Raw genomic sequence first — 71795 nt, forward strand, 5'->3', positions numbered from 1 at the left:
TTAACAGAAGAAAAGACAGGGGCACTTGGGTGGCTTAGTCGGTTAAGCGGCCGACTTCAGCTCAGGTCACGATCTCATGGTTTGTGGGTTGGAGCCCCGTGTTTGGCTCTGTGCTAACAGCTCAGAGTCTGGAACCTGCTTCGGATTCTGTGTCTCCCTCTTTCTGCCCCTCCCCCACTCATGCTCTATCTCTCTCTGTCTCTCAAAAACTGAATAAATGTTTTTAAAAAATTTTTTAATAAAAAAAAAAAGAAGACAAGGCAGACCAGGATTTAGGTTTTCTTCCGGGGAATGATTGTAATGATGGACTGTAGGGTCCAGAACACGGAGTTCGTGTAAATTGTCAGTCTGAAGGTCAAAGGGTATGCTAGTTAGGTGAGCTGTAAGGATGAAAGATAATAGGAAGTAGGATATGAATTTGAGGCTTTGGACGTGTTATAGTTGCTGGTGATGAGGAGGTCAAGGGCGGCCAAGGTGATGAAGACCCGTGTGTTGGAAGAATCATTCACGAGTCTGTTGAAGTGGCTGAGAATAGAGCCTGGAAGAGCCAGAGGGAAAGAAAGTCAAGGAGACAAGGGCCGAAGTCATCAGCGAGCAGTAAGGACAGGTGGACACCAAGGTTGAGAGAAGCTGGAGAATTTGAAGTAGAAGGAAGAGAAGTGGTTTTTAAATGGCGATAGAGAACAAGGGCTCCTACCCACTTCCTGGCCTTGAGGCACATGAAGTGTAGGGGAAAAAAATCAACCTGTCTTCTGAGAGAGCTGCAGGGGAAGCAGTGTCCTGAAGGGAGCGCCAGATTTCACTTAATGAAAGGAGGTGGGAAGGGCATTCACAGGAGAGGCGAGAATATAGGAGGGAACAGTCATCCAAGAGGTGCGATGCAATGTCCCCCAGGAGGGGAGGGGTGGGAGGGTGAGTCAGATTAGAAATTATATTAGGACTTGTCAGTTTGAAATGTCAGAAATCCAGCTCAAACTTAATTAAGCAAAAGAAAAGGGAATTTATTTTGCTCACATGCCTGAAGGCCAGTGGGACTGCTGGCTTTCGTCTCAGAGGCATCGGGGACCCAAACATGTCCCCAGGGTGCTCTCCTCTGCGTTGGCTCTGTTCTCAGGCAGCTTCTCCCCACAGAGCAGTGGATGGCTGTCCAACAGGTAGACCAGTCTTCAGCCACCGCCTCTTCCCTTATCACACCAGTGAAATCCCGACCCTAACCGTCCACTGTAGCTAGTGTGGAGGCATCTCTGATTGGCCAGGCCTGGGTCCGCTGCCCACTTACGGTGGACAGAACTCACCAGAACCGCATGTTGGCAAGTAAGGGAATGGTTCTTCAAAGGAAAACTGCAAAGCAGTCATCGAGAGAAGGAGGGCAGGGTACTGGACAGGCAAAACGTGGGATGTCCATATCAGATACGTGAAGAGCAGGATGGGGACGATGTGTCAGGGTGATAGTGAATCACTGCAGAGGCTGGGATTTGGACTTCTGGTGGTCACTGAGGAAAACGGATATGAGGCAAGATGGGGTCAGCACCGATAACTTCTTGGGGAAGAAGGCAAACTTTACAGTAGTCCTAGAGCTCCAGAATGGGGCCTTGGGCATAGCACCATCTAGCTGTGCGTCATGGCACAGCCAGGAAGCCAGGGCACAAGAGGGTCTCCGGATGATGGATTGTTCACTGGCTCAGCTCCAGATAGTTTGTGGTCTAGGAGAGGCAAGGAGTCCTTCTTCGAAAACGTCTGAAGGTAGTGGAGAGGCTGGGGGAGAAAAAGTTGAGAAAGAGGTGATTGACAGCAGCTCTTGTCAATTTGAAGAACCGACCTGTGAAAGAGGGAGGAAACTTAAGTGGCTCCAGAGTAGAATCAGAACCAATGAGTAGAAGTGAGGCAACAGTCTCGATCTAATAATTACAATTAGAACTGTCTAAAAAGAAGGGGACCTTCTTTTGAGGTGGCGAATTCCTTGTCCCTAAATGTGTTTAAGCAGTGATTTGAATGCCTCTAGTCAGCGATATTATATAAAGTCTCCTGTTGTTGGTATGAGATCAAACCAGAACACTTTTGGGGTGCCTGGGTGGCTCAGTTGGTTAGGTGTCTGGCTCTGGATTTCAACTCAGGCCATGATCTCATGGTTCGTGAGTTCGAGCCCCATGTCGCTGACAGCGCAGCGCCTGCTTGGGATTCTCTGTCTCTGTCTCTCTCTCTCTCTGCCCTCCCCCATGCTCGCTGTCTCGCAAAATAAATAAACATTTTTTAAAAATCAGAGCACTTTTTAGAAAAATTTTCAATGTTTATTTATTTTTGAGAGAGAGAGGGACAGAGTGTGAGCGGGGCACGGGCAGAGAGAGACACACACATAGAATCCGAAGCAGGTTCCAGGCTCTGAGCTCCCTCTCTCTCTCTGCCCCTTCCCCGCTCACGCTTTGTCTCCATCTCTCTCAAAAATAAATAAACATTAAAAATTAAAAAAAGAAATTAAGTTGAGTAAGCTCTATTCGTGAGCTAGTTTGTTCATTCGCTCAAAATCCATGCAGAGGACTACCCACATGCCAGGCACCATGGTAGCTGAGAGGGTACACAGGTGAGTGGGTCAGAGCTCCTGCTCCGTCTGGGGAAGAAGTGAGACAGAAGGTCACCTCCCAAGCACCAGGCACGGGGCTGGACACGTTGCATCATTTTTATGTCTTCCTCTTTGACAATGCCATCAGGCAAGGATGATTCGTTTTTGGAAGACAACTGAGGCGCAGAAAGGACTGTCCAGAAGATGAGAGCCAGAGCTCAAACCCAAGTCTGTCCGGCCCCATGTTGCCTATGAACAAGTAAGCAAAATACAATCACAAAACAAATCTGTTTTCATAGGTTTTTCACATTTTCTTTCAGGAGCCCCAGGAACAAAAGGATCATTTTTTTTTTTTAAGCCTATGATCAGATGCAGAGAATGAAGCAAAAACCGCCTTGTTTGGTCCTAGTTTAGTCCTGGTGGATACCCAAATGGAAGCCAGCAAAACCAGGTACAGGAGTGGCCGAGGAGCGACCCCGTCCAGCCCTGTGAGAGGGTCAGTCCCACAGCCCGGGACAAGTTTCTGGCCGCCTTGCCGCGCTGCGGGAGACAGCCACAGCACAGGTGCCATCTAGTGGTGAGTCCAAAGCCTCGTTGCAAGGCTGGAGAAAAGTTCTGCTTCCAACATGCTTTCAGGATAGGCAAGGACCTAAGACTCAGTCCGCTGTAACGGGTGAGTCCTGAATCCCAGGCTCAGAGCCCATCGTAGCATCCCCAAAGAAATCAATCTTATAAAGAAATCAATGCCCATGTTGTCATCAGATCCATATCTCTGAACTCAGTGGCCTCTGTCAGCCCATTCCTTCACCTTCCAGGCTTTCCAGAAAGAAATACGAATGCCCTTCTATACTCTCCTTTGTACTTCCAGTCAAGTTAGTCACAAGTAAAAAAAAACAGGACTCAGTTAATCTACTCTTGCAGCTCCAAACACACATGTGTGCATGCGCGCGTGTACACACACACACCCACACACACACACCCAGGGTCATTCATCAGAGAGCCTCTCCAAGAGAGCCTAAACACAAGATCCAGGTGGGGGAAAAAAAAAACGGCAGCACGAGAAGGCCAAGGGACAAAGACCACCAAGGAAGAAAATGCTGTTCTTGCAAAAGGAACGCCCATAAACAGAACCTAGCAAACAGCAGCTCTCTATTGAGGTACGAGGCTACCTTCAGGGCCTCCCTCCTGCTCTCCTGTCCCCTCACTTTGCCTGATATGCCACATTTCAGCTCTGGCCCCACCTTCCACAAGGCAGACAGTTGTGCAGAGCCTGGGCCCGGACAGGAGGGGAGACTGGCAGTTTCAATGGTCCAGACATGTGGGCTTGGCCTTGGTATAAGAGGTGCTGAAGAATTTACATGACAACCTGGAGGATTTTCTCTGAATACAACTGGATGACGTAGCGTTCTCTACTCTCATACTGACTTTCGTACCTGATTCACCCAATTTAGTCATTCATTATATAAATGAATCATATGTTCCTGTGAATGCATATATTTTAATTAAAAAACATATTTCATTTTAGGTCTTCTGGTAGGCAAAATAATCCCTCCCTCCAAAAATGTTCACATCTTCATCCCCAGGGCCTGTGAATACATTACTTCGCATGGCCAAAGAGACTTTGCATATGCGATTAAGGTTAAGGACCTTGAGATGGGGAGATTATCTTGGATTATCTAGGTGGACCCAATCTAATCACATTAGCCCTTTAAAAGCAGAAAACCTTTCCAGGATATGGTCAGGGAGAGAGAGAGAGAGAGAGAGAGAGAGAGAGAACTGCAGATGAGTCTGAAAGATTTGATATTGCAGGCTTTGAACACAGAGAAAGAGGGCCACGTATGAACCAGAGATTGTGGGCAGCCTCTAGAACCTGGAACAGACGAGGACACAGATCCTTCCCGGAGTCTCTGGAAAGGAATGCAGCCCTGTGGATGTCTTGCTTTTAGCCCAGCAAGAGCGTGTCAGACTTCTGCAGACCTGTCAGATAATTTGCATCGTCATTAGCCGCTAAGTTGTGGCAACTTGTTAGAGGAACCATACAAGCTAACACAGGTCTCCTTGGGATTTGAGATCTCAGAGTCTCATTCAGCATCAAAGGCAGAACTGCCTGAAGCCATGCTAGTCTCAGAGACTTTGCTCTGATGGGGGCCATGGTTTTTGGATTTTATTTTAGGACCTGAGGGAAAGGCATCATTTCTGTTAATAATCTATTTTGTTGGGGCGCCTGGGTGGCGCAGTCGGTTAAGCGTCCGACTTCAGCCAGGTCATGATCTCGCGGTCCGTGAGTTCGAGCCCCGCGTCGGGCTCTGGGCTGATGGCTCAGAGCCTGGAGCCTGTTTCCGATTCTGTGTCTCCCTCTCTCTCTGCCCCTCCCCCGTTCATGCTCTGTCTCTCTCTGTCCCCAAAAAAATAAATAAACGTTGAAAAAAAAATTTTTTTTTAAATCTATTTTGTTATTCAGAAACCAAAAGCTCTGCTTAGCCCCATGTAGTAAGTTTCCAAAAAATGTTTTCAAACTCTTCAAAGAGTTCTGAATTAGGGGGCTCTTGGGGATGGCGTCTATGGCCCTCATCATTGACTTGGACACCCTCGAGAAATAGACATGTGAATACGTAGCAGAGCGCAGGCATAAAAGGACTGTCCCCACCAGGAACTATTGGCTCCTTAAGAAATCTTTATTGAATCATAAAGCTGTCCAAACCTCCTTTACACAGTAATTCCATTCTTGGGAATTTTTTGTATTTGAAACAGATTCCAAAAAAGCTAAATAAAATGTGCATAAAAATTTTATGACAAGATTATCTATAACAGTAAAAGCAACAACAACAAAGCAAATAGTCAGAATTCCAACATAAGGAACCCTTTAATAAATTGCTGTTTGGTGCTATTGGGGAACCATGAAAAGTTGCAATTAGTCATGCTATAGAAACAGGGGAATGTTCTTATGACCTTAAATGGAAGCAGCATAATATAAAATAGTAGTCATTCAATAATCCCTTATTGACCACATGCTATATATCAGGGATTCTACCAAGAGCCGAACAATTAAGTGGGGCCAAAGGAGATAATACTCGTGGCCCTTATCAACTCAGATATGCCATGATTGCAAATGTGTAAAATGATCGATACACGGGGAAGGAGATGTGCCAGAAAATGAAGCAAGGTGTTATGTTAGGGCATGGTAAATATTCTACTTAAATTCTCAAATGATCTTTCAGTCATAATCATTTGATTAAAGGACAGGACAGGAAGAAACGTAAACCACTGGACCTAAGTCCCAATGCAGAGCACCTTGCTGAGGAAGTGGGGTCTGAATACAACCCTTTAAAAAACACAAGAAACAGCAAGCTGGCAGGACAGGAGGCCAGGCTCCTTCCTACCAGGGGGAGCAGGAATCCAGATGAACACACAGGTGCTTCCCAATGGGGTCAGCTCTGGGAGGCTACATTTGAGGCTGTCTGTTCTGTTCTGTGTACTTGGGAAACTTACGCAGCACCAGGAGGCCCTGAGGGACAGCAGCACCTGTCTCTACCTGTCCCCCCGGCAGCCGAGAGGTTAACTGTAAAAGCAGATGTTGCATTACCAATGTCTGTATCTGGCAAGCCACATGCACTGGGCCTACGTCAGTTTCCCAGGGTGAACAAGGAAGGCCAGGGCTTTTTAATTTCTTTAAAAAAAATTTTTTTTAATGTTTATTTATTTATTTTTTTTATTTTTAAAAAAAAATTTTTTTTCAACGTTTATTTATTTTTGCAACAGAGAGAGACAGAGCATGAATGGGGGAGGGGCAGAGAGAGAGGGAGACACAGAATCGGAAACAGGCTCCAGGCTCTGAGCCATCAGCCCAGAGCCTGACGCGGGGCTCGAACTCTCGGACCGCGAGATCGTGACCTGGCTGAAGTCGGACGCTTAACCGACTGCGCCACCCAGGCGCCCCTAATGTTTATTTATTTTTGAGAGAGAGACAAGTTGTGAGTGGGAGAGGGGCAGAGAGACTGGAGGAGACACAGAATCTGAAGCAGGATCCAGGCTCTGAATTATCAGCATGGAGCCCCACGCGGGGCTCGAACACACCAACTGCAAGATCATGACCTGGGTCCAAGTCAGACGCCTAACCAATGGAGCCACCCAGGTACTCCGTTCATTTTCAAACCGCCTTCTAGGGATGCCTGGGTGGCTCAGTCAGTGAAGTGTCCGACTCCTGATTTTGGCTCAGGCCATGATCTCACGGTTCGTGAGATCAAGCCCCACAGCAGGCTATTTGCTGACAGCTCGGAACCTACTTGCAATTCTCTCTCTCCTTCTCTCTCTCTCTGCCCCTCCCTCTACTCCCATTCTCTCTCTCCACCTCCCCCTCAAAATACATAAATAAAAATAAATAAATAAAGTGCTTTCTAAGGCTGTGGCTGTGGGAGCTCTGCCAGGCTCTAGGGCAAGTGAGATGGACCCTAAGTAGGCACAGCCCTGACCATTAGCTTATAATCCAAAGTCACTGTTATGACGGTACAGATACGAAGAGCATTTAGGTGACTGAACGACTACAGAGCTCACGACAAAAGGGAAAGAGACTTGTCAGCAATGAACATTAATTGCACAACATGGATGTGTAAGGTAGGGTGTGGTTAGGAAAGGTATTTATAGAGATCTCATCTTCTGACTTACCTTCCCCTGTCAAGCCCCAAGTTGCTTTTAAATAAAATTCACGGCAGAGTTTTATCAACTCATCCTACAGCCAGGCACTGTGCTTAGTGTTTCCCTTGGATGATTTCATTAACTCCTCATAGCAACCCAAATAGGTGGTAATATGATCTCCATGTTACCTTTGAGAAAATAGGAGTTTAAACAAATAACTTGCCCAAGGTCTCATAACTAATCGATGTTCTGGGGCTTGGACCAGTCTTGAGGAGACGCACCCATGCCTCGCCACCGCAACTGGAACTCTCTGTTTAATTCGACCCCTTCTTCCAAATCTAGTAAATAAGACAGGCTTCCCTGCCCTCCCCACTGTCCTACCTCCGACCAGTTGCCCAACCTCCTGTGTTTTGTGTCTCTCTGGGCCCCAATTGCTGTCCAGCTGACATCCCCGACCCCTGTTTCCTTCTGTCAGGATCTCATTTCAAATACACTTCTATTCTAGTCCTTCTCTGCTTCATGTTAGTCGTGTGCTGGCCCTTTATACTGTTCCTTGGGGTACAGCATGCAAACTTGAGCCTGCATCCAAGTCACCTGGAGAGGGCTTGTTATAAAATAGCCATTCATGGGCCTCATCCCCAGAGTTTCTGATGCAGTGGGTATGGGTTGGGGCAGTGAATACCAGGATTCCAGATGAGCAGGATGCCCTCACTTCTGCTGTCATCCTTTGAGAACTCCTGTTCTGGGGAGCCTGCATCCTGCCGCACTTTCCTGTATTGGGAAACAAAGATTTCCCAGTGCCCTATATAAGGAACCCTGGTTTTCCTTGGAAGGCACTTCACCCAGGGTATTTTTTTCCTAGATCCCTAATCACAAGATGAGAAGGAGTGGTTCCCATGGGCACTTGCAACACCCTCTCGATTCTCCCAACTCCGATAATCATTTCCACCCCAGCTGCTCGTGGCAGGCAGGGCGACGTCACAAACAGGAAAAGATTTCCAGGCACCAATCTAGATAACCCCACGAGTCTTTTTTGCTCCTTCCTGACTCCTTGGCTGCTGGAGACACCAGGATCAGGTTCATCAGGTATTCAAGCCTCCTGACCTCAGATGGAGCCTCACCACTGCTCAGTTGTTTTTGTAATCACCCCCGATTGATTCACTTGTTACCTCCCTGCTGGCTCCTGTTTGAACCTCTGCCAGTCCCCTCCAGCCCCTCCCCGCTCCATACCTTCCTCTCTGGGCTTATGACTCTGCCATCAAGGCAGCTGACAAAATGGAGATTGGCTAGGAGTGTCTTTCTTAATCACTTCAAAATAGCTCTGCCTCTCACTCACCTTCCCCTCCTCCCCTCTGTTTCAAAAGGAGCCTTTGAAACCACAGGGAGATACCACCTCATACCCATCAAGATGGCTACCCTCAAAGGAAAAGAAACAAACAGCAAATAACAAGTGTTGGTGAGGATGCGGAGAAACCGGGATGCTTGTGTGCTGTTGGTGGGAATGCAAATTGGTGCAGCTCTTATGGAAAACAGTATGGAGGTTCCTCAAAAAATGAAAGAGAGAATTACCATATGATCTGGCAATCCGGCTTCTGAGACTATATACAAAAGGAATGAAAGCAGTCTCAAAGAGATATCTGTACCCTCATGTTCACTGAAGCATTATTCACAATAGCTAAAATGTGGAAGCAACTCAAGTGTCCTGTCAATGGATGAACGGAGAAACTAACTGTGTATATATCCACAAGGGATGTTATTCAGCCTTAAGCAAGGAAGGAAATTCTGACACATGCCACAACAAGGCTGAACTTGGAGGACATTACGCTAAGTGAAATAAACCAATCACAAAAGAAAAATACGGTACGATTCCACTTCTATGAGGCATCTAGTGTAGTTAAATTCACAGAAACAGAACGTAGAATGGTGGTTTCCAGGGCTGAGGGGAGGTGGGACTAGGGGGTTGGTTTTGAAGGGGTATAGAGTTTCAGTTTGGCAAGACAAAAATGTCCTAGAGATCGGTTACACAACAATGCAAAGATATTTAACCCTACTGAAAAGGGGTTAAGATGACCAATTTTAGGGGCGCCTGGGTGGCTCAGTTGGTTGGGTGGCCGACTTTGGCTCGGGTCAAGATCCGCGGTCCGTGAGTTCGAGCCCCGCGTTGGGCTCTGTGCTGACTGCTCAGAGCCTGGAGCCTGTTTTGGATTCTGTGTCTCCCTCTCTCTGACCCTCCCCCGTTCTTGCTCTGTCTCTCTCTGTCTCAAAAATGAATAAGCGTTAAAAAAAAAATTAAAAAAAAAAAGATGGCCAATTTTATGTCGTGTGTATTTTACTGGCGGTAATTTTTAAAAAGAAGTCTTTCCTCTCCACGGTAATTGTTCCCTTTGTGTCCTCAACCCTATCTCATGCCACTTTTTCCAGGAGGCTATTCCTTCTGTTTTCTCCCTTCTAGAATGGACACAAACATTTGTAGGACTGGCAGTAGCAGTACGTGCATATATTCCGAGATGCGTAAGATTATATATCCAGAGTGAATAGAGTTTGTTCACAGAGTGAACAAAGAGCCCGGCATTTTCAGTTTGCATTAAGTCTGCCTATTACGCAGCCAGTCCTAGGTAGCCACACTCCTGGGAGAATTCCAAACCTCAGCCTTAGGATGGGGACAGTAGGGTGTTGGGGGGGGGGGTGGTGAGACATTCGCCGAGTCCTCAGTTCCTTCCTGTCCACTCCTCCCACCAAGCCTAGAGGTAGTAGATGCTTTTGGCTGCATTTTCTTCTTCTGGACCATTTTATGGAAATCTCTCTCTCTCTTTTTTTAAACTTCTTTTAGTAGTTAAGCATGTCCTACTAGGTAACAATTCTTTATATTGAAGTGTTCCTGTTGAAATAACATATGTGGTTTCTGGTATGCCTGGGTGGCTCAGCTGGTGAATCGTCTGCCTCTAGATTTCAGCTCAGGTCGTGATCTCACGGTTTGTGGGATCAAGCCCCCTATCAGGCCCTGTGTTGACAGCGAGGAGCCTGCTTGAGAGTCTCTTTCTCTCCTTCTGCCCCTCCCCTACTCATGTGTGTGCATGCACGTGCTCTGTCTCTCTCTCTCTCTCTCACACAACATAAATAAACATGGAAAAAAAACATATGATTTCTGCTGCCTGACTGATATGGGGAGACAAACAGGAAACTAACAAAAGAAGAAAATATATGGTATTTCAGACAGTGATATGAGCTACAGAGAAAGAGAAAAGTATGGATGGGCATAGAGTGTGCTGTCGAAGGGCGACAGCTTACGATTTCACACAGAAGGCAGAGAAGGCAGCACAGAGAAAGATGCTGTACTGAGAAGACACAACTGACTCTTCGAACCCACTTCCCACTGAAACGATGAGATGATGTAAAAATAGAGTTCGACCCGCATCGTTGAAGTGGGAAATTCTCCATCCAACTACAAAAACTCTAAAGAATTTCCTGTTAGGCACCACAAGGCAGGTACATTCGGAATATAGTGTAGAAAGATAAAGCTTATCTCTGGATCACCCACTGCTTTCTCTCCCTTTTCTGTCCCCTCACTTCAGTGACTTTGAAGGGTGGTGAGCGGAGAAGTCACTTATCTCGCCGAGCTCTGTCTATAAGGAAAGTAATATCATTCCTTCCTTCATTCATTCACTAGTCACTTAGCAAACATGTTTGGAGCACCTCCTACGTATCTAGCACTGTCCTAAACACTCCGGAAGGTATGAATTAGAAGACACGATACCCGACTCCAAAGGGATTACAGTCTAGCAGGAGAGGATATGGGAACTAAGACATGTATGCAAATAGATATGATTCAAGCTAAGAAGGGTAATGAGAAAGTTGGTTAATAAAATATGAATTCCAAAGATTCTGACAGATGGAACTATTAGCCTGACTTGAACAAGATGAAACATCCAATTCCGTTCAAGTCAACATTACTTGACATTACAGCTGCTCTAAAAAATATAGCATGCATTTGAAATGGGGATGAATTTGGAGACCAGGCAAAGTAGAATCATTGCAGCAGAAGACGGGTGAAATCTATTTCTGGTGTGGAAGGCAAGGTAGCCAGAGCCTTAGTTCTGCAGGGCATGGGAGGAGCACAACCCGACCACCCAAAATGTACTTGCTGAATTGGACTCATACACGCTCTGGTCTAAGGATACTCAGAGGAATAAGCTAGTAGCAAGGACCAACAGCAGTTATAGCAAGTGATGGTGCTGACAGATAAAGGAGAGAGACTTTCTTGCCTGGAGGTCAGGAACAACTTGACAATAACACAGCTTCAGAGGGGCAAACTGAAGGATGAATAGATTTTTTTTTTTCCTAGGCTGTCAAGAAAGAGGAAATCATTCTGGTCATAGGAAATGTGTGTAAAGACACAGAGGCATGAAAATAAAGAACGCACTGGGAACAAGCAAGCAGTTAAGCATGTGAGAACCCGGGGATATGTGAAGTGTTAGGACTTGGGGCTTAAAACCCTGGAGGGGCCTCAGTTGTGACCTTGGGGCGTGAGGCCAACCTACCAATAACATCTAATCACCTGTTGATTCCCAGAGCTAATCCGCTATGAATTTCAACTCTAACCTTGAGGTGATAAAGACTGAATGAAGGTTGCTTGGGATAATGGTATGTTAGCTCAAGTGAGGGAGGAACACAGAAGTGGCAAGATTCAAGGGGCCTGATAAATAACCTGCTGCTCCCTGCCCAAGGCTGAAAGGTTTGCGAAATGGAACAAAATCTGTATAGAAATCAGAATATCATCCTTTCTGCAGATGAAGTTGATATTGAAGAATTTGGCTTATATTGATCAGAATAGAATGATTCATGTGCCAATCACAGTGGTCAGGGAACGAAATTACTCTGCCAAACTAGGCCAGGGTCATGTTCTGACCTCAATGGACTGAGTGTGAGACAGGTATATTCTTTTAGAAATCTGAGATACTGTTACCAAAAACAGAAGAATGGGTCCTGAGCAGCAACCATGTCCACTCCCTACGTGTGTGTGTGCCTCTGTGTGTGCATGCGTGTGTGTATGTCTGTGTGATGACCCATATCCCACATGATCCCTTTCGGGTACAGTTGATCATGCTGCTGTGATGAGAAAAAGTCGAAGCAAACTCTGAATTCTGATACTGCTTTAAACAAGTCACTGGCTCTTTCTGGATCTCAAGTGCTTCCTCTCCATAAAAGAATACCATAAAATAAGAATTCTCTCGGCCCATTCCCTGCCTTAGGAATGCTGGGCTTATAAATGAGGTCATGTCTGTCAAGTGTTATGATCTCCTTGAAGACAAATTCTGTACAAGTATATAGGATTATTAGCCAAGTTGCTCAACAACCAGTCTGTGCATGAACGACTTAGGGAGGCAAACAGCACCAGGGGAGAACCCACCATTTCCAAGGGCCCCTTGATTCCTTTGTTTCTGTGACATCCACAGCACCTCACAGGTGCTCTGAACATCCACAGTGCTGGGAGGGACAGTTTAGCCAGTTTGGTTAACACATCTAGAGAGCAAAGCCAGCAGGACGTCAAGCAATTGCCATGTGAGAGGATTTTTTCAAGAAGATAATTTAAGAGAAATCCTGTTTGGGTTTTAAAGACTGATGGTTAAATACTGAGCCATTCATCAGGGTTCCCATAAGCACAATTGGAAAGCAATCCAGAGTTCAATGAGAAAAGGAAAGGGTTCTTTTATGTTTGACTCCATAAGGAGGAGGAGGAGGAGGAGGAGGAGGACCTTGTTTCTAGTCTTCTCTTTTGCCTCTTAGAAATTATGGACTTGGGACCTGAAAAGGACCTTAGACACCTCCCATCTACCTTTTTAAAAAAACGTACAGATGGTGAGGACCAATGAGGTAAACTAAATTTTCTGAGCTTACACAGTCAATTGGCAGCATAGCAGGGACTAGGGCTCAAGTGCCTACCTCCCAGTTTGGTATTCTTCACATTCAAGTCTCTTGTTTCCCAGTCTTAGGAGCTTGTGGGAGCCGCTTTGCCTCTGGGAGCCTAGCTGTCTCATCTGTAAAATGTAAATAGACTTTAAACTGACAAAGTAAGGCAGCTGGGAGATAGGACCTCTTGAGGGCCCTCCTAGTTTTCAATCAACCAGTCCACAAATCTTTTTAAAGACCTAACAGCAGGTAATGGGGTATCCAGCCCGAACAAATTTAAACAAATAGGGGCTTTAGTTTCCTCTCCTTACAGGAAATCAGGAGGTAGATCCTGTGGCTGGTGTTAGTTCAGTGGTTTCAGGATGCTATGACAATCCCAAGCAACTCTTCCTATCTGTTTCATCATATTTAGTATGGCCTTCTCATCCACATTACTGTTGCCTCGTGGTTGCAAGATGGCTTCTGCAGTCCAGATGTCACGCTCTTTTTCAAACTTTCACTTAATACTTTTAAAATACCAAGCAGGTAATGAGATACTTTGTTTTCATGGCCATGTTAGCTATAGTTCTTTTATAGATACCCTATCAAACTGAGGAAAGATCATTCCCTTTACAGATGATGAGAGCTTTTTGGTTTAAATCATGAATGAGGGTTCAATGTTGTTAAATATTTTTTCTACATTGATTAAGATCATGTGAATCATATGCACTGTCTCCTTTACACTGTTTATGTAGTGGATTGCATTGATTGATTTTAAAATGTTGAACCAACCTTGCATTTCTTGAAGAAATTCCACTTGGTTAAACTATCTGACTCTTTCCAGATATTACTGGATTTAATTTGTCAATGTTCTGTTAGAGTGATTGCATCTGTGTTCATAAAGGATATTGATGTGTAACTTTCTTTCCTTTTTATTTCTTGGCATCAAGATCATTTTGACCCTCCTCTATTTCTCTGACTTTATGTAAGATTGGTATAATTGCTTTTTCTTTCTTTCTTTTTTCTTTTAAGTAGTCTTCAGGCCCAGTGCAAAGCCCAATGTGGGACCTGAATCACGACCCTGAGATCAAGACGTGAGCTGAGATCAAGAGTCAGACACTCAACTGACTGAGCCACTGAGGCACCATGGTATAATTCCTTTCTTAAAAGGTTGATAAAATTTGCTTTTCTTGCCCTAACTCCTTTTCTTTTTTAAGATTTATTTTTGAGAGACAGAGAGCACAAGTGGGGAAGGGGCACAGAGATGGGGGACAGATCAGAAGCTGGCTCTGCGCTGACAGCAGTGAGCTCAATGCAGGGCTCAAAATCACACACTGTGATACCATGATCTGAGCCGAAGTCAGACCCTCGACCAACTGAACCACCCAGGTGCTACTTCTTACCCTAACTTCTTAAGATGGAGCCTTAGATAATGGATGTCAAATGTTTTTTCATTACTAAAACAAGCATTTCAAGGAATAAATTCTGAGAGGGTGCTACTTCAGCTGCATTCCATGAATTTTGATGTAGTTTCAGTATCATTCTATTTCAAGTGTTTTCTAATGAACTAGAACCGTGCCTAGAATAAAGTACTCAGTGTTATCTCCAATTAGCTCAGTTTTTTGTTTCTTTTGTTAATAAGTGAGAATAAATTGATGGATCACTCCAACAGTCGTGTTCCTTCCTCCTTCAGAGCCTCTTTGCTGGTTCCACTGTACGACCTCTTCATGCAGACCCAGATTTCACCCTTCTTCTCGTTAATACCAATTCATCTTGCAGGTGTGACCTCAGACGCCACTTCCTTGAAGAGGCCTTCCTTGACAACCTAGACTGGGATGGTCCTCTCATGTCCTGGCTAAACAGTGTCCCCCAAAAGTTCACGTCCACCCAGAATCTGTGAATGTGACCTTCGGAAATAGAGTCTCTACAGATATAATTACGTTAAGACATCATATTGGGTTATGTTGGGCCCTAAATCCATTATGACTGGTGTCCTTTAAAGCAGAGGGTTATTTGGACACAGACACATGGGAGAACACCATGTGATGACAGAGACAGAAATCTGAGTGATGCATCTACTAATTGAGAAATGCCAAAGATTGCTGGCAAGTACCAGAAGCTAAAAAGAGGCAAGGAAAGATCCTCCCCTAGAGTCTTTGGAGACAGCATGGTTCTCCCAACACCTTGATTTCAGAACTTTAGCCTCTAGAACTATGAGAAAATAAATTTGTCATTTTTTTAAAGTTTATTTATTTGAGAGAGAGTGCACGAGAGAGCACACGTGCCCACACACGGCCAGAGGAGGGGCAGAGAGAGAGGGAGAGAAAGAGAATCCCAAGCAGGCCCCACACCTCCTGTTCAGAGCCCGACATAGGGCTCAAACCCACAAACTGTGAGAACATGACCTGAGCTGAAGTCAAGAGCTGGACGCTTAACTGACTGAGCCACCCGGGTACCCCATGAATTTCTGTCATTTGAAGCACCCAGTTTGGGGTAATTTGTTAGGGCAGTTCTAGGAAATGAATACACCATGTTCCATGTTTTCATACCTTCTTTATACTTGTCCTTCCTAGCTTTTATCAGATAATTATCACATATAAATTATCAAGAAATGCTAATGGTGTAGTAATACTAGTCTGGCATTTTAGTGGGGGCTATAAGGGAGACTACCATAATCCAAACCAATATCTCTGATGGTGAGGGCTTTGAAGGGCACATAGTTTTGAGGGAGAATGGCCATAAAATCACAGCATGTCAGTGGCCAACTACTTAAGCTTCTAAAAGCAACCTTAAGTACATGTTACAGAAGTTTTTAATGTGTAAGCTAGCCAAGCTGGTCATTTTTAAAATAGAAACAGATTGCCATAAAAAAGCAGATTGCCATAAAAGGGCACTGAAGTAGGGATCAGAACCATCGGTACAGCTTCCCCCTTTGTGTCCAGATCTTGGGTGAGTCACTCAACCTCTCTGGGTCCAGGTTCCTCAGCAGCAGAAGGAGGTAGTTTGAAAGAGTGTCTACAGTCTCTTGGGCTGGAACATTCTATGGCTTTATGATTCTAAAGTGGAGCAGTAGTAAAAAAGACAGCATTTACTTCTAAAGCACAAGGCTCCCTGGTCACTGCTAGCTTCCTTTCATGAACAGTATCAGAATCCAGGGATGAAACATTACGCCAAAGAGATGATCCAGGCTGGTGCTAGACCAAGAAGGATTCTGCTCGAAATATGTAACTACTAGTTCTTTCCAAGTTTGTTTTACTTGAAAGGGGAATAGTGTAGATTTTTCCAGGGCTCTCACTTTAAAAAAACATTTTAAAGTGTCTAGGCTGGCTGGTCACTTCCTATCCTTGGATAGCAGTGTAGTCACCTGTTTAAAAAAAAAAAAAGAGGAAAAGGGGAACAGAAGCTGTGATTCTCAATGACTCTTCCAGGTCTGTGACCTCAAGGTAGTTTTTTGTCGAGCTAGAGAGAGTGGCCTTGAGCTAAGTGCAAGGCCATGGGTCAGTCTCAGGAACTGGTGTTCACCCTACTATTTCTTCTCAGAACCATTGTGTATGGGTGAGATCCGTCTCCCAAGAACAGGCTCTACCACCTAACTTTTGGCAAGGATGAAATCCTGGACCTTGAGAGAATCACTGGATGAGTTTGAGCCTTAGTTTCCCCATCTGTAAAGCAGGGATAGCTACTTATTTCACTTAGCATCACACTCTCTAGCTCCATCCACTCTGTTGCAAGTGGCAAGATTTCATTCTTCTTTTGTGGCCAAGTAATATTCCATTGTATATATACCACATCCTCCTTATCCATTTATCAGTCAACAGACACTTGGGCTGTTTCCAGAGTTTGGCTAGTGTCGGTAATGCTGCTATAGCAGTGTTAAAAACACTGGGGTGCATGTATCCCTTTGAATTAGAATTTTGTATTCTTTGGGCAAATACCTAGTAGTGCAATTGTCAGATCAGGGTGGTTCTATTTTTAACTTTTTGAGGAACATCCACACTGTTTTCCAGAGTGGCTGCACAGTTTACATTCCCACCAACAGTGCACAAGGGTTCCTTTTCCTCCACATCCTCACCAACACCTGTTGTTTCTTGTGTTGTTGATTTTAGCCATTCTGACAAGGGTGAGGTGGTCTCTCACGGTGGTTTTGATTTGTATTCCCCTGATGGTGAGTGATGTTGAGCATCTTTTCATGTGTCTGTTGGCCATCTGGATGTCTTCTTTAGAAAAATGTCTGGGGCACCTGGGTGACTCAGTCGGTTAAGCGTCCGACTTCGGCTCAGGTCACGATCTCACGGTATGGGAGTTCAAACCCCGCATCGGGCTCTGTGCTGACAGCTCAGAGCCTGGAACCTGCTTCTGAGTCTGTGTTTCCCTCTCTCTCTCTCTCTCCCCCTCCCCTCCTCATTCTGTTTGTCTCTCTCTCTCTCTCAAAAATAAACATTAAAAAATTTAAAAAAGAAAAGAAAAATGTCTATTCATGTCTTATGCCCATTTTCGTTGGATTATTCATTTGGGGGGTATCAAATTTTATAAGTTCTTGATAGATTTTGGATACTAACCCTTTATCAGATATGCATTTTCAAATATCTTCTCCCATTCCATAGGTTGCTTTTTGGTTTTGTTTATTGTGTCCTTAGCTGTGCAGAAATTTTTATTTTGATAAAGCGCCAAAAGTTTACTTTTGCTTTTATTTCCCTTGCCACGGGAGACATATCTAGTAAGAAGTTGCTATGGCTTATGTCAAAGAGGTTAGGTCCTGTTTTCTCTCCTGGGATTTTAATAGTTGTAGCACTAAATGGTACACCAGAAACTAATATTACACTGTATGTTAACCAACTGGAGTTTATATAAAACCAAAAATAAAAACAGGTATAGCTACTGAAAGAATTGTAAACATATCAAGAGTTGAGCGAAAATGCCTAGACTTTGTCAGATTTTCAAGTGTTATTTTCCATAATCCTTGGGGCACCAAGGAAAGATCACCTGGTTATCACAAGCACATTGCAGCTTGCTGACTACCAGACTGGCTACGACCGACAGGCGGTAGCCAAGCCAGACTTACCTTTACTTCTGTGACACCGCTGTCACCTTCGGCACTCTCAGAGACGAGCTGCCCGCCGGTCATTACCCTGGGAAGAGCTCTGCACTCCACGCCAATCATCGGGGCACAGGCCCCACCCCTGGCGCAGCCCCACCCCCCGCGCCGCGCTTCTCTCCCCTCCGCCCCCACGGCGTGCGCGCCCCGGGAGCGGGCGGTGACGCGCACGGGCTAGAGCCGGGTGGCGGTGCGGCTCCCGGAAAGGAACGGATCCTCCAGGAAGCCTGGTCCGTGTGGCTGCCGCTGCCGCCGCGCTGCGGTGGCCGTGATGCGTTCCGCTTGCAGCTTCCCGCTGCCAGGAGCCCCGGCCGCCAAGTCGGGCGCTGCGAGCAGGTGAGGCGGCCTTCCCGGCGCGGACGAGGGGAGGGCGAGGAAGCGGCCGGCGGGGCTGGGACGGTTGGAGCGTGGGACGCGGCGGAGCGGCGAGGGCCGCGGACGAGCCCTTGTGCCCCGGGAGCCCTCCCCGCGCCTGCTGGCGGTCTTCACGTCCGCGCCGCCCCCGCCGCCTTGGCCGCGCGGCCACATCCGGGCGCCCCGGCCGTCAGCCCCCGTGACCCCGGGCGGCAGGTGCTCTCCCCCAGCCCCTGGCAAGAGAAAGCTGGCAGCCGTGCTGTCGCGCCAGCTCCGGTGACCACGCTGGATTTTCCCTCTCGCACACGTAGTGTGGGCGGATCTGGCCCCCACTGGCGGGGGACCTGGCCGGGGAGAGGGGATGCTGCACGACTGGTTCTTGCTTGTCGCCTTTCCTAACATTGGTACTTTTCAGCCTCGGTTTTGCCTTGCTCTGTTTTTACTTGTATGCTTTAGATTGCTCCTTGGAAAAATGGAACTAATCGGGCAATAAAGTGACAGTGAGAGCAGTGTTTCTCAAACTTGAGTAATGCGTGGACGCCTTTTAAAGGGACAGTTCTCATTCTCTAGAATATGTCCCAGAACTCATAGGGAAACCCAGACCCCAGTTAGGTGAACAGCGGTGCTCTCAGAGAACATTGATCACTATTGGGAAAGAGAAGAGATGCGTTACAGTTCGGGAACTTCCGTGCTAGAAGATAAACTAGAAGTTACTGAAGAATTCTAAATTAGAGACTCAAATCCCTGGTTTAATTTTACATTGCAGCGTTTACTGTGCCCTTCTTTGTGTAATGAACATTTTCCAACCTTGGAGAGGCCTTCAAAGAATCCTGTTTTTTGTGTTATCTTGTATTTGATGTTATTTTGTCTTTGTACTAGGTTTTTTCAGTTTGACACAGTAGCAGAATTATAGAACGTAGTACTAATTTGTATTAGTGGTTTAATTATTTCTCTCTGTGTTTTTGTTAACATTGACTAATCACTTGTGTTTGTTACATATTGAATCCATGGCCTACATTCTTCCACATCCAATGGCAATGCCTGATCTCAACCTTTGTGCCTATAGTCTACAGAGAAGAAACAAGAATAAAAGTGGATCTAAGGATGTATATTCTGTACATATTTGTTCAGCATGTTTACTTAAACTACACTTGGGTGCCTGGCTAGCTCATTCGGTAGAGCTTGTGACTCTTGATCTTGGGGTCGTGAGTTCAAGCCCTCTGTTGGGTGTGAAGCCTACTAAAAAATAAATAAAAATAAAACAGCCTACGCTTGAATAAAAAGATTTCAGAGTGTGGGAAAACGTGAGAAAGTAAAACAGGTTAGATCTTGGCAAAGAACAATATTGACTTGTGCTTTGAAAGAAGTGTAGTATTGAAAGCAGGACATACTAGAAGAAGGGATATTAGTAAAGGCCAGAGGCAAGAATGAGAAGAGTGTGTGTGGGCAATAAGAGACCCACCTTTCTAGAACAGAGAGATGTTCTCTGGGGCCGAGGAGAGAACAAGTTGATAAAATAAGATGGGCCTAGTCGATGGATGTTACGGTTTCAGATGCCACCCAAGCAAGTTGGTGTTGACCCGTAGGCTCCAGAAGTTTCTTGAGCTGATCATGTTTTGAATGTAGCATTTTGCACAGAGGTGTTTCTGAAGTGCGGTGTTCATAGTAAAGCCGAAGATAGGGGACCTGCCTAGAATCTGTCTTGGTAGTAATGTCTGCTGTGGTCATTTTAGATGTGTGGACTAAATGTGATGTTGAAAAAGAATTGACAGGCCCCAGTAAATGGTGTAATAGGTAGACCCACAGATAAGTAGGCTTCAGAGTTAAGAACCAGGTAGCTCCAGTCACGGTGATCCCCCTCTTAGGCCTGGAGAATTTGGAAGGTGGTATTAGTTTCTGCCAACACATCGTGACTCCAGCCTTGGACTGAGTGAGTTGCAGTAGCAGGGTGGCAGTAAGCTCAGGATGTGGAATTGGAACTTGAGGAAAATCAGAGTTGCAGATTTCAGAAACTGCAGAGGTAATGCCGGAAGAGTGTGACTAGAAAAAAAGTCATTTAAAATAGGGACCAGGGGCACCTGGGTGGCTCAGTTAAGCATCTGACTCTTGGTTTTGGCTCAGGTCACCATCTCATGGTTCCTGGGTGTGAGTTCCACCCGGTCAGCTGCTGTCATCGAGGAGCGTGCTTGGGATTCTCTCTCCTCTCCCTGCACCTCCTCCTCCCCCCGACTTCTCTCTCTCTCTCTCTCTCTCTCTCTCTCTCTCTCTCTCTCTCTCTCAAAATAAATCGATAAATATTAAAAACAAATAGTTTGGGGTCCCTGGGAGGCTCAGTTGGTTAAGCATCCAACTTCAGCTCAGGTCATGATCTCACACTTTGTGGATTCGAGCCCAGCATTGGGCTCTGTGCTGACAGCTTAGAGCCTGGGACCTGCTTCAGATTCTGTGTCTCCCTCTCTCTGCCCCTCCCCTACTCACACTCTCTCTCTCTCCCTCTCCCTCAAAAATAAACAAACATTGAAAAAATTTTTTAAAAAGAAAAATTTTTTTAAATAGATGTTGAATAAAATGTAGATCATAAATGCAACTATGCATTCTTAAAACAAAAAAAAAATGAATTAAGTTATTTTGCTGTCTTTTTCCCCACAAATGAGTGAGGCACAGAGTGCTTCACTTTGGCTGCTCACTCTCCCAAGACCGTTGTTTCCTACAAGTTCTGCATAAGTGTTTGTGGGCCCCTTTGATTGTTCAAGGTCCTCTTGTAATCCTGTGATATTCATATATTCTTTCCATCATGTCTTCTTACCTTTTCTTACTCACAGGCCTAGCTCTTCCAGAGTCTCATTTGCCTGTGATTTTTGTTTGCCTGTGATTTGAGAATTTGCTAATGTCTGTTATGTTGCATGCTGCATTTTTCACCAGGGAGCCATTTCACTTTGCAATTAATATTGTTTTCACTGTTTTCCTTAGGATTGACAGTGAGAAACTGACAGACATTGAACCATGACCCCATGAGCTTCACTCCACTAAAGAATGTTCAACTAAGGAGGGCCCCACTAACTGAAATCATGAGTTAATGGATCTCTCTGGTGGTAGGTCTAACGCAGTTTGGGCCTTTTAAAAACGCGGCAGTTTTACGTAATATTAGAGTTTGCCTTGCTAAACTCAGGTGCCAAGATTCTTAGCTACAAATACAATTGGAGTTTACATTTTGAGATCAAATTACCATATTGCTGACTGCTGGGTAATATTTGGCCATACTTTTGTCCTAAATAAAAGTAATTACTTCAGCAGTTTATAAGCTGTTCTATTTTTTTCTGTCTTTAAGCACAGTTTTGTCAGTTACAGAAATATCTGTTTATCCTTTTTGTCAAAATCCTCACATATCTCAAGACAAAGTTCCAAGGCAAACATCAGATTAAATAACGTTTACTAAGTTTGCTGTAATCATTCTAATTTTTTTTTAATGTTTATTTTTTGAGAGAGAGAGAGAGTGCAAGTGGGGGAGGAACAGAGAGAGAGAGTGGGAGACAGAATCTGAAGCAGGCTCCACGCTCTGAGCTGTCAGCACAGAGCCCAGCGCGGGGCTCGAACTCACAAGCAGTGAGATCATGACCTGAGCCGAAGTTGGATGCTTAACCAACTGAGTCATCCAGGCGCCCCAGATGTGCTATGATCATTCTAAACAGTGCACCTTCTGCTTTGAAATGTGTTCTCTTTTCTCATCTCCCATCGAAAGTATACCTCTCACCTCCAGGTATCTTTTCTGGTTCCCTAGCCTCCAGTGTGCTCTTCTCTGAACTATTACAGGAAGAGTCGGGATAATTTAACATTGCCTTCTGTTACTCTCTTGATTATTTTCTGGGTATTAGAATTTTCTCTGTAACCAGTGTGCAAACTCCTCGAAATCTGGAGCCAGGTTTGTTACTTCTCTGTGCCCTTTGTATGCCCTCCTAGTTCTCATCATTGAATCATTAAAGTTCTTTCTTCCCCCTAGGACCTTGACTTTAAGCTATTAACTAGAATATTCTTTTCTTTTGTTCTCAGTTCAGCTATCACATAATTATTGATTTTAAAAAATGTCCAGATTGGAATTCCTATGTCACGGTTTTTAAGGTAGGCTTTCTTGATAATGTACAGAAGAGGATTTGACTCTGAAAACTGGAGAGATCAGTGGAAGGTAGCTTGGTAGAAATAGTTCCGTTGTCTTTTCTGATGGTACAATTAATATATGCCCTTTAAGAAATAAAGGCAAGCCTAGGGAAGAATAGGCTAGAAATAGATGATCTATTATCTCACTACTTAGCAATAACCAACCACTGTTAACATTTTGGTTTCTGTTCTATCCCCGTCTTCCTGGGCATGCGTGATGCCGTTTTTTTCCCTTAATATGTCATGGGGATCTTTCCATGTCAATAAATACAGATCTGCATCATCACTTTTATAATAGTCTCATCATGTTCCACTGGCTAAATGGACCACGTGTAATGTAACCCACCCACTGCAATGCACATTAGTAGCAGTGTTTTGCTGTTGCACCCAATACTATCACGAACTTCTTTACACATATTTTAGTGAATTTACCCTATAATTTCCTAAGGTTGAATTTCTGTAAGTGTGATAGAGCAGAGGGTAAGTCTGTTTAAAATTTTCATATGTGTTACCCATATGCCCCCAGAAGGTTAGATCTATTTAGATTCTCCCCAACAGTGTTCTCCTTTGTTAGCAAAGTATTGTCAGACTTTAGTCTCCACTAATCTGATAATTGTGAAGTCTTGTTTTTGTTTATGTTTCTCTAAATACTAACGAAGTTACATTATATCAGCCATTTGTATTTCTTATTTGGTTAATTTCCAATTATCCTTCTTTTTCTAATGCATGATTTCTCTTATTTAGAAGAACCTTTTATATATAAGGGACATTTACCTTTTTCATGTATGTCACAAGTAATTTTCCCAAGCTTTGTCTATTTGGGAAGGGATTTTTTTTTAAGCACTCATAAGTCTTAAACTCATATGATGTATTTTCTTACATTTATGGTTTAAGACATTGATGTCAATTGTAGAAAAGCCTTACACATTCTGAGATTGGGTACATTTCCATCTTAACATTTTAATGCATATTTTTAACATTTAAATTTTTGATGGAGTGCCTGGGTGGCTCAGTTGGTTTAGCCTCCAGCTCTTGGTTTCTGCTCAGTTCATGATCTCATGGTTCATGAGTTCGAGCCCCATGTTGGGCTCCACACTGGCAGCAGGGATCCTGCTTGGGATCCTCTCCCTACTTCTCTCTGTGCCCTTCCCCTGCTCACTTGCTCTCTCTCTCTCTCTCAAAATAGAGAGATAAACTTTAAATTTTTGAACCATTGGAATTCTTTTAAATGTTGTGATGCAGTTATCTTACCATATTCAAATGCTAAAAGGCAGCTACTTTATAAAAACGCATCAAAATTCATTTAAACATGTCAGTAATATATTTTTTCTTTTTTGTGTAAACTGTTAGGTCAAATATTGTTTGTCTCAAACTTAGGGTACATGGTACAATATGGATGCCATATTGAAACCTGAACTAGTTAAAGTGATTCTCCCCCTTTGTCAAGTAGGCATTATTACTACTTATCACCCTATAATACCTTTGTGTGTGTGTGGGTGGGTGGGTGTGTGTATGTGTGTGCACGCGCACGCACGTGCGTGCACGCAGTAACCCCTCTACTGTGTTATAAATCCTTTCAGGGCTGGGTCCATATCTGATTCATCTTCATATCTCCCATCCCAGCCAGCCATGAAGCAGACAGTGCTTGCTCATCACTTGTGTGACAGGCACTGGTCACTGGGGAAACAGAAGAATAAGAGGCTGTTCCTGCCAATGAGAGGCCTGCCATGTAATGAGAAAGTCAACCACAAGTGTAATACTGTAGCTCACTACTGTCAGGAGCAAATGCTCTGGAGATAGGAGGAGGACTAGGGAAGCTTTCACAGGGAACTCACGCCCGACTCGTGTAGCAAGCAGTATTTAGGAATACCAACAGATGAACCTGTTGAGAGAGGCATTCTAAAAAGAGGAATGGGCATTTCAGTGACCCGCTGTTTGTGTTTAGCATGGCTAAAGCATAGGGTATGTATCTGTCTAACCTGTCGGGATAAGACTAGAAAGACAGGGACGAGATCAGTGCAGTCCAATGCAGAAGCTCCGTGTGGCTGTTGAGCATTTGAAATGTGGCCAGTGCAACTGAGAAGCTGCATGTTTCATTCTAATTACTTCAGCCACACATGGCGATGGCTACCATGTTGAACAGCACGGGGCTAGATCATGAGAGCCCTCCTTTACCATCCTAAGGAGTTAGGACTTCCTCCTGAGTGGGAGAGAAAAGTTGGGAGGTGGGAAGGTGTCAAGATTCCTGGTTGTTTTGGAAAGATCACTCTAGTGTGTCAATTCTCAACCTCTTTGGCCTCCAGAACTCAGAAACTTGACTTTTTGCCAGACACTTTCCTAGGGTCTGTGATGTTGGGAACGCAGCAGTCAACCAAGCAGACAGAAATCTGGCCCCCTGTGGAGCTCGACACCTGAGCACAAGAAAAATGCAATCACACAGTACGTTGGGGGATGAGGATGAGAGCATGGGTTCTCCTGCTGGAACCTCAGCCGTTTTGCATATGATCGTCTTTTGTTGGCAGTGTGACCTTAGGCAAGGTACTTAGCCCCTCTGCCTCAGCTGTAAAATGGTATACAAATAGTGGCTATCTGTGGGTCATTAAGAAGAGTAACTTGATATTTGTAAATAAGCAGGGCCCAGCACATAATAAGTTCTGTATAACTAATAAATAAGTAAACGCTAAGGAGAAAAACTAAGTCAAAGGAAAGAGATGGGTGGAGGGGACAGCTTGCAATGATGGTTTGGGTGGCCGGGGAAGGCCTCCTTGAGAAGGTGACATTGAGTAAAAAGTGAGGAAGTGAGTTGCACGGATGATTTCTAAGCAGAGGGGGTAGCACGTTCAGAGGCCCAGAGACAAGGAACATAGTACCTTTCATGGTACTTTGTGCATAAGAGGGATCTAACGGTCATTTATCAGGTGAATGGGTATTTCAGATTCCCGTTCAGTTTAATCATTTTGCCTATCGCCTACCTCCAACCCCCACCCCTAATCTTCCTTAATTCAGTACCTGTTTGGCGACCTGGTATTTTGGGTCACTGATTGGCTTTTAGGTAGAGAGCGACGAACTAGTGCTAGACTATTACCATCTCTTTTTCAATTTTTTTAAATTTAAATTCAAGTTAGTTAACATATAGTGTAGTCTTGGCTTCAGGAGTAGAACCCAGTGATTCATCTCTCTGTCAGTCAGAGAAAGACAGATTTTATATGATTTCACTCATATGTGGAATTTGAGAAACTCAACAGATGAAAATAGGAGAAAGGAAGAAAAAATAAGATAAAAACAGAGAGGGAGGCAAACCATAAGAGACTCTTAAATAGAACAAACTGAGGGCTGCTGGGGTGGGGGAGATGGGTCATATTACCATCTCTTTTGATTTAGGCTTGTATCTCTGACAGTGTGAAATTGACTAAGAAGTGTGTTGCTCTCAGTGAGCTCTTCTAACAGCTTCAGTGCAAGGATCGCGTACCAGATCGCGTGTGGTTGGATTCAAACACGTACTTGGTAAAACAACATTCATGTCTTCTTGGATTGTGCCGTGCCGTCTTTGTGATTTTTCTTGCTTTCTGGAACAGGAATGCTCTAACTCCAGGAGGACCCCATCGTTTCTGTAGTGGTGTGTGAGGACTGACTCCTAGAACATTGCCCGGTCTCTGACCCATCAGCATGGGGAGGTAAGTGATGGTGTCTAATCACTGACACCCTAAAACCCGAGATTTTGGTGCCACAGAGACAGGTCTCGAGAGGGAAAAAAAAAAATCTAAATTCCAAGTGCAAAGTGTTCAAAGTTATGCTACACTTGTGTTTTAACACCTTTGTCCTTCCAGGCCTTGTTGGGGTGCTTGTCACAGGAAGAAAGTGGTCTTGCCAGGTGGATTTTCTAGGGGTTAATGTAGCTTACTGTAAAGGGCATGTGTATTGGAATCTATGAGGAGTGCATTAAGCACAGGGTAACTGTAAGCCTTGAGGTGTGGGCAGGGATGACAAACTCCATGGAGTGGCCCAGGGACTCACAGGGAGACTAGAAACTCTAAGTGGAAAACTCCATTGGGTTAGCAGGCTATCCCCCCTTCTGTGAGATATTTTAGTCCAAGAAGCACTCTTTAAAGGGAAGAGTGTAGAAATTAACCACAGAACAGTAACATTTATTCTAAAGGTTGCAAGGTTTTTTAAAATTTTTTTTAATGTTCATTTGCATTTTTAATGTTCATTTAATGTTCATTTGCAGGAGTCGGGCGGGGGGGGGGGGGGGCCAAGAGAGAGGGAGACACAGAATCTGAAGCAGGCTCCAGGCTCTGAGCGGTCAGCACAGAGCCCAATGTGGGGCTCGAACCCACGAACTGTGAGATCATGACCTGAGCCGAAGTCAGCTGCTTAACCAACTGAGCCACCCTGGCACCCCGAGGTAGCAAGTTTATTTTAAGTCCAATAATAATCTCTCATTCCTGACATAAACTAAGAAGAAAAGTAGGGTTTTTTGTTTTGTTTTGTTTTGCAAAAATGTCTCAGAAATATTTCTAAAAACACAGGACATACAAAACTCATTTATTTACTTTGTTATGAGCATGTCGTTAAAGATGCTATTTTTGTCCCATTTTCCCACACAATCATCAGGGAGAAATTTGCCTTGGAATTCGGTGTTAAGAAAAGCTTACTCCTCCTGAGCTATTTGTATGTTTCTAATTTAATGGGCAAGGTTTTGGCCACTACGATGCTGAGCCACCTTTGCAGGCCTGTCTTATTACATGTATTTCTTTGTACTAGATTGTTTTTTGGCTTCATCATCCTTAAACCTGACTTTGTTATACATTTGTATGTTTATCGTGTTGAACATACTCTTGTAAATTGTTTCTAGTTCTTTTTTTGGAACAAAGCAGAATAGAAATAATAATCTACATAATGTCAAGGGGGACAAATACCATCAGGACGTAATTCTCATTCGTGTAGTTTTATAATAATGAGTTACATAGCAAAGTAGCAGTATGGAAGATACTGGCATACAGACCAGTATACTGGCTTACTACCAGCAAGGAAATAGAGGTGGCTGAAGCCAGAGGCCTCCTTCCTTTGGCATCAGTTTAGGTGAGGAGAAGCCACTTTGGAGCAGATTGCTTAAAAATCTGTGTTTTGGAATTTTAGGATCGGCATCTCCTGTCTTTTTCCTGCTTCCTGGCATTTTAGCATCTCTCCAGTGGGGTGTCCTCGAATTCTGAATACCAATCTACGCCAGATTATTGTTATTAGTGTTCTGGCTGCTGCTGCTTCACTTTTATACTTTTCTGTTGTCATAATCCGAAATAAGTATGGGCGGCTATCCAGAGACAAGAAGTTTCAAAGGTAAGAGAAAAAAACATTTCTTTTCCAGATGGGGTGCCATACGTCCATTTTACAGCTTCGAGACTTTTGGGATTAGGTTGGAATTTAAGAAGCATGTGGCTGTAGGAAACAGAATCTGTACTGAATACAGCATGGCGTGAAAAATAAAACTGTTTGAAATGGTTTAATCATTAACTACCAAACCCACATCATACGAGGATTTAGACATAAGCTTTTCCTGTGATATCTTTTAAGCTGATTTTTCAGTTAACGTCCATGGCTTGGGAATAGTTTTGCTTCTCAGTGCTTGTTTGAACTTCTTACAAGGAATAATGACTGTGTATCTGATTCAGATAATCTTTATCGCTGTCACTTGTTTTGTTTTGAGTCTTCAATCATTTGGCAGTTGTAAAAATGGTATTGTGGATCAGCTTAGAATCTGCTGCCTCGACATTATGTATTGCATTTGCTTGGTTAAGGTTTAAGATGATCATCTTTGCCTCACTAAGAATATTCATTTTTGTAAACAAGGTACTTGGCACGAGTTACTGACATTGAGGCCACAGACACCAATAACCCCAACGTGAACTACGGTGTCGTGGTGGACTGTGGTAGCAGTGGGTCTCGGATATTTGTCTATTGCTGGCCGAGGCATAACGGCAATCCTCACGATCTGCTGGATATCCGCCAAATGAGGGATAAAAACCGAAAGCCAGTGGTTATGAAAATAAAACCCGGTATGTAAAAGATAGATATCTGACTGGTAACCTGCTTCTGTCCTTTCTTCTCCGTGAGGTTTTTCATGTCCTTCCCTTCCTTTCCCCAGAGTCATCGCTCTAATTCAGAACTCACCCCAGGACCTGACTGTTTCCCTTTCTTCCATTTTCTGCCCATCCTGCACGAGGTGACTTAACTCTTTAATAAAATACCCCAAACCATGTCTTTCTTTTGGTCTCCTGCAGCGTTTACCACGGTGCCTTACTCATGTGTCTCCTGAGATGTTCGCTAGTTGACATTAATTATGGAGGGATGTGTTTTTCCTATTTGGTAACCATTGGACTCTATCCCTAATGACAGAGTAATTTCAGATAACTCATGGATATCTGTACCCTAATACATTGGTGTATATTTCTTTTTTCCCCCATTTTTAAAAAGTGCCCCAGTATATTTCTAACTGGATTATTTAACTAGAGTGACTTATTCCTGAAGAGCTGGTGTTATTATGTCCAATTTTTAATGATACCACAGTTTCTAAGTCAGTGTGTTACGCAAAAATTGGGATTTGCGGTCTCCATTAAAGAATTTAAATCAGTGGTTCTCAACCTTTTTATGTATGTACACCATTTCCATGGGCAGTGCTGTTCTGTCAGAAGTTTTAGGAATGGAGGGTGTCCATTGGAGTGCCTTGAAATAAGCATTTTATGTCTTGATAGTTGATAATCACTGATTTAAAACAGTGGACCACAGATCTTAATAGAGATTCAACACTTTTATTTCATCTTACTAGTGTATTACGTAGTAAGATATAAAATCCAAACAATCCAAGGAATTTATCTTGTAAAATATTAGAGAATGCTGATTAAAAAAAATTATCATAGCTTATTACCTCCTATTTCAAATATGTAAATGAAAAGAGGGCTTAGTATTAATACGATAAAATACCTGTCCTCTCACATAGTTCCTAATAACATAGACTGTTGGCCCTCTGAATCCTTCCCTTTCTTCGTTGAATAATTTAGGCCCCACTTCCTTCTTCAGTCAATCTTCAAGTTGATTGTTCTTTGATGTTTGGGCAGCTGGGCACCAGCATATTGCTCACAAAATGCAAAATCTCTACCTCAAGGATAAAGAGAAGGAATTGAATCTGAGTCTCTTGTATAAGCATTATTTTGATATCAGAGTACATTTCCATGAACAAAGATCATTTTTTTCTATAAGTCTTAGTGAATGACTTTTAATTTTTAGTTTTCTGTTATCACGTCCCTTAAATTTTTATGCATCCCTAATCTAGAAACATTTTCAGAGTTAAAGTGATACTGATCAAAAAAATTCACTAGAAGATTGAAATATAAAGCTCTATAAAGCACATTGCATTTCATCCAGCTTCACATACCAAGTTCTGTCAGTGATTAAACTGCTCACGTGGAATAAGGTAAAATCTTTCATGCCTTGGAGTGTCCTTTGGGACATCATCCCAGGGTGTATACCAGAATCTCCTTAAAATCAGGTTTAACATGGTTCTCTCTCATGCTACAGAAAATGTTTGAAGTAGAAATTCACGTACCTTTTTATAGCAGTTCTCAGTGCTGAAGCAGGGCCTTTCATATATAGCATTTCAGCAAAGCTCTAGATATTTCCTTATTTAGTGGATTCTGGGTAGTTTAGGGCTTGGTGTCTGTTGGAAGAGTATGTGGAGTAAAAAAAAAAAAAAAAAAATCTGGCTTTTGGTCTGTTTTCTGCTGATTGCTCTTATAAATCATTATATCTTTCTGGATCCACAGTTTCCTAATCTGTGAAATGAGAAATTTGGGGACTACTAAAATTCAAAGCCAGGAAGACTCCCTTTGCCTAGGGCATGGTCGAGGGATCACCAAGACTGGAGGGTAGGATGTGTTGCGTCAGGCTGCCAGAAGAGATGAGGAGAAATGAAATAATGTGAGAGGAACCAGGGAGAGGCAATCAGTGAGACCCAGAATGCATATTAGGGGAGGCAGAGGGATTTTATCCGGGATCCCAGTTTGGGCCGCTGGATGGCCAATGATGGTGGTCACTGGGGTAGGTAACTACAAAGCAGGAGTTGAGTTCAGATTTGTCTTACGTGTATATGTTGAGTTTGAGGCGTGTCCAGTAGACAGTTACCACCTACTGATGTGGAGAAGGGGAATGAGGTCTGGTGGCTACTGGTGACACTTGGAGATCCGAGACATATAGATGGTGTGGCAGCCATGGGAGTGAGTGTACTTGCCCGAGCAAAGCGGGAACATGTTCTCGAGGGCAGGCATGAGCTTGTGTGCAGGTGATCCCAGTGTCTGACACACAGTAGTTGCTCAGCTGGGTCTCAGTTTTTTGGAGACTGAGAAGAAAGCGTAGGACTGAAATTTAATACCACCATCATTTAAGGAAGAGAGCTTGTTGCTAGAAAGATAGGAAAAAACCAGGAGAGGGTGGTATGTAGCTTGAATTTCTCTCAAATTAGCCACATCGAAGAAATGTAACTTATTAGTTAACCATCTCCTTTGTAATGGAAGTGTCCTTTTTCTGTAGGCATTTCAGAATTTGCTACCTCTCCGGAGAAAGTCAGTGATTACATTTCTCCACTCTTGAACTTTGCTGCAGAGCATGTACCACGGGCAAAACACAAAGAGACGCCTCTCTACATTCTCTGCACAGCTGGAATGAGAATCCTTCCCGAAAGGTGATCCTCCACGTGAGGCCAGGGCCGGGTGGGTGGTGGTGGTAGTTTATTTTTCTCCCCTTCCCCCCTCCTGTCTCTTTTCCTTCTCCTCGTCTACCATTATCATCACATGGTATCATCACATACCATTATTTTTTTATTTATTTATTTATTTTAACGTTTATTTATTTTTGAGACAGAGAGAGACAGAGCATGAACAGGGGAGGGGCAGAGAGAGAGGGAGACACAGAATCTGAAACAGGCTCCAGGCTCTGAGCTGTCAGCACAGAGCCCGACGCGGGGCTCGAACTCACGGACTGTGAGATCATGGCCTGAGCCGAAGTCAGACGCTTAACCAACCAAGCCACCCAGGCACCCCTCATCACGTACCATTATTATCCAAAAGGAAAACATTAAAAATCCCTTTTTCACATTTGGAATATTACCAGAACTATTCCCTTAGCCAGAACTCCCCAGAAGTCTTGTAATGTACTTGTGTATTTCTATAAACTGTAAACTATAAGGTGGTCATTAAAAAAACAGATTTTCTATGTTGTAAGTGTAAGGGTTGCGGTTGTACTTTTATGTCTAGGAGTCACAGAATCCACACAGCTCATGAAATTCCTTCCTAAAATAAACGGGTTTTTTTAATGAATTGCTTTGGTTTTAAAATTTACTGTCTTCCTATAGGATGTACCAGAGCCACAGTTTTTGTTTGGTTTGGTTTGTTTTTTTTTAAACAAAAAACGTAGGATGCATCTTGATCTGTAAATTTGGGGCTTGTCTTACAGCCAGCAGAAAGCCATCTTGGAAGACCTTCTGACCGACATCCCCGTGCACTTTGACTTTCTGTTTTCTGACTCTCATGCAGAAGTAATTTCAGGGAAACAAGAAGGTTGGTATCTTGGTCTTCAACTTGAAATTTGGGAAGTTATTCCTTTAAATCTTCCCCGTGTTTCCCAGTGTACGCTTTATTAAATTACTTTTAATGTCTTAAAATTTGGGAAATCATAGCCTGGAAATAGTATCTTTAAATGGCAAAATTAGTTTCTTATATGGCAGTCTTTATTATCCAAACAGTAAGCCATTAAAAGAATAACTTAGTTTGTGTTCACTGCATTTAGGATACATATTTTGGGCTCGTTTTGATAGGAAAGGTTTGTGTTCCTTGCCTAAGTTATACAGTTTTATGGAGTTACGATAATTCCTGAGTTACTGGAGCCTTCTATTGATTTACTTGCTACAAAGGGAAATTATTCTTGACTTTGATATACTAAGAAAATATTAGTTCTGTTTTCAAAGAAATGCTTCAACTTGAAAATGAAATGACAAGTCAATGAAATTGTTTGGGGAACAGCTTGCTAGAAATGGAGACCAAAAGCATTTACTTCAAAATCATCTATCATTTCAGCAAATACCTCCTCTGTGAAAGGCACTGTAGAAAATACCAACTGGGTGAAATTCAGACACTGCCACTGAGCTATTTACAGACAAGTGAGGTACACAGTTGGCCGCCATATGAGGTAGAGTCTTAGGTGCCATGAGGAGAGTGGGGAAGAAGTATAATGGGAGTTTGAAAGAGGGAGGCTTTTTTTTTTTTTTTTTTGTAACCAGGGACCTCATGGGGGAAATGACATCTGAATTGTGCCCCAACGGATGGTTAAAAGCATGCCGGAGCACGGTAAGGGTGGGGGTCTGAGAGAGGAAGCACATTCCAGGCTGAAGAAATGATGTGAGTCAACAGAGGTTAGAAAAGCTGCATGATGGATGGGGAAAGAAAAGTATTTTAGTTTGAATGGCTTACGGCCCTTTGGAAAAGTGGTAGTCATTCGAAAAGTTGGGACTGGTCTTGGCGGCCCCATCATCATGGCAGCATGAGTTGTTCCTTTTTTCTCTCCCATTTGATTTAGAACTACTCAGACATCCATAACCCAGAAAACGCAGCTAAAGGCCACCCAAGAGACCCATCCATCTGAAAGTGGGTGGCTTGAACCTCAGAGGAAGCCCTGGGGCCAGGCAAGTGGCGGCAGGGGCAGCAGTGGACCAACACGAATTTTCTAGCAGGGGAGGTGGAGGGTGAAGGCGGTGAGTGGGGGGTTACCTAACAGCACACGGCAGGACCCGTCACTCTTTCTGGGAGGAGGGCAAGGCAAAGGAAGTCTCAGAGAACGGAAGGAATGTGTTTGCCGCTGTCTGCCCCAGGATTCTGGCAAGAGGATTGCCCATGGATCTCTGGAACACCCCACCCCCAACCTTTTGAGGATCCGCTAACAGGCTGTGGGCACATTCAAAGCCCCACGTACTAAGCACACACCTCCACCAACTCTGCAGTCATCCTTTTTTAAATTACCAACCTGTGGAACTGTTAGACTCAAAGTGAAAAAAGCCATACGCAAATAAGAAAGGTGTTCACTACTTGAACATTTTTTATCAAATGTTGAAAAGTCACGTTAATATGGTATCACAAAAGAACGTGGCCATTTTCTAGTAACTGAACCCAAAGGCACAGAATATTCAAATCTAACTGGTAAAGAATTCTAAATAGCAATTATAAAGAAATCCAGTGAGCTACAAGAAAACTGAAGCAGTACAGTGATCTCAGGAATAAAATTAATCAACGAAGGGGTACTTTACCAAAGAGATTAAAATTCTTAAGAACCAAACAGAATGTGGAGCTGAAGAATTCAACACATGAGATGAGGAAGGCACTAAAAAACATTGGAAATAGAGCAGATGGAGGAGAGAATAAGCAACTTGAGGACAGGGAGATAGAACTGTTTCCTGTAGAAGAGGAGCAAGAACCCTATAAGAACTATCAGACCCCCATTAGGAGAACCAACAAAATTAAAGGGGATCCCAGAAGGAGAAGGGAGCAGAGAGCGTATTTAAAGAGGTGTCCTAGAGAACTTCCCAAGCCCAGAGAAAGAACTGGATACGCAAGTCTAAGAAGCTAATAGACCAGCTTCTCTAGCAGTGCAAAAAGACCCGCTCTGAGACATCACATTAAAACTGTCAAAAGTCAGTGATAAATTATTTTGAAGGAAGCCGGGGGAAAAAGACAGCCTACAAAGGAAGTCTCATTAGGTTATCAGCAGATTTGTCAGCAGAAACTCTGTAGCCCAGGAGAGCATGGAATGACATTTTAAAGTATTGAAAAACACAAATTGCCAGCCAAGAATACTGTATCTGGCAAAGTTATCCTTCATATATAAGGCGAAATAAAGGCTTTCCCAGACAAACAGAAGCTAAAGGAGTTCACCCCCTCCAGACCACCTTCTAAGACATGTTGAAAGGAGCTTCTCAAGCTGAAATGAAAAGATGAAAGCGCACAGGAGCTTAATTAAGGTTATAAATAGAATTAGAAAACTGACTTTTTTAGAATAGTACATAAAACAAGTATAAAGCTTAAAGAGAGAAGAGCATTAAAAATGACTATAGCTACTACAGCTTGGTGACAACATCAACATAAAAAAATTTGTGACATCAAAGCTATAAAAGGGGAAGGGTAAAGGATGGAAACTTTTAGGTGAACAAAGAGAAGTTGCTATCAGAAAAAAGACTGTTCTGTCTGTGGGATGCTTTATGTAAACCTCATGGTAACCACAAAGCAAACATCAAAGCAGAGACACACAAAACATAAAGGGGGAGCCTGAGCAAATCATGGAAACCATGGAAAACCACAAATTTACAAAGATAAACAGAAGGGGAAAAAAAACGGAGAGACAAAATAACCAGAAGGCAAGGGGTGCCTGGGTGGCTCAGTCAGTTAAGGGTCCAACTCTGGATTTTGGCTCAGGTCGTGATCTCACAGTTCATGAGTTTGAGCCCTGCATCAGGCTCCACACTGACAGTGTGGGGCCTGCTTGAGATTCTCTCTCATTCTCCCTCTTCCCCTCTCCTGCTTGCTCTCTTTCTCTCTTTCTCAAAAAAAATAAAAATAAAAAATAATAATAACCAGGGGTGCCTGAATGGCTCAGTGAGTTAAGCGTCACACTTCAGCTCAGGTCATGATCTCATGGTTTGTGAGTTTGAGCCCTGCATCGGGCTCTGTGCTGACAACTCAGAGCCTGGAGCCTGCTTCAGATTCTGTATCTTCTCTCTCTCTGCCTCTCCCCACTTACGCTCTGTTTGTCTGTGTCTCTGTCTCTCAAAAATAAACATTAAAAAAAATATTTTCAATAAAAAATGAACAGAAGGCAAAACATAAAATGGCAGTAGTAAAACTTTGCATATCAACAGCTACCCCTAAATGTAAACAGATTGAACTCACCAATCAAAAGTCATAGAATGGCTGGATTAAAAAAGAAACAAGACCCAACTTTATGCCACCTACAGGAGACTTTTAGCTTTGAAGACACACATGGGCTCAAAGTGAAAGGATAGAAGACAATATTCCAAGCAAATGGAAACCGAAAGAAGGCAGGCATAGCCAAACTTATATCAGACAAAATAGACTTGAAGGCCAAAGGGTAACAAGAAACAAAGAAGGTCGTTTTGTAATGATAAATGGGCCAATACATTAAGAAGATACAACATTAGTGTATATGCTCCCCACACCCAAGCATCAAGATATATTAAACAAATAGAGAAATAGGGAACAAAACAATAATGGATGGGACTGCAGAATCCTACTATCTGCAATGGATGAATCATCCAGACAGGATCAACAAGGAAACGTTGGAATTGAACCACATGTTAGCACAAATGGACTTAATAGGCCTGTACAGAACATTCCATCCTAAAGCAGCAAAATACACATCTTTCCAAGTGCACATGGAACATTATCCAGGGTATATCATATGTCAGGATGCAGAGAAAATCTTAGCAAGTTTAAGTAGATTGAAGTCATGCCAACTGTCTTTTTGACCACAGTGGTATGAAACTAGAAATTAAGAGGATGGTGAGGAAATCTACAAATATGTGGAAGTTAAACATCACACTTCTAAACCAGTGGATCAAAGAAGAAGATTATTAAAGTAGGAAATTATAAGTATCTCAAAAGGAAGTATCTCAGAAGGAAATTAAAAAGTACCTCAAAACAAATGGAAATAGAACATTGCAAATATTGTGGGATATAGCAAAAGCAGTTCTGAAAGTTTGTAGCAATAAAAGCATGTATGAAGAAATTAGATCTCAAACAAACAATATAACATTATACTTCAAGGAACTAAAAAAAACAAATGAGGCCCACAGCTAGCAGAAGGAAGGAAATAATAAAGATTAGAGTGGAAATAAATAAAATAGAAAACAGAAAATCAGTAGAAAGGATCAATGAAACTAAGAGCTGGTTCTACTTAACAAACCTTTAGCTAGACTAAAAAAAAACAAAAGACAAGTTAAAAATGAAAGAGAAGACATTACACCTGACACCACAGGATCATGAGACTGCAGCTGACCGTTGAACAACGTGGGTTTGAGCTGCACAAGGCCACTTGTGGACTTTTTTCCATAAATAAAGTACAATACTATACATATATTCTCCTTATGATCTTCTTAACAACACTTATCAGTATGCTTCTGATCAACAGTAAGCTGTTAGTAGTCAAGTTTTTAGGGAATCAAAAGTTAACAAGGATTTTTTACTATTGGGGAGTCAGTGCCCCTGACACGCACATTGTTCAAGGCTCAACTGTACTATGTACTGTTCAAGGCTCAATTGTACTATGAACAATTCTATACCAATAAAGTATGTAACATAGAAGAAAGGGATGCATTTTTAAAACAACCTGCCAAGACTGAATCAGGAAGAAATAGAAAATCTAAGTAGACCAATAACGAGTGAAGAGATTGAATCCATAATCAAAAAACTCCCAACACAGAAAACTCCAAGACCAGATGGCTTCACTGGAGAATAACATTTAAAGAATTAATACCAATTCCCATCAAATTTTTCCAAAATATCAAGAAGGAGGGAAAACTTCTAAACTCATTCTGTGAGGCCAGCATTATGTTAATACCAAAACCAGATAAAAATACCACAAGAAAACTGTAGGCCAATATCCCTGATGAATATAGATGTAAAAATTCTCAACAAAATACTAGCAAACTGAACTCAAAAACACATTAAAAGGATTATATGCCATAACCAAATAGAATTTATCACTGAGATGGAAGCATGCTTCAGCATGCGCAAATCAATAAATTATATCACATCAATAAAATGAAAAATAAAAATCATGGCATCATCTCAAAACATCACAGAAAAATACTTGACAAATATAACATCCTTTCATGAAAATCCTTAACCGATTGGGTGTAGAAGAAATACAGCTCAACATAACAAACGCCATATATGACAGACAGCTAACCTTAGACTCTGTGGAGAGAAATTGAAAGCATTTCCTTTAAGATCGAGACCAACACAAGGATGCCTACTCTCACCACTCCTATTCAATGAGTACTGGAAGTCTTAGCTAGAGCAATTAGGCAAGACAATGAAAGAAAATGCATCCAGATCAGGAAAAACTAAAATTGTCACTATCTGCTGATGATATGATCTTATGTATAGAAAATCCTAAAGAGGAAATGTCATTGACTTGATCAACAATTACAATAAAGTGGCAAGATACAAAACCAACATACAGAAGTTAATTGCATTCCTTTACACTAATGATGAAGCATCTGAAAAAGAAAGAAAACTATCCTGTTCACAGTGGCATCAAAAACAATAAAATAGAAATAAATTTAACCAAGGAAATGGAAGATCTTTACAATGAAAACTACAAGACTTAGCTGGAAGAAATGGAAGAAGGCAAATTGAAAGACAACCCATGTTCATGGGTCGCAAGAATTAATCTTATTATAATTGACATACTACTCAAAGCAATCTATAGATTTAGTGCAATTCCCATCAAAATGCTAAAAGCATTTTTCACCGAAATAGACGAAGCAATCCTAAAATTTCGTATCAGAAAAGACCCCTAATAGCGAGGGCAATCCTGAGAAAAAAGAACAAAGCTGGAAGTATCGTGCTTCCAATTTCAAACTATTGTACAAAGCAATGTTAATGAAAACAGTTTCGTACTGGCACAAAAAGAGACACATTGACCAATGGAATGGAATAGAGAGCCCAGAATTAAATCCCGGCATATACAGCCAACACCCAGTAGTGGAAAGGATGGTGTCTTCAACAAACAGTGCTGGGAAGACTGGGGAAACATGTGCCAAACAATGAAATTGGACCCCTGTCTCACACCACTCACAAAGATGAATTCAAAAAGAATCAAAGAAAATCCCTAAGACTTGATACCATAAACTCCTAGAAGAAAATGTAGGCAAGAAGCTCATCAGTATTGGTCATGTTAGTGATTTCTTGGACATGATGGCAAAAGCAAAAAACCAGCAAATGAGAGTATATCAAACTCAGAAGCTTCTGCACAGTAAAAGAAACAATTAACAAAATGAAAAACAACCTACAGAATGGGAAAAAAAATGTGCACATACTGGACAAGGGGTTAATATCCCAAACATATATAAAGATCTCATACAACTTAACCAAAAAATTAAGAAAATTTTTTGATTAAAAAACTAAACAGACACTTTCCAGAGAGGACATTAAAATGGCCAAACGGCACATGAAAAGATGCTCAGCATCCCTAATCATCAGGGAAATGCAAATCAAAACCACGAAGAAATTTCATCTCATACCTGTTAGGATGTCTGCAGGTGCTGGCAAGAATGTGGTGAAAAGGTAACCCTTATACTTTGTAGGTAGGAATGTAAATTGGTCCAAGAAATACGGAAAACAATATGGAGGTTCCTCAAAAAATTAGAACTAGTTGATACAATCCAGTCAATCCATTTCCGGGTATACACCCAAAGGAAACAAAAACAGGATTTCAACAGGATGTCTGCACTCCCATGTTTACCGCAGCATTGATTAAAGGAGCCAAGATACAGAAACAACCCAAGTGCCCATCAACAGATGAATGGTTAAAAAAGATGTAGTACATATACATAATGGAATATTATTCAGCCGTAAGAAAGGAGGAAATCCTGCCATTTGTGACAGGACGGATGGAGCTTGGGCACAGTATGCTAAGTGAGATAAGTCAGACAGAGAAAGATAGGAGTTGTTGATATCACTTGCTCGTGGAATCTGAAAAAGTCAAACCTGGGGCGCCTGGGTGGCTCAGTCAGTTAAGCGTCCACCTCTTGGTTTCAGCTTAGGTCATGATCTCACAGTTCATGGGTTCGAGCCCTGTGTTGGGCTCTGTGCTGACAGTGTGGAGCCTGCTGACAATTCTCTCTCTCCCTCTCTCTCTGCCCCTCCCCCCCCACTCTCTCCCTGTCTCTCTCAAAATAAATAAACTTTTTTTTAAGGCTTTTTAAAAAAGCCCATAAAAAACAGTAAAATGGTGGTTACCAGGGCAAGGGGAGGGATAAGATTGATGGTATTTAAGGATGCAAACTTATAACAAGTAATAAATAAGCCATAGAGTTCTAAGGTACAGTATAAGGAGTATAGACAGTAATGCTGTACTATAACTAATGTGAAAGTATCATTACAAGGGCAGTCATAGGACAGCGTATAAATGTATCAAAGTAACACACTGTACACCTCAGACTTACACAATGTTACGTGTCATTTCTCGTCAGTAAAAACAAAAAGCTGGACGGGTCTCGGATTGTCAGGCCATGGGGCAGTGGAGTTCGGCCTTTGTTCTGGGGGTCAGACCAGTAGCAGAGAATAGAGTTGGTTGGAGTGGAGGAGGAGGGCAGGCGGAATGACTAGGTCTCTGTGACGCCTTAAATCCAGGTGGAAATGAAAATGGGTAAAGACTGGATAGGGAATGTTGTAGAAAGAGAATCAGGTGCGGCAACTGAGTGGAAATGAGAGACAAAGGAGTGGAAATGAGAGACAAAGGAACGGGAAGAGTCAAAGTTACTTTGTTTTTCGAACCTTGCGATTTATAGGTTTAACTTGATAAAGTGAAAACTCCGTTATTTCAAAACAGTTTCAAAAGAAAACTAGCACTGAGGGAATTACATCTTTACCTGTGTAATTAATATGAAACTGTAAATTTTAAAGTTGAGAGGTATCAGAAAAACACCAGGAAAACATAAAATACATCAATAGGCATGCGTTATTTCAGATGATGTTTTCCCAGGTTGTCAGGGAGTAAAGTACATGAGTTGTTTGCACGGACTGCATCGATAAGAGTTGTACCAAGTATCTTAAAACTTTATTCTTCTTCTCTTCACCCTGTGAAATGTCTGTAGGTGTGTATGCTTGGATTGGCATTAATTTTGTCCTTGGACGATTCGAGCATATTGAAGATGGTAAGTATCATGTTTCCAACTAATGTGTCTGACTGGAAATGATGACTGTTCCATCTAATCCAAAGGATAGAAAAGGAGCGAAGGTTTGTGACACAACTGAGTGTGTAGGAGCAGAGAGGGGGGCTAACGTTTCACACCATTACCTTGACTTCAGGTGGGAGGAGTGGATTGCATTTGCCTAGTTAGGCTTGAAAGTACCATGAAAACAAGGGGACTCTTCACGGGGTCTCAGTGCTCTGGATTTGTTCTGTTCCGATGGCTGTTTTTGTTCTTTGCAGATGAGGAGGCAGTTGTGGAGGTTAACATTCCTGGCGGTGAAAGCAGGGAAGCCATTCTCCGTAAAAGGACAGCCGGTATTCTCGACATGGGAGGCGTGTCGACCCAGATAGCGTACGAAGTTCCCAAAACTGTAAGCTTTGCCTCCTCACAGCAGGTTATTATCTGTCAAATTTTCTTCTGTTTGCTTTGGTTTTCCTTTAACATGTCTCCATCCATTTTTGTTTTGTTTCCTGAGTCTGAACACACCCTTACTATGCTTGCTGAGGTCCCACCTTCCCGACCCAGGAGAAAGGAGTCAGGAGGAAGCCAAGCAAACCTCCGTTTGTGTTTGTTCATTGAAGTCGGCTGGTTTGTTTTCTGAACTTCACAGTTTTTGTTTGGTATAAATGTCAGTTACATGCTTGAATTTTTGTTTGTATTTTCTCTTCAATCACTTCTTTTCTCAACAGATATTGTAAAACTTAATGCAATGGCATCATATTTCTTAAGGTATAGTTAGGGAACGTGCTGCTTTTTGGGAACGTGCTGCTTTTTTTTTTTTTTTTTAGGCTCAGACAGCTTTTGACTTTTCTGGAAAGGACTGAGGTTTGAATGCACTGCTTGCACATTTCTGAACAGGGTTCCTCTGTTTCTCTCCATGCCCTTCGTGGCTCTCAGTCACTGCCTGTAGTTCCCCAGTAGGCTGGGCAACCTTGTATAGTGAGCACCAGAAAGGTTTCTACATGTGTTCCTGAATTGCTACATGTCTTTGCGATTCTGTTTCCACCCAGCTATAAATATACACCAAAGCCTGGTTTCCTGCACTTTCCCATCCTATAGTGTAGTGGTTTAAAAAGGCTGCAGCTGGACAAGTCTAGGCTCCCTCGTCAGGCTGGCCTCACTAGTTGTGTGACCTGATGCACGTCACTTAAGTTCTTTGAACTTGGTTCTTCATCTGTAAATGTGAATGCAAGTACCTCTCACGTGGGCTTATTATAAAGCTGAAATGCTCAGTGCAGATAGTATATCTAACGTACTGCCAGGCACCCAGTGTTCACTCACTAAATGTTACTGGTGTATTTATTAAGCTCTTAAGAAAAATGCTTTGTAAATTCAAGTATTACAATTTGTGTTTCCTACTTCTCATCCAGGCATGCCTCTAGAAACTATTGCACTCTGTTAAAAGTCATGTTTTCTTCCTCAAGATAAAGCAAAAACAAAACAAAAACAACATAGCAGGTTTGGAAAAAATACTGAAAACTCAGGGCTAAAAGTTTTCTGTGTATGCATCACCCAAAACAACCCATTGTTACCATTTTGTATTTCTTTTCATTTTTTTCCTCTTTATAGTTTTTTAAAATACGGTTGTTGTAATATTACTGTTTATACAATTTTGTATCGCTTATTGAATAGGGCATATGCATGTTCCTCCATAAAATATTACCATAATTGATGAAACCCCTTTGAGGTTGTAGATTTAGATGACACCCAGTTTTTTTCTCTCACAGAATCGCTGAGGTCATATTTGTGTCTAGCGACATTTCAACGGTTAGAATTATTCCTAAAGCATAGGCTTCCATAAGTAGGTTTTCTAGATTGGGGGATGTGAACTACATCGCTCACATCCCATTACAGAAGTAATGGTATCACAGATGTGCAGCACATCTGGAATTTCCTAAGTCAGAATTGTCATATTGAATTCAGAGGGATGCTTAGAAGGGTCCTTGGGAAACGCAGAAGCAGAAGCTTTTGCTGCTTTTAGATGACAATCTTTATAGATCTTTTTCACAGGAGGTAATTGTTATGGTATTGCCTAAAATATTAAAGTTTTTTATCCTTGCATCTGCAGGAAGAAGTCGCTAAGAACTTGTTGGCTGAATTTAACTTGGGATGTGATGTTCACCAAACTGAGCATGTGTACCGGGTCTACGTGGCCACATTTCTTGGGTTTGGTGGCAATGCTGCTCGACAGAGATACGAAGACCGGATATTTGCCAACACAGTTCAAAAGAACAGGTAAAGCACCTTCTGCTTCTCAGCGTTCACTTTCAGATCTCGGTCTCTGCTTGTAGAGCACCTCTCCAGGCAAAGCAGGGAGACTCAAGCAGCAGAAGTGTGTCCACGCCGTCAGCTTTCGACTCCCCTGCTAGCTGAGAAATAATTGAAGGGGCACCGGGGTCCTGCCTTCAGTCCCGAATCCACACCCCCCTGGATTAGAAATTTCACTATTAACATAGTAGGAGTTTTGAGCCCTGGGTAGTGTATTTCACATTGCAGAGTCCCTGGGAAACTCAGTACCTGGGCTACTGCAGATGTCCTGGGGGCCAGCGGTACGTGACGATAAAATTGTCATTGATGATGGACGGGAATTATGTGTTGTTCTGGTGGTGTTCTGGAAAACCAGCCTGTGCAGTTATTTAGTGGATAAAACCATAGGGCAGGAAGGTATTCAAGAGAAAGAAATGATCCAGAAGTCTAAGTTAGTGGTTTTAAACATTTTTAGCAGGGACACTTTTAAAAATGAGTTTATGAAGAATTCTGGTATCGAAGAAATATAAAACAAAAGCAATGCTTTATCAGTTTAAATTCATTTTATCAGTTTAAGTATATAGCAGTTATTTATTTGAAATCAGTTCATAAGAAGAGCAAAGCTGTGTGGATGAATAAAAATATCTGAAATCTGGGGTTATATAAAATATCCTATTAATTACTGTTTTGTTTTCTTTGTTTTGATGAGCAATTTTGAGGGGAAAAAATCCTAGTTCATACAGATATAGTTCCTTGATCAGTTTAATCTTAATAAGCCTGGGGAGGCCTGAACTTGAAGAATGACCAAGTCAGAGCCATTCAGTACCACACTTTCCAGAAATTCACATGTGTGAATAGGAAGAACAATAAAAACTTCTTCTTCTGCTCCCGACATTAATTGAGTGGTGTTAGTTAAGAGATGGGTAGTCCCAGGGCACCTGGTGGGTCAGTCAGTTAAGTGCTTGACTCTTTGTTTCAGCTCATGTCATGATCTCACGGCTTTGTGGGCTCCAGCCCCACATCGGGCCCTGTGATGACCCAGAGCCTGCTTGGGTTTCTCTCTCCCCCTCTCTCTCTGCCCCTTCCCCGACTCACACTGTCTCTGTCTCAAAAATAAATAAACTTTAAAAAAAAGAGAGAGAGATAGGTAGTCACATAATTTCTTTTTAAGCGTGGTATATTATACGGTACATTGTGGCATAATTATTTTCTATAATAAATAGTCCTAAAATAGAAATATTTTATAAGTGATGTTTGAATTAGAACTTTGGAATTTTTTTTAATGTTCGTTTATTTTTGAGAGAGAGAGCATGACCAGAGAAGGCCAGAAAGAGGGAAATAGAGGATCCGAAGCAGGCTCTGTGCAGCGAACACAGAGCCTGAATGCAGGGCTTGAACTCACGAACCATGAGATCATGACCTGAGCGGAAATCAAGAGTTGGCCGCTTCACTGAGGGCACCCAGGCGCCGTATGAATTAGAACTTTGGAGAAACACCTTCTGCAATGTTAATTTTTACTAATTGATTTTAATGTCAAGAAACTTGTATAATGGACAATTCAGTGGTACTTCTTAATTTAGATATAGAGCAACTAAAAACAGTAATTTGACTAGTCTTGGACTTTGATAATAATTATAAATGTTAGTCATCACTTTTTACATATGAATTGAGCCTTGAAACGCATCGCTATTTCTCTGCTATTAGTAGCAATTGAGTTTTAAAACTAAACATTTTTATTTAATGGCGAAGACCTTAACTTACTACATTCAAGTCCATCTTGAGTTGCCCTGAGTTTAGGAATAACCAACCTGTCAGTTGAGTGGCAGTCTCCGAAGACGTAAACAGCCTTTTCAACCCATGTGACATCACAGCATCAAACACTAACAGGTCCAGTTGTTGTAAGCTGTTTTCTGCCCCTCGCTTGCTTAATGGTGACGAGCAGTGAGTACACATAATGGGATGACAGATGCAGGGAAATTTCACCGGGAAGTCGTGAGCACAGCGCATTCCAGTAGACAGTTAAGATTTCTTTTCCATGGGAATTCTCAGAGCCTGTAGTACAGTGGACACTCTCTTATCTACAGCAATTGGGATCAACAGTTGATTTTTAAAAATCAGTTAAAACCTGGGCTCCTGGGTGGCTCAGTCAGTCAAGCGTCGGACTTTGGCTCAGGTCATGGTCTCACAGTTAGTGAGTTTAAGCTCCTCATCGGGCTGTGTGCTGACAGCCTGGAGCCTGCTTTGGATTCTGTGTCTCCCTGTCTCTCTGGCCCTCCCCTGAGCGTGCGCGCGCTCTCTCTCTCTCTCTCAAAAATGAATAAACTTAAAAAAAAAATCAGTTAAAACAGAGGATCAAAAATCGAATCAAACCACAAGCATCTTATTTTAATTTATGTGTTCGTTTGCCAGTCTTTTGCTCTGGACTAAGGTCTTTTCTTAGGCTACACCCATCATCTCTCTGGCATGCACCACACCTCATCTCAGTGTCATTTTGGCTTTTTTAAAGATACCAGGGGCTTAACAGACATTTGTAAAGGAATTTGATTTTTAAAGTTCTAGATTTTTCCCACATTTCCCAATGTTTTTAAACCATGCTAATACTGAACTTGACATCAGTTTTCGAGCAACTTGCCTTTATTGTGTTTTTCTAAGGCATCTAATGTGGCTTGCACGGGGCCAGTTACTTCTGTCTGTAGTCACTTTTCATCTCTGTATGATTACACTGGCAAGCTCTAGTGGCAGAACAGGGTTGGAAGCGACACAGTTGGTGGGCATTCAGCTGCAGTGAACTTTAGACCGAGAGGAGCTCCGGAACCGCAGGCACACGGGCCAAGAGTGCAGGCCGTGTGCCAGGGTACAGAAAGCTCTGGTAATCTGACCAGGTAGCTGTTTCACTGGACCCTGTTACAGTGTCTGCGTAGGTATCTGCTGTATGCACGTGTGGATGGGTGGTAAACCAACCTCCTCCAAGAGGGAGCTCGAGAACCTGTTTCCCTGACCTCGTTATCCCGGAACCCTTTCGTGTTCCCCCAGGACACCCTGCAGGGCTCACGTTCCACACAGCATGTCTTGAGAAACACTGGCTTGCAGCCACTGCTTGAAAACACAGTTTTCTGCCAGTCTCAAATCAAGTTTCTCTTTGTCCCGTAGGCTCCTGGGGAAGCAGACTGGTCTGGCTCCTGACACCCCATACCTGGACCCTTGCTTACCCCTGGACATTAAGGATGAAATCCAGCAAAATGGGCAGACCATGTACCTCCGGGGAACAGGAGACTTTGACCTGTGCCGAGAGACCATCCAGCCTTTCATGAATAAAACAAACGAGACGCAGACCTCCCTCAACGGGGTCTACCAGCCCCCCATTCACTTCCAGAACAGCGAATTCTATGGCTTTTCGGAGTTCTACTACTGCACTGAGGATGTGTTACGAATGGGGGGGGACTACAACGCTGCTACTTTTACTAAAGCCGCAAAGGTAACCTTCAAAGAAACCCTCTTCTCCTGCATGCCTTTGAGAGATGGTGTAGACACTGGCAGCCTGTGTCCCCCTTTCACGTTTGGAGGCCCAGCCCAAGAGCAGGGGAAGGTGGAGGATGGAAGGCTGTAGTGCAACCTGTTGGGGATCCTGTTCCTTGGCTGAGCGAAAGAGGTAGCCCCAGCAGGAGTCACAGATCCAAGGGGAGCCACCTGCTGCCCACCGCTCCGGGCACTGCTCTGATGGCCAGTGGCTTCCGGGTGACAGACTTGTATATTACTCTGTAGTAATGCCACTGGTATCAGGCCATATTCCTGCAGCCTTCCTGTCGCTTAGCTGCCGGGACCCCTGTTCTCTTGTTGGCTGCTGCCTTTCTGATGCTTTCCTAGGCTCTTTCCAGGGTTCCCTACCTTCATACCCCCTAAACCTTGGTGATCCTGGACTTCCACCCTTGGAAGGGTGTGGACCCTCAGGCTCTTAGCAGGTCTCTTCCATGCTCATGGTTCGCAACTACTGCCCATCAAGAAGAGGCTCCAGCCTCCATGCCCGGTGCCTCTTAGAATTCATGACCCAAAGCAAACCCACCATTTTCTCCCCGTGCCCTTCATCCTGCGATGTTGTCTCAGTTAATGGCATCCCTGACCATCTGGTCACGTCTCAGAACTCAGGAGTTCCAGACTTCTCCCTACCATTCATTCCTCCCTCGCTGCACATCCCCCATAATCAGTCATCAAGCATGTTATTTTACCTGTATTCACAAATGCCTTAGCGTGCCTTCTTCCCGGGGCCTCCTCTCCCGACCTCTCATGACCTACTCCAATAATAGCTACTCGTTGCCCTTGCATCCAAGCTACTTCCCATCTTGTCTTCATTCACGGTGTTTCCTGTGCCCCAAATGTCTGTCCTTACCTCTCACCCCAGACTGAGTGTTGTTCTGTGTTCCCTGGGGCAGTTTCACCATCTCTCAGAGCCTCAGTTTCTTCCTCCTTGAAATAGATGTTGGAATCATAGCCATGCCAAGGAGTGGTCTTAAGTATTACACTCAGAAAAGGCCCTTAGTGCTCAGTAGATCTTAGTTATTAATATTATTACAGGGGCACCTGGCCAGCTCAGTTGGTTAAGTGTCCGACTTTGGATTTCGCCTCAAATCATGATCTCAATGTTTGTGAGTTCGAGCTCCGAGTCGGGCCCCTCACTGACAGTGCAGAGCCTGCCTGGGATTCTCCCTCCCTCTGTCTCTGCTCCTCCTGCGGCCACATGCCCATGTGCTCTCTCTCTCTCTCAAAGCAAAAATCTTTAAAAATATATAATATTACAAATAACTTCAGGAAAAGATGACACCTCTCTCCCTTTACCTAAAGATAAAGCCTTCTGTAATCAGTTTGGTGTTCCCCGAGCCTTGCACTATGTCGCTTCAGACACAGGCGGCCACTCTGAACCAGCTCAGGTACCACTTCACTCTTCCAGAAGCTTACGCCAGTCGCAGGCAGTCACAGAGGAGGAAACTAAGCAGTTTTGAAGAGGCTGGTTGTGGGCAGGGAAGTTTTCTGTAACAATAACTTTGGCAGAATTTTAAGACAGAACAACCATGGTCTTTGCTGATCAGTGAGCATTTGCTGGGTTCACGGTACACATAGAGGTGAAGCTTGTGTTGCCTAATTGGAAGGATATGGTTGTTATGAATATGAATTTGGTAAACCCTTTTTAAAATGAAGAACCTGTTCACTTACTGGTGATTTATTTGGGGTGAAATTTCTTCCAGGATTATTGTGCAACAAAGTGGTCGATCCTGCGGGAACGCTTTGACCGAGGACTGTATGCCTCACACGCCGACCTCCACAGGCTAAAGTAAGCAGTGGGTGGCCGTCCCCAGGCGGTTTCAAGAAGCTGTGCACGAGTGTTGGCCCCTGGCTTGCCACACCCAGGCCCCAGTCTACTTTTGCATCCTCATCGGTCACTGTTTCCCCTCACCTACCCTGGGCTCCTTTCAGACAGGACAACAGCTACTTGTGTCCAAACGTGTCTTATGGTGTTTTGTTCACTTTTGCTGTTCCTTCCACCTAGAGTTCCCCTGTCCGTCCCTTGCCTGTTGAAGTCCTGCCCAGACCTCAGAGTCAGGTCAGCACTGTCTCACGTCTTCCTCTGCCCCTTCAAGCAGACGCCACCCACCTCAGTCTCCAGAGCGTGCATTATGTCTCCCCAGTGGCATTTATCAAATTCTGCCTTATTTCTTAGTAACTTGGTGCTTTTCAAAAATCCTGTCATTATAAGTCATTTAAGTGCATTGGCTGTCTTATTACTAACTTAGCCCAGCACTTTGCAAAAAGTAAGTCTCTGATAAGGATTTCAAATCACAAAATAACAGAGCTGAAAAGGACCCTGTGCCTTCTCGTTTTATAATAAACTGAGGTCCAAAGAAGTTGGCACTTTATCAGTGTAAATGATCGCCTGAGGTAAAAATATGTCATGGCCATGTATTAAATCCTACTGAGACCAAGTTTCGTGAGCCCATTGATTTTGACAGGTGAATTATTTTGGGTTGTGGACAAGGGGACAAACCAAGTAAATCAACCGGAAAGGCGCACATGGGTGGTCCGGCTGCTCGATGCAGGCCTAGGGAAGCCTTTGCACCCGCGTTGGTCACAGGGGAAGGCCGTTTCGGCGTCCAGTTCATTTTGACAAGCAAATGAATTCCACTTACGTTTGTGCTTGGTGTTCGTAGGTATCAGTGCTTCAAGTCTGCCTGGATGTTTGAGGTGTTCCATAGGGGCTTTTCGTTTCCTGTCAACTATAAAAACTTAAAGACAGCCTTACAAGTTTACGATAAGGAGGTTCAGTGGACCCTCGGAGCAATCCTTTACAGGACCCGGTTTTTACCGTTAAGGTACGGCTCTGAATTTGGTGACGAGAATCAAACAAAAGATGCTTTTCTGTGGTTATGATCAGCCCGGCAGCTGTGGTTTGTGGGCGTTTGGGGCAAGCGCTGGCCGTGGGCAGGACTGTGGTCAGTGAACTTCGACTTTGGTCTTCCCCACAGTGCATCCTTCCCACCCCACCCATCCCGTCAGATGCAGCACAAAAGTGTTTGATTTTTCCCAAGTGCCTTTCCCTGACCCCTGCACGGAAGGGTTAGTTCTGGGGTTCTTCACCTTTATGGCTTTGGACTCCTTCTCAAAATACTGTTTTTAATGTATGAAGTCAATAACAGGTTACAGAGGAAACCACAGTATTGAAATATAGACATCAAATATATTTCTCAAATTTATCAAATATTTACAGAAAACGTATTGGCGATACAGTGATACGTGTTCTTTTTTGTTAAAACGTGAAATAACAAATCCGGGAGCAGAACTAGTGCTTCCTGTAATTTCAGTGCAGTGATGTCAATGATGTGTGTCGATGTCTGGAGGCACCTGCCAGCCCCCACCACGCCATGTGACAGCGACCTGTGAGCTGCCCCACGGTCAAAGCCACAAGCAGTGCCGACACTCGGTAGCTTGTGGTCTGCGCTCGTGGTTAGTGGAAATGCCGGTCGGAATCGGGAAAATAAAGGTGGATGTTTTCCCCGTTCGCGTTCGCAGACCTGGCTGTCAGCTGGCCCCACATAACAACCCTGGTGCACTCACAAATGAGGAGTTCGTTTTCGGGGGATTTTTTTTTGTCCCCTTCACTTAATTGAGCATGTCCCAGCAATCCGTTTAGCTGGGCTAACCGCAAAAAAGTGTGAGTCGTGGCTGTTACTGCTCCCAGACAGGTGGTCTGATTCCACATTGGCGTCCAGCTCATAGTGAAACCCTCACAGTTCTTTTAAAGTTCTCTGATTTTTGACCCAAGTTACAGTGATGGTAGCTGAACGCACGTTCACGTGGTATCCTGTTAATAATTACAGCCACCCTGTTAGGCCAGGCGGCCTCCGTTACAGAGGTAAAGAAACTGAGCCCCGGAGACCGGGATGGCAGTTTTTGTCTCCGAGCGGAGCCCTAAATCCGGTTCCTCCGATAGGGCACGTGCCCCGTGCGCTGTCACATCGCGTCCCTGGCCTGATTCGCCCTCTTTGTTCTGTGTCCCGGTGCCCAGGGATATCCAGCAGGAGACCTTCCGGGCCAGTCACGCTCACTGGAGGGGCTTCTCCTTTGTCTACAATCACTACCTGTTCTCGGGCTGCTTCCTGGTGGTCCTGCTCTCCATCCTCCTCTACCTGCTGCGGCTGCGGCGCATTCACAGGCGGACGCTGCGTGGCGCTTCGACCACCACCCTCTGGCTGGAGGAAGGCCTGCCGTCCCAGAAGATGACCGCGTGAACTCAGGGACGGGAGTTCGAGAGCCCAGGAAGACTTTCTGAAGGAAAAGCCATTTTTGCCTCAGGGTTTCTCCTGCTTATTCTCTTTCGGCTTTGTTTTTGCTTTCCCTTTTTTGTTCCTTGCAACAAAAACAAACTCCGTTGTCGTCAGCTCTGCCTGTCCAGAAAGTGTTGCGGTTAGCCGTTCTGGATACAGGTTTAAGTGGAGGAAAAAGGGAAAATGACTTTGTTTTTGCTGCATAGGATACCGACTAAGATTTTTGGCTTTTCTCTGAGGGATGTTAAATTTTAAACCGCTGCACTTTGCCTTTGGAGGGAATGGCAAAGCCGTTTCCCATCAGTGGTGGTGGCACTGACAAGTGTCGCGTTCTCAGAACCAGAACCCGCCCGGCGGAAATCGCAGTCCTCCTTTTGTCCGTCTCAAAAGCTCCAAGCTGAAGAGGGTGGTGTGTAGTTTTCACTTACTGTTCAGGTCTGTCACTACATGTTTTCTTTGTGGGCTGAAAAACTCAAAGCCATTTATACCCAAGACGGAGAAAGGCAGGCACCAGGAGGTAACTGTTTCTAAAACTGATAGTCCTGGAAGATGTGAAATAACGACTAGAGCAGTGCACATGTGTGTGTGAGAGAGTGTTTTGTGTGTGTGTGTGTAAAAGTGAGAATGCGTGTGTGAGAGAGGGAAAGAATGTGAGAGAGAATGTGTGTGTGAAACAGAGAATGTGTGTGTGAGAAAGTGTGCGTATGAGAGTGTGGGAGAGAAGCGTGTGTGTGTAGGAGGAAGAGTGTGTGTGAGAGAGAGGGAATGTGGGTGCATGAGAACAATGCTAAGGGTAGAGGATGAGAGAATGCAGTGCTCTTTCTTTCAAAAGCACACACACTTCAAAATTTATTGTTTCATTTCTTTTTATGTAGAAAAATCCCCATTACCATTCATGCATTGTCTTTCCTCACCACGGGTAATGACTTTCTCAGTCGCACCTTTCAGCAGCCTTAGGACATTATGTCCTTGAGTTGGAAAATCCCTCAAGTTTCGCCGCTTTCGACATCGTTAGAACTGGAGCTCGTGCCTACTGACAGGCACGTCCGCATTTCTCAGTGGTACGTCTTTCCGGGCTTAATTGTGCTCTAGTTTCCTCCAACTTCGAGTTGGTGTTCCCCTCCTTAATTAAAAATGGTCTCAGTGGTTTTATTTTGGAGACCCCCATGCTTACAGGTTCTCTGTATTACGGCCATGATTGAGGCCATGGTTGTTAATACCACTGTAAATCCGGATGAAGAGAAGGGTCTGACTTCAACAAGAAATAAACTCACATTTTGAGAAAACGGGTTCGACATTTTAAACAAAGACCTAAAGAGGACAGCTGGATTGGTGTATGTGAGATCGGTGGTTTTACACCTATTCATTTTGTTTAGAAGCTTTGGGAATTCTCATACCTAGTTTTTTAAGTGAAGTTCTTTTTATGAGTGTGTGTGTATGTGTGTGTGTGTGTGTGTGTGTGCATGCTGTTTCTTAGAACAGTGAAATTCGGTTGGTAGCAAATGTTTATTTTGAGAACCATCAGCTGCTTTTTCAGACTTCGTTGATTAGAGAAAGGATTCAGATCCTGGAGCCCTTATTTAAGTTAGATTTTTATCTTGTTTATTATTTAAAACATGGCATACTGTATCTTGATGACTTGAAAAGATTACAAATGTATAAAAGAAACGCAAATTCTCTTACTCTGCTCTTCACAGTGAATATTCTAACAGTGGAAAAGTTATTGGTAAAATACTTGTCTCTGAGATCTATGGAAGGTTGGAGGAGCGGCGTCCTCGTACAGCCTCTGATGTGTGTGGGGGTCTTGTTTCAGAGAGGACGGAGGTAAATGGCCCTGTGAAAGGTCCAGCTTCAGAAACGCGGGTCTCCAGCTCTTCAAGTGCTCGGTCCCTGGTAAACGCTGTCCCTTATCAAGACCCAGCCACCGATGAGCAGTGTTTTAGATACCCCAGGAGCAGAGTGAGCTGGCGTGCTCGTCCTTGAATCCTCTGACGGGGTTTGTTCTGTAGACTGTGGGTGGCATTAGCGGTGAAGAGGGAGTGTGTTTACGCGTTAGCTTTTCTGCTGCCAACCATCGAGAGTAGTAAGTGACCTGAGAATGAAACTTTTCAAATGCCTGGAGTATGTGATTTTTGCCTTTAAGATCAAGGCAAGGATTAGCCAGCATAGGCCCAGATTTAAATGGGCCTTAGTTCAGACTTCCTACCATAGATTGCCACTTTTTACAAAAAAGGGTGCCAGTGTGGCCCAGCTCGGTACCGTTTGGGGGGCAGAATCAAGACAACCAGTTCTGCTTTGCACCTAGCCTAGGGATCCCTCCGCAAGGACCTACCTCAGTCTTCAAAAGAAATCCCAAATCAGGGCCCAAACAACCTTATACTTTACATAGTTAAGTGCCCATGTTCCCCTGCCAAAGAACTCCCAGGAGGAGGGCTTGGCCAACTATTGGCCACAGGGAAAATCTAGAAGACCCTTGAGCTGAGAATGGTTTTTCAATTTTTAAAAGGTTGTTAAAAGAAAAAAAGGGGGGGGGGAAGAATATGTGACAGTGTATGTGACCTGTCGAGCCTAAAATACTTATTAAATGTCCCTTTATGGACAGATGTCCCTTAAAGATGTTCACTGACCCCTGCGCGAATGACCCCATTCAAGAAAGCATACGCACCACATTCTCTTAGTTCAGGAGGCTAGTTACCGTGTATGGGCACAAAAAGAGCTGGGCAAGAGCTGACCAGTTTTCAATCCTGAAATATTTTGTGTGTACCAGAATTCCACTTCTTACCTTTCCCTCTAGATTATTTTCAAGATCAGTTTTCCAGTAAGCCAGCAAACATGCGTCCCCCCACGGGTTGAAAAAGTGCTGTTCAGGAAGGAGGGCTTGCTGAGTTATGTTGAGAGGCCTGCATTCTCCAGAGGATCTCACGTGGGTCTTTCTGATGCAGGGGGGGCCGGGCTGAGAGGCAAGCATGGGAGGAGCTTATTAATTCAGGAGAGGAGTTCATAGCAATTAAGGGCTGGCCAAGAAGGCAGGGAACTCAGAATACTTGGAATAGAAAGCAAAAGAAATGGCGCCCGTGGGATTTTCCGGCAGCCTCGTGGAAGAAAACGTCGTGTCGAGCCTTGCTGGGAGTGCCGCTACAGGAGACGCTCTCCTGTCGTCACACTGTGCGCTGCTGCTTTCCAGACCTCCGAGGACGCTCACAGGGATCTGGCAGTCCATTGAAGGACATCACAGTAACAGTACACACATACCCCTTTGTAACCAGTGCTGCTTGCATATTTTCACCCTCAACTGCTGGCCTTGGCGCTCCCCAGCCTGGGGGGGGGGGGGGGGGGGTAAGCTGGAGAGGCTGCGTGTGGCTGCGCCTGGCCCCCCTGGACGGCTGGGAGGGTCACTTGTTCACACCTGCGCACTCAGGTTGGCAACCTCTTAGATGGACAGATATTTAAAGTTTAAACATCAGGCCTGCATAGAATAGTTTTCCTTAGAAGAAGCATGCATCAAGAAGCTTGGAAAGGCAAATGTGTTTTCTAAGCTTTAAAAACAAAACATCAGCTTTAGGGTTTTGTGTGATTATGTGCAATGCAGCAAAACTACCGACACGTAAATTATTTAGCTATTTATTTCTACTTGAGTGTTTTCTTTTTTATGATACTGCTTTTCCGGTTCAGTAATGAATGATGTGCCCCACCAAGGAAAATTCTTTGTTCTGTCACTGAGGTGATATTTTACAGTTAGGAATTACAAAAACTAAGGGAGATCTTTAAATGTTTTTGTTTTTTTTTTTAATTTCAATGATGCTTTCCATTCAGGATAAGGATAATGGCCTTTGGGGTGCTGTGGGCTCCGATGAGTTTCCATATTTGGCAGCCTCGTGTTGCCACACTCGCACACAGAAGGGTGTGGAGAGCCAGTAAAATGAAAGCTCGTCCACTGGCCCACAGACCCTCTGTGAGCTTGCTTTCTTATGACCGAAGTAGGTTTTCCTCTGGTGTTTGAATCTTGTCACCTGTTAGAATGCTTAGTTGAACTGGAGTGTCAATTCGGTACAATAAATGGTCTGAGTCTGCACACCCTGCATTTGCTGTATTTACGTGTATACAGTGAAGCACGCTCCGTCTGTGTTCTGGAGGGAGGGGTCTGCGTGTCCAGCAGCTCACAAGCCAAATATTTCACAAGGAGAAATATTTACCAAGGTGTAATATCAACCCGTGTGTCAATAGCAAAGGCCATTCGGTGCCAACCGTTAATAAGGTTACCATTTTAAGATATTAACTATAGGGGCGCCTGGGTGGCTCCCTTGGTTAGGTGTCCCAACTCTTGATCTCAGCTCAGGTCTTGATCTCCGGGTTGTGAGTTCAAGCCCCACATTGGGTGTGAAGCCTACTTTAAAATAAATAAATAATAAAATATTAACTCTGAATATAGATCAGAAAACTAGAATTAATGAACTTTTATGTATTTTTTCTTATAAATAGTGAAATCAAATGCTAACCTTACATTACACAGTTCTGCAATTAGATCTAAGCTTAAAAGCATGGGCTCGTTTCCAGAGAAATGTGAATCTCCGTGTTTATGTTACTAACAACTATTAGAAACTACAATTCTTTCAGCTACTTGAGACTGTATAGAGGTTTACCCTGGGGTGGGAGGAGGTGAGCCCAAGCCATAACCCAAAAACTGATGATGGAGACAGGTGGAGTGGGAAGGGGCCAGCTGTTAACAAAAAGAAGAGCCTAAGACATATGTATGGAAGGGTGTGAGTGAATAGCAGAGCACAGTGGGAGTTCAGCGTGAGCACAGAAGCACGGTACTTGGAAGGCAGAAAGAATGGGATGATGAAGTTGAAAGAGAACTTGCTTAAATAATTTCTGAGGTAGGACAATAAATATAGGTCTTTGGGCCTGAGGGCAAATAAAATATTTAAGGCATCTAAAGATGTCTAAATTTTACTCCACTTGATTGACAAGAAGGTACCTGTTTCCAACAGCTGCCCGTGTCAACAGGGCTGAAAGGCTGTGGTTTGGGATTTTTGTTTATTATCTGTTTCCATGTGCCCCACGAATGTGGAATGCACGGGAGGCTTTTTTTTTTTCCACCCTGAAATGCTAATGGTTTGCACAGAGGGGTTCTGGCGCTCACACTGGTCTGGGAGCAGAGACTCCCAACGTCATCTGTATCGGAGTCAGACTGTCTTCTTATGGAAAGGTCATCAGAGGACAAAGCAGTGCCCCTTCACCCCAGTGGCCCGCGTGGCAGATTCTGCGATTTGCCTGGAGCATCAGCCTCTGCGTGAAACCCAACACCTCGAGGTGTCCTCCCAGCCCCACCTGGGAGGGGTGTGATGGGAGCGCCTGATGGCCTCAGCCTGCCATCCCCCTCTTCTTAACAAAAAAGAAGTGACCTGACCGGTTGAGGCATTTCCATTTGTTCTTAAGAAGGTGTTCCCCCAGCAGTGTTGCCTCTTTCTATCAATATATCCATTAAGGTTGACTAAGCCTTGCCTCAGCCAAGACAGCGGCTTTGGCCTCCTATCTTTGCCCTTCACCCTTGATCCTGTTTGGCAGGTGAATTAGCTCTGGGCTCCAGACTTCACGGCCGCTTAAACGTTTCTGTCAACAGCCTGTTGTGTGTAAGAGACCCAAATAAGAAAATCCAGCCTGCAGAAGGATTTCTGCCCTGAGAAAAATGCTGAAAGCCCCTCACAGAACATAATGGGGGTAGTCGCAAAAGACAGGCGGCTTGTCTAAATGCATAAACTCAACGAAATGGAGGGAAAAGGAGACACTTTTTTCTTCCTGAAAAAAGGAGAAGGGGGAAGGAAGAGTTGGTCTGTGGCCAGGTCATGAGTGCCCTCCTCATTCCCCGTGTGGGACTTACTCTGTCACTGTATTATGATTTCTAGGAAGTACCCAGGTCTGTTCTCACAGGTTTATGATTGGTAGGGGTTTTTTTTAATTAAAAGCTTTTTAATGTTTACTTATTTTTAAAAGAGAGAAACAGAGTGCAAGCAGGGGAGGGGCAGAGAGAGAGGGAGACACAGAGTCTGAAGCAGGCTCCAGGCTCTGAGCTGTCAGCAAAGAGCCTGACACGGGGCTCGAACTCACGAACCATGAGATCATGACCTGAGCCAAAGTGAAACGCTTAACTGACTGAGCCACCCAGGTACCCCTGAAGTGGGCAATTTTGGAAAGATGAATCATACTCGTCCTGCCTGTGATTTCACGGCCTCAACTCCAGGAACCACACCCCATACTTTCTCCTAAAATTCCATCTTTTCCACCCGGCACAAGCTTTATCTATTACTTAGATTTGAGATTAAGACTGAGACACTTAAATGTTTGTTTTTTTTTTAAGTTTATTTATTTTGAGACAGAGACAGTGTGAGTGAGGGAGGTGCAGAGAGAGAAGGAGAGAGAGAAAATCCCAAGCAGGTTTTGCACTGTCTGCAGAGCCCGAAGTGGGGGCTTGATCCCACGAACTGGGAGATCATGACCTGAGCTGAAGTCAAGAGTCAGACACGTAACCTACTGAGCCACCCAGGCGCCTCAAGACACTTAAATAGGTTCTACTTAGCCTTGTTATTTTATTTTGGTCATGGCAGCCCAAGAAGATTTTCTGGAACTTCCCAGCCCTTCTCTATTCTGTTCAAATAAACATGTTTAAATTACCTTCCACCTTTTGTGGCCCTGTGGTCCATCAGTGAGTGTGTCTGTTCCACCCTGACGACCCTCCTTGCACATGGATCGTGATGCGTTTACTTCGCGTATTTGCATATTTAGAACTGATCCAACGAAGAAATACTTTGTGGCGTATAGTTCTTCCTCAATATTTGTTCTAATCAAAATCTAGTTTCTTGGTCACATGACCACTTCTGGGTGTCTACGGTTTGTGAAGCAGCTCTTTTTACAAAGCTTTTATTCTCCGTCTGCTTTCTTCTTTCAGGATGGCCGAGCTCTGCTCGGTTTCAGCACCACCTGCAGCGTGATGTGCCAGGTGAAATGGGGTCCCGGGCCTCTCTGGAATCTGTCCACTTCCTCCCTCCCACCATAAAGTTTGCTAAGGGAGTGTTGCATTTTATGGCTATGTTTAGCAAAACTTAGGAAAACCAAATTTACTTCAAGTGCCTTCCTTTCTTCTCAACCCAATCACTCCTTGAAAAAAAGGAAAAAGAAACTCCAGAATCAGGTAGAAATGAATAGGGGCAAACTTAGATGGATGTTTCCCAAAACCCAGCATAGAGGAAGGTAATTTCTGTATATTGATCTTGTTCTAAGCATAATTTCAGAATTTTTTTTTTACTCTAAATTATCCTTAAAAGTCGTCACCTTTTTACCCCTCCCCTCCCCCGCAGAGCACCCAATGTAAGCAAGAATGGATTTAGAAACATCAGAAGTAAAGATTTCTGTTCAGCAGCCATCACAATCAAAGCTAACAGATGGCAGACTAAGAAGGCATTTGCAGTGACTCAAATTGACAGGGGATTAATATATGTTTACAAGATTTCTTGCAAACCGGGGAGACTGGGGGGCTCTGTCAGTTGAGCGTCCGACTTCGGCTCAGGTCATGATCTCCCAGTTCATGAGTTCGAGCTCCCCGTCGAGCTCTGTGCTGACGGCTCAGAGCCTGGAGCCTGCTTCAGATTCCGTGTCTCCCCCTCTCTGCCCCTTCCCCGCTCATGCTCTGTCTCTCTCTGTCTCTCAAAGATGAATAAACATTAAAAAAAAAAAAAAAAGATTTCTTGCAAATCAAGAAAAAAAGAAGAAGAAAATGGGCTGTGGGTCTTAGATGGTTCACAGAAGGGCAGACCCAAATGGTTAACAAGAGATCAACGAAAGAGCCAGAGAAAATCAAATGAAAATAGCCCCTCAAATGCCAAACTTTAAGTGTCAGCAGTGATGTGGGGACTGTGACTTAGGTATTAAACCACTGCAGGCGCTCTAGAAAGTGCTTTACAGTTGGTGGTGCTTATGTCCAAATGCCAGTGCTCCCCAGGGAAATGTCCGCCTGGGGCCACGAGGGAGGTACAAATGGATGCTTTCAGCAGTGTTACTCAAGTGTCTGTTGTTGGAGGCAAGTAAGGTTTTGGATAAGTGAAAGGGGCAGGTGCCTACTGTGGAATACTGGGCAGCTGTTAAAATCAATGAACCAGGGGCACCTGGGTGACCCAGTCGATTAACACTTCTGACTCTTGATTTCGGATCAGGTCATGATCTCGGGGTTGTGGGATCGAGCCCTGCATTGAATCAAGAGTCAGATGCTCAGCACGGAGCCTGCTTGGGATTCTCTCTCTCCCTCTCCCTCTCCCCCTCCCCTGCTCGTGTGCTCTCTAAAAAAATAAACAATGAACTGGAGGTAAGTACAGCAACATGGATGGATCATAGAAATAGTGTTGAGCACTTAACAAAGAAATGAAATGTGTAGAATAATGCCGTTTATGTAACTATGGCACAAAATATTGTCACGAGGGAACACCTCTTGTGACTGTGCAACATTAACATGCATGTTGTGAGGACACAGATTGGTTATGGAAGGAGGACAAAGAATTGGTTATGGTTTTAGGTTGACCAACCACACCTATTTGCCCAGGTCGTTCCTGGTTTTTCATACTGAGAGCCACACGTCCCAGTAAAGCCTCAGATCAGGGCCAACACGGATGTCCACTCCCACGCTGTCCTTCAACATGACAGCCTTAAAAAAAAACTTCCACAGAATCCAACCAGTTGGCTCTCCATTTCACTCAAGGGAAGAACCAAAATTTTTATAATGGCCTATAAGCTGCCTGATATGCTTGCCCCAACTCCGCACCTCTCTGACCACTGTTAAGTTCTCTCTCTGACTCTCTCCGCTCCCACCCCACTCTCCTGAGGACCTTCAATGACAGCTGTCCCGTGAAGGGCCACCTGGCCACCTACTTAAAACTGACTTCATCCCTCCCCAGCACTTTCCAGCCTCCTTACCCTGCTTGCGTTTCCCCCCATGGTACCACCTTCTAGCATACTCTACATTCATTATATGCATTGTGAATCTCTCCACTAGAGTGCAATCCACAGGGACAGAAGGTTTTCGTGTTCATTTTGGTGTTCTATCCCTGGTGCCTGACACCGGGTCTGATACACAGTAAAGGCTCAATAAACATTTGTGGAACGAAAGAAAAAAAGATCCTTGCAGGAAGGGGTAGCTGTGGGCTGAGAACTGAGGAATATGCTGAACACCTTCTGCCCCAGCAGGGCTCAGACTCGTTCCTTTACTGGAGGGAAAGAATGTGCTTCCTGTACAGAATCATCCAAAAAGCCTAATAATGGTCTGCGATGTGCCCAGTAGGCTGTTTAAACACTTTATTGGTGTGTGTAATCCTCAAGACAACGTCATGAGGAGGTGCGTTTATTATTCTCATTTTATAGGTGGAGAAACAGACATGGAGAGGTTACATAACTTGCCCACGGCTACACAGCTCGTAAGCGTGGGGCTGGGATTTGAAATCTGGCAGCCTATTCTAGAGTTCCACTAGCCAATAAGCCAACGTGGCCAGGCCTAATTGAGAGGGGCTGTAAGTGCAAAATATACACCAGATTTCAAAGACTTAGCACAAAAAAATCAAGTAAAAGGTCTCAATTTGTTTATATTGGTTACATAAGACAGGGTAATATTTTGGCGATGTTGAGTTAAATAAAAGATTAATGCCACCTATTTTTACCTGTTTAATAGGGACGCTAGAAACTTCAGTTAGACCAGCAGCACCAGTATCTCAGAGGCCTGATAGACGTGCCAAGTCTCAGGGCTGGACCGAGACCTCTGGAACCGGATTCTTCATTTGACAGGGTCTCCAGGTCATTGGACAACGCGCACTGAAGGTTGAGAGTGCTGCTCTAGACCAGGAGTCAGCACAATTTCTCACCAAAAGGCCAGATAGTAAATACTTGAGCTTCACAGACCGTAGGACTTCTGTCCAAAACTTACTTCACTCTGCTTTTGTAGTGGGAAATGTGTCACAGACCATATGTAAATAAATAGGTGTGGATTTGCTCCAAAAAAATTTTTCTTCTTTACAAAAAGGCAGTGGTAGGCCAGTCCTTCCCATAGGCTGAAATTTTCCAGCTCCTACTCTAGACCCTACGCTGTGCTGGGGCTAATATTAAGAAAACACGTCCTGCCTCCAAGATCCCATTCTCTGCCTTTCATTTCCTTCCAGACTCTGCTTGAGAGTTACAGCCCCTGATTTCTGCTTCCTACCAGGTGTTACTTAAGTGTCCCCAGGATCCTTAAACTCTTGTCTGAGTATGAACCCCTCGTTCCCCATACTTCCTCTCTCTATGCACCACTTTAGTGCAGAAACCTGCACTAAACCTGGAACCTGGAAACCTGGAAACATTCTACATGATTTCTTCCTACGCTCTCTCTCCATCTAATCAGTCACAATCAAGTATCAGATCCACCATTTTTCTTGGATAAAAGTTTCCAGGTGCAGCCTCAGTCATCCCATCTGGATAGTTTCCCCCTAGAGCCTGAAGGGGGCATCCCCTGATCGAAGACGCCCGCTGAGCAGCTGCCGAAAGACATGTCGCCACCTGGTGGCTGCTCTAACTCCCATGCTCTCTGTGTGAGAACCTGAACTTCCCCACTGAAGAAGCTTTGTATCCTTTGCAGCATAATCACCTAAAAGTACTCATTTTATCGGTAGAAATCCAGAAATGTGTGAATTGTACAAAGTGATAAAGATAATACATACGAAGTTTTCCAGGCTCTCGCTTTGACTCCACTGTGAGTAGGGAACCAAAAGGATGTGATCATGTGACCAGGTAGTTCCCCAGTTCCCCGGGGATAATGCTGGGGGTTTTCTTTTTCTTTTTTTTTCTTTCTTCCTCCCTCCCTTTCTTTCTTTCTTTTTTTTTTTTTCCTTGAGAAAGAGAGAGCACGAGGAGGGGACAAGGATTGAGGGGGGGGAGAGAGAGAGAGAGAGAGAGAGAGAGAATCTTAAGCAGGCTCCATACTCAGTGTGGAGCTGGATGCAGGGCTCGATCCCATGATCCTGGTAGCATAACCTGAGCTGAAATCAAGAGTCAGCCGCCCAACGGACGGAGCCACTCAGGCGCCCCCACACCGCTTGCTCGCCAGAGCAGAGGCTGGCCTGAGAAGATCTGGAGAGCGGAGGCTGAGCAAGACAGACTCATCCTTCACTCTCACACAAACGAGTCCTAACCGTGGTGATGAGGTGTGAACGTCAGGCCTGCAAGAAATTCACTTCAGATCAACCCCTTGGAATAGCAGGCACGTTAGATTCCAGCGGCTGCCCTAACAAATTACCACAAACTCAGGTGGCTTAAAACAACAGAAATTTACTCTCATGGTTCTGAAGGCTGGACGTGCAAGGTGCTCACAGGGCCACACTCCCCACCAAGGCTCTGGAGAAGGGTCTTCTCCCTGGCTTCCTGTGGTGGCCCACAATCCTTGGCGCCCTTGGCTGTGGCAGACATCCCTCCAGCCCTGCCTCTGTCTTCACGTGGCCTTCTCCTCTGGGTCTCTTCTGTGTCTTCAGATCTCTCCTTAGAAGGACACTTATCATTGGACTTAGGACCCAATACAGTCACATTTTAGTCCATCCCATCCACCAAGACCTGATTTCCAAACAAGTCATGTTCACATGTCCCGTGTTAGGACTTCGTATCTTTTCCGTGGACAGAACTCAACCCACAACAGCAGGAGATTATTTATTAAGCATCTTCTAGAAAGAAAGGGTTCTTGAAATGACATGGGTAATTGGACCCCTCAGAAATGTAGGGAAACCAGTGTGAGAAATGGGCAAATTTGCTATCACAGTAGATTTTACCACACTTTTCCTAGTTAATAGATCAAGCAGCAAAAGTCAGTTTACTACACTTGAATAACATACTAAGCAAACTTAATAACTGAACATTTATAGAGCACACACTTTTTAAGCACAGGTAGAACATTTAAAAAATTTAAGCCTAACAGGGACACCTGGGTGACTTGGTAGGTCAAGCATCTGACTCTTGGTTTCACCTCAGGTGATGATTTCATGGTTTGTGAGTTCAAGCCCTGCATCAGGCTCTATGCTGACAGTTTAGAGCCTACTTGGGATTCTCTGTCTTCCTCTCTCTCTGCCCCGCCCCCACTCATTGTGTCTCTTATCAAAATAGGTAAATAAACTTAAAAATGTTTTTTTAATTTAAGCCTAACAAATTTTGAGCAATTCACTTCACACTGACCATGTTTTCTGACCACAATATCGTTACATCAAATTAATAACAAAAGATAATTTTTTAAGCTCTTAGTATTTAAAAAATTAAAACACAGGGGCGCCTGGGTGGCTCAGTCTGTTGGGCGTCTGACTCTTGATTTCAGCCCAGGTCATGATCTCATGGTTCGTGGGTTTGAATCCCAAGCAGGCTCTGTGCTCTCAGAGCAGAACCCAGCTTGGGGTTCTCTCTCTCCCTCTCTCTCTGCCCCTCCTCTGCATGCACACTCTCTCTCACTTGCTCACTCTCTCAAAATAAACTTTAAAAAAAGAGAAAAATTAAAACACATTTCTAAGCAACTTGTGTGCCAAAGAATAAACCATATTAAGAATTAGAGAATAATTAGAACTGACCATTGATGAAATACTACATCTGAAAACTTGCTGGGTGCAGCTAATGTGCTTAAGAATAACATTTATAGGGGCGCCTGGGTGGCGCAGTCGGTTAAGCATCCGACTTCAGCCAGGTCACGATCTCGCGGTCCGGGAGTTCGAGCCCCGCGTCGGGCTCTGGACTGATGGCTCAGAGCCTGGAGCCTGTTTCCGAGTCTGTGTCTCCCTCTCTCTCTGCCCCTCCCCCGTTCATGCTCTGTCTCTCTCTGTCCCAAAAATAAATAAACGTTGAAAAAAAAATTTTTTTTAAAGAATAACATTTATAGCTATAAAATGTACATATTAGAAAAGCATAAATGGAAAAATTTAATAAATAAGTAGAAAAAAGGATAGCAATGAAAAAAATAGAATAAGGCAAATAATAAGCATAGAAATAGAGGATCAGCAAAACCAAAAGTTTTTGCTTTGAAAGCACTGATAAAATGGGGACGCCTGAGTGGCTCAGTCAGTTAAGCATCTGGCTTCGGCTCAGATCTTGCAGTCTGTGAGTTCAAGCCTCACGTCAGGCTCTGTGCTGACAGCTCAGACCTGGAGCCTGCTTCAGATTCTGTGTCCCCCTCTCTCTGTGCCCCTCCCCCACTCGCACTCTGTCTCTCTCTCAAAAATAAATAAACATTTAAAAAAATTTTTACAAAAAACACTGATAAAAATGAATGAAACTTTAGCAAAATTGTTCATGAAAAAAAAGAGAAGGCACAAATAAATAATTTTACAAATAACATAGAGATATAACTACAAATAAAGCAGATATTAAAAAGATAAGAGAAAATTATAAGAATATTAATGCCACTAAGTTTAAAAAGTTAAGTAAAATAAACAAATCCCATACAATTACAACTTTTCCAAAGCTTATTCAAGAAGAAATAAGGAACTTGAAAAGTCCTACATTCAGAAAAGAATGGGTTAGGGGCACCTGGGTGGCACAGTCGGTTAAGCGTCCGACTTCAGCCAGGTCACGATCTCGCGGTCCGTGAGTTCGAGCCCCGCGTCGGGCTCTGGGCTGATGGCTCGGAGCCTGGAGCCTGTTTCCGATTCTGTGTCTCCCTCTCTCTCTGCCCCTCCCCTGTTCATGCTCTGTCTCTCTCTGTCCCAAAAATAAATAAACGTTGAAAAAAAAATTAAAAAAAAAAAAGAAAAAAAAAAAGAAAAGAATGGGTTAATAATCTAAAATCTTCTCTTTGGGCCAGGTAGTTTTATAGGAAAGTTCTACCAGTGTTTGAAGAACAGATAATTCCCATCTTACGCAAACTCTTCCATATAATGTGAACTAGAGAGAACGCTCCCCAACTCCTGTGAGGCTAGTCTAATGCTAAAACTAGAAAAAGACAGCAGGAAAAGGAAAAACTAAGAAATGTATTTCTGTAATTGAACATCTTAATTAAAGACAAAGACCGGGGCACCTGGGTGGCTCAGTCGGCTAAGAGTCCGACTTCGGCTCAGGTCATGATCTCGTGGTTCATGGGTTCGAGCCCCTCGTCAGGTTCTGTGCTGACAGCTCAGAGCCTGGAGAGCCTGCTTCAAATTCGGTCTGTCGGTCTGTCTGTCTGTCTCTCTCTCTGCCCCTCCCCCACTCACACTCTGTCTCTCTCTTTCAAGAATAAACATTAAAAAAAAAAAAAAAAGACCATATGATCACATCAGTAGATACAGGAAATGTATGTGACAATATTCAAGATAACTATGATAATAAAAATCTACAGACAAATAAGGAACCGAAGGGGGCTCCCTGACCCTGATAAAGGTTATGTACCATAGCCTGCAGCCAGTCTGATTTGTAATGGTGAAAAGTTACACATTCTCTGTACAGTCAGAAACAAAACTAGGATTCCCACTACAACCACCTCTATTCAGCCTCTCACCAAATGACCAAGTCTGTGCATGAGGCCGAGGAAAACAAACAAAATTATAAGAACTGGAAAGGAAGAGATAAAAGCATAATTTTTCATAAATAACATGCTTGCCTACATGGACTCTAATAAAAGAATCTTCATTTATTAGAATAAGAAAGCCAGCAAGGCTTTAATATCAAAAGAACAATTGCATTTTTATGCATTGGCAACCGAATTAGAAAAGTATTTTGAAAAATGCCCCTCATAATAGCAATAAAAATATGAAGTGCTTGGAATAAATCTAACAAAAGATGAGAAAGACCTTTATGGAGAAAATTATACAAATTTAATGAGAAACTGTAAGGAAGATCAAAAGTGGAAAAATATGCCATGTTCATTGGCAAAGATGGCTGAGATATCGATTATAAGAAATCAATCCTCCCCAAACTGATCTATGGGTTCCATGTAATTCCGGCCAAAATTCTTAGAGGGTTTTAAATAGAAACGCTGATTCTAAAATTTATACGGAGGAACAAATGGTCAAGCCCTGGGTGGCTCAGTCGGTTGAGCATCTGACTCTTGATTTCTGCTCAGGGCATGATCCGAGGGTCGTGGGATCAAGCCCCACCCTGAGAATGGAGCCTGCTTAAGATTCTATCTCTCTTCCTCTGCCCCCACCCCCCACCCCCCGCTTGGGCGCTCTCTCTCTCTCTCAAATAAAAATAAATAAAGGGGTGCCTGGGTGGCTCAGTCGGTTAAGCGTCCGATTTCAGCTCAGGTCACGATCTCGCGGTCCGTGAGTTCGAGCCCTGCGTAGGGCTCTGGGCTGATGGCTCAGAGCCTGGAGCCTGCTTCCTATTCTGTGTCTCCCTCTCTCTCTGCCCCTCCCCCGTTCATGCTGTGTCTCTCTCTGTCTCAAAAATAAATAAACGTTAAAAAAAAATTAAAAAAAAAATAAAGCAGTTGTTCTCAACTGGGGGCGATTTAGAAAGAAAGAAAGAAAGAAAGAAAGAAAGAAAGAAAGAAAAAGAATAGTCAAAATGCTCTAAAAAAAAAAGACTTTCATTCTAATGTTACCACATGTTCTATTCTGCTAACATTTAGGAGAGTGTAGTGGGGATAGTGTGCTCCATCCAGGGCTCATTTTTGCTTTCTCATCCCATGGCTATGATCACTTGGCAGGTGGGGATGTCTGCTGGTTCAGTGTCACTTTAAGGAGATCGCTGACCTTGAAGCACAGCTGGTTTACATGCCTGAATTTGAACACAGCCAGCAGGATGTACAAATTAAGACATTTAATTAGGTTAAGTGATTGGGTTTGGTTTTTTTTTTTTTTTTTGTCCTCAGATTGCCAAACATTCAAAACTGGGTACCCTCCAGTTCTGGTGAGGGAATGGCGACATAGGCGGGTAGTCTCATGTGTATGGCTTCCTTGTGGGAATATGAATTGCAGCAATCTTTAGCACGAGTAACCTGATGACATCAACTGAAAATTTGAAATAATCCTCCCTTTTGGCTAGATCAGACCACTCCTAGAAGTCTGTACTACAGAAAGAAAAACGTGTGCACTTTGCTGGATACATAGCTGACGTTCATGAGCTTTCATACTGTAGCCAGGCATGGTTCTCCACTCCTCCTTATGTGCATAAACTCATTTAATCCCTGTAACAATCCCACAAAGCAAGAGTTATTACTGCCTCCATATTCCACATAAGGAAATGAAACTTAACTCTGGCAGCTTGGTAAAGCACATAGCTAGGGTGAAGCTAGGATTCCAACCTAGGCAATCTGTCTCCATGGCAAACATTCCTAAATACAGAACTGCTTGTAATCACAAAACTGGAATCATCTGAATGCTTATCCACAGTGGAATGAATGGTTGAATAAATTATGAAATCTACATGCTACAAAATATACAGTTATTAAAAGAAGTGAGTTCTAAATAATACATTCAACAGAAATAGTTTGCATTTCTATAAACCAATAATGAAGCAGCAGAAAGAGAAATCAAGGATTCGACCCTATTTACAATTGCATCAAAACCCATAAAATACCTAGGAATAAACCTAACCAAAGAGGTGAAAAACCCATACACTGAAAACTATAGAAAGTTTATGAGAGAAATTGAAGAAGACACACAAAAAAGTGGAAAGACATTCCATGCTCATGGATAGGAAGAACAAATATTGTTAAAATGTCGATACTACCCAAAGCAATCTACACATTCAGTGAAATCCCTATCAAAATAACACCAGCATTCTTCACAGAGCTAGAATAAACAATTCTTTTTTTTTTAATTTTTTAAATGTTCTATTTATTTTTGAGAGAGACAGACAGAGTACAAGCAGGGGAGGGGCAGAGAGAGAGGGAGACACAGAATCCGAAGCAGGCTCCAGGCTCTGAGCTGTCAGCACAGAGTCTAACATGGGGCCTGAACCCACAAACCATGAGATCATGGCCTGAGCCAAAGTTGGACATTTAACCAACTGAGCCACCCAAGTGCCCCCAGAACAAATAGTTCTAAAATTTGCATAGAACCAGAAAAGATGCCGAATAGCCAAAGTAATATGGAAAAAGAAAACCAACGCTGGAGGCATCACAATTCTGTAATACATCAAAATATATTACAAAGCTGTAATCATCAAGACATGATGGCACTGGCACAAAAACAGACACATAGATCAAATGGAGCAGAATAGAGAGCCCAGAAATGGACCCACAAATGTATGGCCAACTAATTTTTGACAAAGGAAAGAATATCCAATGGAAAAAAGACAGTCTCTTAAGCAAATAGTATTGGGAAAACTGGACACCGACATGCAGAAGAATGAATCTGGACCACTTTTTTACATCATACACACACACAAAAAAACCTCAAAATGGATGAAAGACCTAAATATAAAGTAGGAAGTTATCAAAATCCTAGAGGAGAAAACAGGCAACAACCTCTTTGACCTCAGCCATAGCAATTTCTTACTTGACATGTCTCTGGAGGCAAGGGACACAAAAGCAAAAATGAACTATTGGGACCTCGTCAAGATAAGAATCTTCTGCACGGTGAAGGAAACAATCAGCAAAACTAAAAGACAACTGACAGAATGGGAGAAGATATTTGCAAATAGCATATCAGATAAAGGGTTAGTATCCAAAATCTATAAAGAACTTGTCAAACTCAACACCCAAAATACATGAAATGGGCAGAAGACACGAAGAGATATTTTCCAAAGAAGACATCTAGATGGCTAATAGACACATGAAAAAATGCTCAACATCGCCCATCATCCGGGAAATACAAATCAAAACCACAATGAGATACCACCTCACACCTGTCAGAATGGCTAACAACTCAGGCAACAACAGATGTTGGCAAGGATGTGGAGAAAGAGGATCTCTTTTGCATCATTGGTGGGAATGCAAACTGGTGCAGCCACTCTGGAAAACAGTGTGGAGGTTCCTCAAAAAATTGAAAATAGAACTACCCTATGACTCAGCAATTGCACTACTAGGTATTTATCCAAAGTATACAGGAGTATTGATTAGAAGGGGCACATGCACCCCAACATTTATATCAGCACTATTAACAATAGCCAAAGTATGGAAAGAGCCCAAATGTCCATCAACTGATGAATAGATAAAGAAGATATGGTATAGATATACAATGGAGTATTACTTGGCAATCAAAAAGAATGAAATCTTGCATTTGCAACAACGTGGACGGAACTAGAGGGTATTATGCTAAGCGAAATAAGTCAGTCATAGAAGGACAAAAGCATATGATTTCACTCATCTGTGGAATTTAAGAAACAAAACAGATGAACATAGGGGAAGGGAAATGAATATAAAAACAGAGAGGGAAACAAACCATAAGAGACTCTTAAATACAGAGAACAAACTGAGGGCTGCTGGAAAGGTGTTGGTTGGGGGGGATGGGCTAAATGGGTGATGGGTATTAAAAAGGGCACTTGTTGGGATGGGCACTGGGTGTTAGATATAAATGATGAGTCACTAAATTTCATTCTTGAAATCATTATTACACTATATGTTAACTAACTTGGATTTAAATTTTTAAAAAAGATGTGTGATATATACATACAATGGAATATTATTCAGCAATAAAAAAGAATGAAATCTGGTCATTTGCAGCAACATGGATGGAGCTAGAGAGTATAATGTTAAGTGAAGTAAAGTCAGTCATAGAAAGACAAATCTGATATAATTTCACTCACATGTGGAATTTAAAAAACAAAACAAATGAGCTAAGGGGAAAAAAGAGAGAGAGAGAAACCAAGAAACAGACTCTTAACTATAGGGAACAAACTGATGGCTACCAGAGGGGAGGAGGGGAGGAGGATGGGTTAAATAGGTGATGGGGATTAAGGAGGGCACTTGTCATGAGGAGCACTGGATGATGTACCAAACTGATGAAATCACTATGTTGTACACCTGAAACTAATATGTAACACTGTGTGGTAACTATATGTAATTTAAAAATACATAAATACATAAACAAAGTTTTCCAAAAAATTAGGACTGTTTATTATAAATAAATAAATAAATAAATAAATAAATAAAACAGACCTTGGAAAGCTGTCTCTGATATACTTTTATGTAGATGAGCAAGTTTCTGGTAATTCACATATTATTAAACCATTTCAAAAAAATATGTGATCCACATGCACCCCCATGTTTAGAGCAGCACTATCAACAATAGCCAAAGTATGGAAAGAGCCCAAATGTCCACTGATGGATGAATGGATAAAAAAAAATGTGATATATATATATATATATATATCATGTGTATATATGTATGTATATGTATACACACACACACACACACACACACACAATGGAGTATTACTCGGCATTCAAAAAGAATGAAATCTTACCATTTGCAACTATGTGGATGGAACTGGAGGGTATTCTGCTAAGTGAAATTAGTCAGAAAAAGACAAAAATCATATGACTTCACTCATATGAGGACTTTAAGAGACAAAACAGATGAACATAAGAGAAGGAAAACAAAAATAATATAAAAACAGGGAGGGGGACAAAACAGAAGAGACTCATAAATATGGAGAACAAACTAAGGGTTTCTGGAGGGGTTGTGGGAGGGGGGATGGGCTAAATGGGTAAGGGGCACTAAGGAATCTACTCCTGAAATCATTGTTTCACTATATGCTAACAAGTTTGGATATAAATTTTAAAAAATAAAAAATAAAGTTAAATTACAAAAAAATATGTGATCCATTTTTATATATTTGTATAGTAGATCAAATAATGAAGTTATTAACATTAATATTTGGAGGCTATATTTGTTATAAATATCTTCGAGTTTGTAGCTTGTATTCTCACTTTCTTAAAGCTGTATATTGATGTACAGAAGTTCAACACAATAAAATGTATCAATTTTTTTTTGTTTACGCTTTTGGTTTTTAGTTTAAGATATTCTTCCTCACCCCAAAGTTAGAAGGGTAATCCCCTTTACTGTCTTCTAAAAGTTTTCAATTTTTGACTTTGACATTCATGTTACTAATAATCTGGGATTGATTTTGTGTGTGGTGACAACTGGGAATCTGATTCCATTTCTTCCATATAGATAATTAAATTTTCATCTTCATTTATTCAAAGTCCCTTTATGTCTGTAAAATTATCATGAAACCTAGAGAGGTGTGAACTTGTGATTTTCTGAGAGATTTCAGGAGGTGAGTATGATCGAGAGTTCTGGCATGAGGTGCCAAGCAGGGCAGTATGACCAGCTTGGCTTCTGCTCCTCCAGCTCCCCTGACTTCAGAGAAACCCATCCATTCATTCCACAAACATTCCACTGGAAACAGCAGTGAAAAAAGAAAACAAATTAAGAAAAAGAAAAAAAGCAAGCTCTGACCCTATGGAGCTTACATGACAGTGGAGAAGAAAATAAATGAATAATGTATATGGTAGGCTAGAAGATTTAAAGGCTAAACAGAAAAATATAAAGCTGAGATGGTAAAGAGGAAATGCCATAGGGGTGGGAGTTGGAAGTTAAAATATTACAGTCAAGAATGGTCTTCCAGAGAACATGGCACTAGAGCAAAATCTTGCAGGAGGCAAGGGAAGAAGCCCAAGGAGATCCTGGGAGAGTTCCAGCATGACGGCACCTGTGCAAAGGCCCTGGGGCAGGAGCAGACCTGGGGCACCTGGGGACCAGTGGACAGGGCAGTGGAACTAGAGCAGAAACATCAAAGGGGAGATGAAGTCAGTGAGGCATGTACTTGGGGGGGGGCAGAGCTTATAGGAGTTCATGGGTTAGTTGTAAGAACTTTGGCTTTACGCTCAGAGTGATGGGAGGTTATCACAAGGTAATGTCAGAGCAGAGATGGAATTTGACTGATACTTTACTTGGTCTACAGGCTTGAAATCAACTGTTGAGGTGAAGATAGAAGCCAAGTGATCAGTTGGTCTGTATCAGTCATCTAAAGGAGAGATGATGAGTACAGGAGGTGAGGAGTGGTTGGATTCTGGAGATCCAGTGAAGGATTTGGAGTGAATATGGGGGCTTAAAAGTGAAAGAG

General features: G+C 43.2%; 1 protein-coding gene and 1 long non-coding RNA gene across 8 annotated transcripts; one reads left to right on the plus strand and one right to left on the minus strand.

Annotated features, from left to right (window-relative positions):
- Positions 1-980: 980 nt before the first annotated feature.
- On the minus strand, positions 981-18264 carry LOC122472231. Its single transcript, XR_006294387.1, has 3 exons — positions 18138-18264; positions 2634-2806; positions 981-1737 (listed from the first exon to the last, which is right to left on the minus strand). It is a non-coding gene; the product is annotated as an uncharacterized LOC122472231 (long non-coding RNA).
- A 68-nt stretch (positions 18265-18332) lies between these two features.
- On the plus strand, positions 18333-54846 carry ENTPD4 (ectonucleoside triphosphate diphosphohydrolase 4). 7 transcript variants are annotated; one of them, XM_043561513.1, is made up of 15 exons: positions 18395-18506; positions 21495-21616; positions 26252-26350; positions 27816-28013; positions 28524-28729; positions 31257-31407; positions 32178-32281; positions 40609-40668; positions 40947-41101; positions 42776-42942; positions 46105-46429; positions 48192-48277; positions 48494-48547; positions 49152-49313; positions 50507-54846. In XM_043561513.1, the coding sequence occupies exons 3-15, from the start codon at positions 26343-26345 to the stop codon at positions 50727-50729; spliced, it is 1899 nt and encodes a 632-aa protein (XP_043417448.1). In that variant the 5' UTR covers positions 18395-18506; positions 21495-21616; positions 26252-26342; the 3' UTR covers positions 50730-54846. The 7 variants fall into 7 exon arrangements, with proteins under 7 accessions (XP_043417476.1, XP_043417437.1, XP_043417457.1 ...); XM_043561541.1 differs by lacking the exon at positions 48494-48547 and having other exon boundaries at positions 18333-18506; XM_043561502.1 differs by lacking the exon at positions 21495-21616 and having other exon boundaries at positions 18394-18506.
- Positions 54847-71795: the final 16949 nt, after the last annotated feature.

Source organism: Prionailurus bengalensis, chromosome B1 (genome assembly GCF_016509475.1).
Source record: "Prionailurus bengalensis isolate Pbe53 chromosome B1, Fcat_Pben_1.1_paternal_pri, whole genome shotgun sequence".
Taxonomy (NCBI): Eukaryota; Metazoa; Chordata; class Mammalia; order Carnivora; family Felidae; genus Prionailurus; species Prionailurus bengalensis.

Bases quoted from the DNA above. Each gene is read 5' to 3' on its own strand.
- ENTPD4 (XM_043561502.1), top strand. The intron at 48,278-48,493 runs GTAAGCAGTGGG...CCTTCCACCTAG, and splicing joins GCCGACCTCCACAGGCTAAA to AGTTCCCCTGTCCGTCCCTT. The intron at 48,548-49,151 runs GTCAGCACTGTC...TGGTGTTCGTAG, and splicing joins TGCCCAGACCTCAGAGTCAG to GTATCAGTGCTTCAAGTCTG.